The 72,089-nt window shown below is 36.7% G+C and overlaps 1 protein-coding gene across 1 annotated transcript; it reads right to left on the bottom strand.

The window, feature by feature from the left end:
* Window positions 1-13,218: 13,218 nt before the first annotated feature.
* Window positions 13,219-39,484, bottom strand: LOC143633656 (transcription factor bHLH61-like). The gene is made up of 4 exons (XM_077101911.1): window positions 38,883-39,484; window positions 38,661-38,813; window positions 38,390-38,557; window positions 13,219-13,515 (listed from the first exon to the last, which is right to left on the bottom strand). Exons 1-4 carry the CDS (start codon window positions 39,435-39,437, stop codon window positions 13,219-13,221), a joined length of 1,173 nt encoding a protein of 390 aa, XP_076958026.1. The 5' UTR covers window positions 39,438-39,484.
* Window positions 39,485-72,089: the final 32,605 nt, after the last annotated feature.

A 72,089-nucleotide genomic window follows, 5' to 3' on the forward strand; every position in this document is an offset into this window, starting at 1 on the left:
ATAGTGGATCGAATGGATAAGGAAACCAAACGTAGCCAAATACCTTTGGTTAAGGTTCGTTGGGAATCTAAGCGCGGCGCGGAAGTCACTTGGGAACGTGAAGACCAAATGAAGACTAAGTATCCGCATCTTTTTACTACGGAGGTTAATTTTTAATTTTGAGACGAAATTTCATAAAATTTGGGAATGCTGTGACATTCGTCAAATTCGAATTAGTATTTGTACTCATTTTATTACCTGTTTATAATCAGATTTATCACATTTAATGAAAGGTGAGTTATTAATTATTTCTTTACTTTCTCGGTTTTATCTTTATTTTATTTACGCATGGCTCGTACCCTACTCGTTTAATGTATCCATTGTTAGGATTAGTGAAGGCCTTTGGGTCGGGTTCGTTGGTTGAGGATTAGAAGACAAAAGAAGGGTGGCCCGTTTAATAATGGAGGATGGCCCATTTGGAGTTTTCTTGGTCCCTACTCTATTAAACCTAATTGTTATCTATATATACATAGTCATGTATTGTAATCTTTATACCGTTCTTAATAAAAATACCCTAGTTACAGTTCGTGGACGTTGATCGCGTTGATCGAACCACGTAAAATCTGGTGTCTCTTATTTATTGCTTTTATTTGTGCGTGTGTGTTTGTGTTTCCACTGTGTACCAACTCTTCTCAATACCTAACAAGTGGCATCAGAGCTTAAGGTTCGTTATATACACAGTTGCACGGAGACGAGAGCGGCAATATTTTCAGTTTGTAACCTCTGTTCGTAAAACCCATGGAATCCTTTTTTTGTTTTGATGCAAGATAATTAAAGAGTGAATTTGGGTTACTTATTTCACTTGGTCAAATAAAATATAATTCTTTTTTGATTTATCGTGATCTGCAAGAAAAAAAAGGCACCACATTATAAAACAAATTAGGTCCTATTTGTTTTTGGTGGGTGGTTATTTGACGCAACAGAAAGGAAATTTTTTTTTTTTTGTTTCTCAAGTGTTTAGGGTTTTTTCTGTCAAACCCTTAGAGACGTTATTATTTGACACTGGAATTACGCTGCCACTGTCACTCAAAGGGAAGCACGGGTGTTACCTGCTCCAGTTGCCAATTCATATTCGAATATTGACGCTTGTTCACCACCGTGAATTGTGTTCAACAACAACCATTTTTTTTCAGCTAACATCAGGAGAGGCAAGAAACAAGTGTATTTGTTCTTGTTTTCTTATTAAAGTTCTATTTATTAGGGTTTGTTTGTTTCGGGTTGGGTGCTTCAAGTTTCGGGTTTGTTGATCAGGTTTGCTTTGATTGTATGGTTCGGGTATTTGTTGACAGGAATTTCGGGTTGCAAGAAAGGTTTCGGGTTTTGGGTTAGAGTTTTGTTTATTGGTTTTTCTCTTTTTTTCTCGTTTGCGATGTCTGAACACGGGAAGGTTCGAATTGACAAGTTTGACGGGACTGATTTTGCATGGTGGAAAATGCAAATAGAGGCGTTACTTGGGGAACATGATTTGGATATGGTATTGGAGGAAAAGCCGGATAAAATGGATAAAGCCGAAGAAGCAATTTGGAACTCAAATGAAAAGATGTTAAAGGTAAAATTACATTGGCTTTGACGAGGAGCGTTGCATTTAATATTATGAAATAAACCACGGCTCGTGGTATGATGACGGCTCTGTCAAATATGTATGAGAAACCGTCTGCAGCCAATAAGGTGTTCTTGATGAGGGAATTGTTTATGACAAGGATGCACAAGGGAAGTTCAGTAGCTAGTCACATTAATGATTTCAACTCAATTATGTCCGGGTTAGCTTCTGTGGGCATGAAGTTGGATAATGAGACTCAAGCTATTATATTGTTATCTTCTGTTCCTGAGACTTGGTCTGGAACTGTAACGGCCATTACTAGTTCTACAGGGGCCGATGGTTTGACATTTGAGGGGGTCCGAGATATTGTGTTGGGTGAAGACGTTCGCCAGAAAAGCACGAGTGGTGGATCATCTTCTAGTATGTTTTATGCTGGCAGAGGAAGGGAAAAAAACAGGAGCAGTGGGAGTCGAGGGAGGAGTTCGTCTAGAACCTGGAAGAATGTGAAGTGCTGGAGGTGTAATGAAGTTGGACATTTTAAGAGTGATTGTCCAAATAGATTACAAGGAAAGGCTACTGAGATAAGCACAGCTGAACATGTTAATGAAGGCGTCAGTGATGACGAGGCATTATTTTGTAGTGTTGATAGCATGGTGGACTTGGGTCATGGATTCCGGATCTTCGTTTCACGCCATGCACAACGGGGAGACGATGGTGAATCTGAAGGTTGGTAACTTTGGGAAGGTATGTATTGCTAATGGTGATGTTCTTAATGTTACGGGCATGAGGGATGTTAATTTGGTAACTCCATTGGGAACCATTTGGAACATGTAGAATGTCAGGGTTATTCCATTGGGAATCATTGAAGAGAAGTCTTATCTCTGTTAGTCAACTGGATGAACTAGGCATGGAAGTAAAGTTTGGTGGAGGTAAATGGAAAGTAACTAAAGGTAGTTTGGTTATTGCTCGTGGAAACAGGTATGGTTCATTATACATGGTGCAGGTGCATACTGAGGGAAGTATGACCATCCCTCAAAACAAAGTTGGGTTCGCTGAGTCGAAGGGGCAAAATAAGGTTCAATTTGCAAGAGTGGAGCCTGGTGCCAAGGTGATTCAAGTTGAGCGGGGTCGGAGGTCTAAAACAAGTCAGGGGTATAACCCTCATTAAACATGGTGCAGATGCCTACTGAGGGAAGTATGACTGTCCCTTAAAACAAAGTTGGGTTCGCTGAGTCGAAGGGGCATAATAAGGTTCAATTTGCAAGAGTGGAGCCTGGTGCCAAGGTGATTCAAGTTGAGCAGGTCGGAGGTCTAAAACAAGTCAGGGGTTTGGTGACAGTGGGAGCGCGGGTTCTGTTCCGGGAACAATTACAAAACAACGTTGGGTTTTGAAGACCATTATTCCGATTGATAAATTCTCTCCTGGGGAACTCTTGCTGAAAGAGGAGAGTGGTAGTGGTTCTCGGGTTATCTCTGGATCTCATGGATCGTGTTTATCAGTTGAGATAGAGGACGGATCTGTTTTGGCTGATGAGTTGGGGCTCGGTGGAGCTTCAACTGGCTTTTCTGGTACTTGATGTTGAAGTGGGTTGCTGCAACTAGGTGGTAAGTTTTAGCTTGTTTATGGGAACTAAAAGCTTCGAAGACTTGTTAATAAAGATTACTGATATTATTGATGATTGGGTTGCTTTGTACTTGAATGGCGAGCTGGAGTTTATCGCAAGGCCTTCAAGCGGGAGATTGTTAGGATTAGTGAAGACCTTTGGGTCGGGTTCGTTGGTTGACGATTAGAAGGCAAAAGAAGGGCGGCCTGTTTAATTATGAAGGATGGCCCATTTGAAGTTTTCTTGGTCCTTACTCTATTAAACCTAATATCTTTGTACCTGCTTAATAAAGATACCCTAGTTTCAGCCCTTGGACGTAGATTGTGTTGACCGAACCACGTAAAATCGGTTGTCTCTTATTTATTGCTTTCGTTTGTGCGTGTGTGTTTGTGTTTCCGCAGCGTACCGACTCTGTTCAATACCTAACATCCATTACGTGTGATTTTAGCCTCTACACCATACTAATTACAATAATTGATTGCCAAATCAAACATGAGGGACCTTTTAGCAACTTAACAAAACTTTTCCCTCATATTACCTTTCTCCCCGTCGCACCGACAGCCCCCCCCCCCCCCCCCTTCAGTTATTTTTGATTCTTTTGACCCATAAAACCCGGGATTTGATTTATTCGTAACCAACACGACATCATAATCAAGGAAACATTGAATCATTGACACCCATGATGTCCAAATCAAATCAATATTAACATATACTAGAACCGCGCCTCATTCTCCCTTAAAACCGTATATGTACTCGTCCTTAATGCAATTAAACGAACCTGCACAACCCTTTCTTTGTCGCGGACATAACCCCTAAAACAATTTCACCTCATAAGCTTTCCAAAATAGTTTTTGAGTTCTTGTTCAAGAAGAAACCCTAAGCTCTTGTTCTCCATCAATTCTTATTCAAATTAGGACAAATTGTCGGGACTTCTCGCGGAACCATCTAGTTGCTTTAATCGTTACCATCTCCTCGTTACCGTATTCCTTATTCCATGTGAGTTCTTCATAACCCCATTTTAACGCTTTTAATATTTTTGGGGTGTAGCATGTCACAAGTTTATTCTCGTTAGTTATGTGCTTATTGATAAACTGATTCACAATTAGCGTACATGTTAATATTATTCTTGTATATTGTTTATGATTATAAGTTAACTTGCTTGCAACGTGTTTACTATTCCTATGGTGAAAGTTACGCAAACGCATACACATACACATAGTGGGAGGGTCCGACGGGACGTACTTGCGCCGTCTAACGTTATGACTTTGGTTTTTCGTAAGGTGGTTCTCATTTCCCCTATTACCACGGCCTCGGCTAAAGGAACGGGTGGACGACATTAATTGATTTCATTTACTTTACGCTTGGATATTTATTGTATTACGAAAGTTGAATCGTGCCTTTTATATATATATGTATACGCGAAAACTTATGAAAACTCACCAACTTAGTTGTTGACAAATATATTATTTTCAACGTGCTACAGGTTGAATCGATGGCGTGCTAAGGATAAAGATCATTAGTATACCTCAGGTAATTTGAATAAATAACTTATTTATTGTTTTGATGAAGTGTTTTAATGTTATTTTATTTGTGAATAATTGTGTACTTGTTATGTTACGAAATGTAATAAATATAATTATTGCCGCTTTAATAGTGTTACAAGCTATGAGTGATCTGTACGTTACACCCGGGCGTATTCCTTTTAAATCCGGGGTGTTACACTTGGTGCCATCGTTTTCGCTCTCAAAATCTGGAGACATTATCTTTATGGCACAAAATGTGTAGTTTTCACCAATCATAAAAGTCTTCAAAACATCTTTGACCAAAAAGATCTCAACACGAGACAACGTCGAAGGGCCAATTTACTTAGTGATTACCATTGCGAAATTCGCTATCATCCCGGTAAAGCGAATGTCATAGCCGATGCCCTTAGTTTTAAAGTTAATGTCAAATCCGTTCTACCACATAGAATCATTATACAAACCAATCTTCGAGACCGCATCTATCAAGCCAAATACGCCTCTATTGATGAAGGCAATATGTACGACGAAATGTCATGTGGAGACGAACTTCAATTCGAAACCAAACCCGACGGCTTGTTTTATTTTCTCAATCGTTTGTGGGTTTGTGGGTTCCTGATCGTGATGAAGTTCGTACTTTCATTCTCGACGAAGCTCATATGTTGCGATATTCCGTGCATCCCGGTGCGGATAAGATGTACTTCGATCTATTTATTGGTGGCCGGGTATGAAAAGGGACGTGGCACTTTACGTCTCAAAATGCCTTTCATGCTTAAAAGATAAAGCCGAACATCAAAAACCTTTTGGTTTGATCGAGAACCACCTATTCCCGTTTGGAAATGGGATGACATTGCTATGGACTTTATCAACAAATTACCCCTCACTCAAAATCAAAATGATAGTATTTTTGTAATCATCGATCGATTAACCAAATCGGCTCACTTCATCCTGGTCCGAGAGAAGTACTCTGTCAAACAACTCACTCAAATCTATGTTTGTGAAATTGTATGTCTTCATGGTATTCCGTTGACCATTATTTCCAATCGTGGTGCTCGTTTCACCTTCCATTTTTGGAAATAACTTTAAGAAGCTCTGGGTACTCTCCTTGATCTTTTTACTGCTTATCACCCTCAAACCGATGGTCAATCCGAGCGTACAATCCAAACCTTTGAACATATACTTCGATCTTGTGTACTTGATTTTGGTGGAAAGTGGGATTGTCATCTCCCGTTTATCAAATTCACATACAACAATGGCTATCATTCTAGCATTAGTATGGCTTATTTCCAATCTCTTTATGGTCGTAAGTGTCGTTCCCCGATTTGTTGGAACGATATTGGTGAAACCCAAATCACCGGTCCCGAGATGGTCCAAGACTCTACCGATCGTATCGATCAAATCCGCAAAAATCTTCTCGCTGCTAGAAGTCGTCAAAAGAGCTACACTGACAAACGGAGAAAGCCTCTCGAGTTCAATGCCGGCGACCTTGTCCTTCTCAAAGTATCCCCTTGGAAGGGGGTAGTTCGTTTTGGAAAGAAATGAAAACTATCTCCTCGTTTCTTAGGCCCATTTAAAATCCTCAAAAGGATTGGAAAAGTGGCTTATAAGCTCAATTTACCGCAAGAACTTACCGGTGTTCATCCAACCTTTCATGTCTCAAACCTCAAAAAGTGCTTAGCCGAAGGTAACCTTTATATACCTCTCGAAGAAGTGCGTATCAACGAAACCTTTCAAATGATCGAAAAACCCGTTGAAATCATGGATCGCAATGAGAAACAAACCAAACGTAGCTGCATCCATGTATTTAAAGTCCGTTGGGAATCACGGTGTGGTGTTGAATTTACTTGGGAACGAGAAGACGCTATGAAGGAAAAGTACCCGCATTTGTTTATTACGGATTCTTCCTAATTTCGAGATGAAATTTCCTAAAGTAGGGAAGACTATGTCATTCATCATTTTCGGTTTAACTTTTATTTGTATTTGTATCAGAAACCCAACCCATTTTGTCTTTTGGATCCTTCGTTATTAATAAATATTGGGTTTTATTTTTCATTTTTGTTTCACAATTGTAGGATCAAGAAAACACCCTTTACGGTGCCTTAAAACACCCTTTTATTATTAATAACAACTTAAAACAGACTTCAGGGACCAAAATCGTCAAACAACCAAAGCTAAAGGGTGTTTTAAACTAATGGATATTCCTTTCTTTTTCCACCACCACCCACCTTGTTTGATCATTTTAACCAATCAAAGTGCATGCATAACTCTTATGGGTAACATTTTCTTTTTCCACTAAAAATACTAGTCCAATGTACCCATTTTTATTGCTCATTCTTCCTCAAACCTCTCCCAATATAGATCTAAGTATTCATCTTTCAAACTCTTGATAGTTTGACTTCTTAAGGTCAAACTAATGCTAATCTTTGTTCTAACTAATTCTTGTAAATTAAAGTTTGTTATTATAGTTTGTTTAAAACATACTTCCCTTGTTTCCTTTGCTTTCCCTTCTCCGGCCATGGTCGGTTTAGGTGCATTGCTAGGCAAGGCTACATGGAGGACTATTATAGTCCTTGTTAACACTTTAAATTTGTTTAAGCTTATTATAATTGTTTAGTTTCTAGTCATTTTAATAGTTCCATGGTATTTGGGTATGTGGCAACCATCCTTGGTTTCATTCCGAGTCAATGACCGAACCAAAATCGAACTCTTGTTTAAATACTTTATTATTAACGTGTTGTATGTAAGACTTGAGTATTATCATTTCTAAATTTATTTTTGGAAGTTATATGGTATTAGGTATGTGGTAACCATCCTCGGTCTTATTCAGAGTCAAGGACCGAACCAAGACCGAACTAAACCGGGTTCACTCGCTTAAGACACACTAGTTGTGTTTTCGGCCACCGAATCTTGTATTTTTTCTCTAAACTATATTATAAACTAATTTTAATTATTTTCTCAAAACACTTGGCATGTTGGATCCAACTTGGTTTTATAACAAGTTTGAACTAACAAAGCCAAACACACGCTTAACGGACATTGAAGTTCTTCCTAATATAACTACACACTTGGTTAAGTTTCTTTTGATTTCATTGAGTTATCTCATAACATTTATCACTTTGGAATCTCGGCTTCGGGCTTGACAAATTATCAAGACTCGAACCGACAAATCCGAACAATCGTAATATCTCGTCTTAGTATCTATTTAACAAAGGGTTTTGCAATATCATAATTATACCCAAATATTTACTTAACAAAGGTTAAGAAAAGCTAATTAAAATAATACCTAGACCCGATTTCGAGTAAACTTACTTTTCAAAAACCATTACTTTAATTTCTTATGTATTTACACTTTAACTCCCAAACTTTAATTATTTATCTTACTTGTCATGTTATTTTACATTAAAGCTTTTAAGACCATCTGCTAACTCAAGACCCTGTATAATCTAGGTCTTGCTCGTTGAACTTACCTTTCCATTTATTCGCAAACTAATCCTTCAAGTTACTTATTTCATTTGAGTACATTTCATCCCCCGTTTTCCTTTTTATACTTTGGGGGTAACATGTATAATTATTCAAAACAAGAATGACTTATAATACTTGACTCTCAAACCACATACTCTAGGGTGTATGATACTTAAAATACTTGCTCTATTGTGTGTTATATGTTTCATATGCCTTACGTGCACGAGTGTTTATCTTGATGTTGTTGTTGAGCCTCGATAAGTATGATCATACGCACCCCTAACTATCTTAGCCTTGTGCCAGTAGAATAGAGCTTCATTATCCAAGTATGTCGGTTGTTACCGATTAGAAATGATCCTCATTTATTTATGATTTATATACCGCAATTGTTGTTTTTATTTTAGTTTCATATACGAGTTGTGGATTTTGCCTCATATTATATATACTCAAAACTATGAAATTTCTAACCAACATATGTGTTGTCAAATTATATTGTATGCATTGGTACAGGTATGATTATTGGTTGTGTGGAGTTTGGAAGACGCTAAGTTATTTTGAGACCGTTTAGGTTATTAGAAGAATGAACAATTTATTTCTTGCATTTGGTGTTATTTTGTATAAACGATGTTGTGTTACTTTTGATGATTAAATGAAGTGATTGAGTTTTTTAAATATAGTTACTTTAATAGTGTCTTGTGTTCTTGAGAAATCCGTTGTACCCCGGCATGTTCCGCCGCCTTTGGTCGGGGTGTGACAGCCTTCATTAATTCTAGCAAGTCTTGATTCTAGCAAGTCGTCAAAGTAGCCATATCCCATTTGTGAGGCATGGTCAACTGACACTAATTATTTGCTTCATTTAATTGTTGACACTCATGATATTGATTTGCAGTTTTTATCTTATATTATATTTAGGGTTGAAAACTGGTGATTTTCTCCCTCAACCTCGTGTTGACAATATATATATATATATATATATCTTTACGCATATTACAAGTTAATTTTTGGTTTGTATTGAAGATTGAAGATCACATAGATTGGCTTTAGTTTTATATAAAAAGGCAACTAGTTTGATTTATTTGTTTTTGGATTTATTTGTAACAAGTTGAGACGATGTGTATTTGATTGAATACAAATAATAAATTAGATATTGTCATATTTAAATTGTATGGTAGTACCTTGTGAGCTGTGAGCAATTAGTTCGCGCCCCGGCATTTCTACCTTAGGTTTGGGTGTGACACCAGGCTTCATCTCTGCCAAATATCTTTGCTCATGTGTTCCGCGCTACACCTGACGTACTAAGATATGTTATCTTTAGGTACATTCTTCTGTGGTCTCCTCTTGCGGATTATCCGTTGTGTAAAATAACTTTTTCCAGGTGGTAACTAGGTGGTAGCTGGATAATTTCTTGTGGATAAGATTTTACTATAAGTGGGCCCGAATTTCCCTAACGTCATACGACGCCTGTTACAGTAGTGTCTTTTTAGTTGTACTTGCGTGTGACTGAGGCGCCCACTTGGTTGAGATTTTTTAACTTCCTGTGTGATGTGTCGTTTTCTCATTGGACCTCCACTTTTTCCGGAATTCTCGATTTTAACCCTCTTCCACTGGCGATTAGTATAAATAGATCAATTGCCCTCTTTTCTTCTCATTCCATTATGTACTTCTTTTCTCTTCATAGTTTCAAGATGTTTCGATTATTCTCTTCATCTTCTTTATTTTGCCAATTTTTTATGGCTTCGCCGTCGACCGGTAACAAATTTGGCAAGAGGAAGGGTGGAAAGAAGACTGGTGGTTCTTTGATCCAGGATGTTGTTATCAAATGGGGGAAATCTATCTTCGAAACTCTGATTGCAGCTTATCATATTTCCCCGGAGTGGGGGCCAGAATTACCACAGGAGCGTCGCACCTCCATGGATGCCCCTCCCGGTAAGCTGACTTTGTATTATGAGTTTTTTAATCATGGTAATTTTCTTGTTCCCATAACCACTTTTGTCTGTGATATTCCGTTGCATTATGGTATGCATAATACACAAATTCATGTGTTGGGTATGATGCGTCTACGTCATTTTGAGTTATGTTGTCGTAGCCAACTTATTGTTCCTTCTGTTGACAAGTTTTTAGTTTTTTTATAAGATGTATACCAAGGGTGGTTGGTATCATTCCCTCATTCGCGATAAGGAGGTGACGTTTGTTTGGGAGGGTCCGCGAAGCCTTCACAAATGGAAACAAAGTTCTTTTTTATCAATACCAGTGCGATTCCCATTCCCATGAATTATTGAGATCCATTTGTTCCCATCGAGGATGAGCCTCCACGTGATTACCAGGATTAGTACTGGTACAAGACTTTGACTACGCGGGAGACACACCTTTGTGTTATCAAGAAATTTGCTCTAGTTGCTGCTTGAATGAGTCAGATTTGGTCTCGTCCCCACAAGACTCCAATCTATGGTCGTGATGGCGTGTGTAAGTTTTTATTACTTTTTTACCTTTGTTGTTTGCTTATTTTTGTTTACTCATTTCTTGTTTTGCTAGTTATGGGAAGTGTCATAAATTCTCTTTTTGAGGAAGGGCCTGGTATTATATCCCGCCGAGACTTGCTTGAGGGAAAAGTCCATATTCTTGATGAGACCCGTGAGAGTCTAAGGAATCACTGCGCCAATCTGCTAGTTCTGATGATTTACATTTGGCAGGTCCTCCGCCAGAAGATATTGTAGACCTTACCCGCTATTCAGGCAAGAAAACTGGTACTAAGAAGAAGAAACGTCGAGTGACTCTAATTGTTGATCATGCGCACGGTGAGGCCACTAAGACTTTCGTTTTATCTACTGCCTCTGAAAGCTCACTCAATCTTGACCTTCATTATCCCATTCGAAAAAAGGCTAAGCTTTGTGAAAATCTAGCGGAGAAGTCTGCATCTTCCGCGGGTATTTCTTATGCACTTATTTGTTGTCATATTTTTTGTATATTTACTTTAAACTTGTTTTTGGTAGGTTCTTTAATTAAAACCATTGACGGGTCCTCCAGCGGACCCGTCTTCAAGGAAAAATCTCCTCTACATTCTTCTTCGCCTCCGACTTGGGGGGGGGGTGGACTGTTGAGCTGCCTTCTTGTTCTCATTCTCCTATGAAGGATGTAGAAGCTGAAGAAGAACATGTGGAGATTGTTTAAGACCCTAGTGATGTTGTTAGTGATCATCCACCTACTCCACCACCATCCATCTTTCAATATCCTTCCGTTGTCGTCCAACAAGTTAATCTTCCAGTAGTTGGTGGTTAAGGAAGCGGAGGTGATGGAGATAGAGAATACGGCGGTGACGATGGTGGTGGAGGGGGAGGTCCATTCTTTAGTCCTCATCCCCGTGATGACAGTGGGTTTTATATCCCATTTTGGAGTCTTACTCCCCAATCTCAATTTCAAGACCTTGGTGTTTGCCAAGGTTTTCTCAATCATTTATTTCCTCGTGCTGAAGTTGAGTACTAGCGTGGTCATGCCCAGGGTAATCTTTATGACGATTATATCCGCGGAACTAGTCGTTCGCTCTCTGTGACTTATAAAATAATCTTGGAGTGGATGACCATGAAAGATGATTGGGCTGAGTTGAATGTTGATCGAGAATGGTTGCTGAAGGAAGCCAAGGAGCACCGCAGGGAGGCTCGCACTGCTAAGTGGAATCTAGCTACTGCTCGCCAGAAATTGGCATCTACCCAGGCGAAACATAATGAATCCGTTAAACGTTGGGAGGATTCTTGTCAGCGCGAGAATGCCAAGTTGTTGGGTGCTCGGGAAAAGGTTCAGAAGAGGGAGGTGGAGTTGGAAGCTTCTAATACGCTCTTGCTGCTTGGTGAGAGCAAGTAGTGGCTCATTATGGTGTGTTAAATGAGAATGACTCCTTCATTTCAGATCTCACCTGGTCTTTGGATGGTCGGATGAGGTCATTTAAGAAAAAGATGAGCTTGCCCGTCTGCAGACTGAACTTGATGTGTTGAAGGAGGGAGCGACTGCCAATGAGGCTCAAATTGATAAGCTTGCAGCTGAAAATGTTGTTCTTCTAGCTGTTAGGGATGGTCAAGCGGATCAGCTCAGTATGAGTGACCTCACAGTTTAGACCCTTCAGGTGGATCAAAAGTGGCTCATGACCGATTTCGTCCACGGGGTATGACTTTTGTGTTAATGGATTTTAATTTTCTCTCCTATTTTTGTTAAGCTTTTGTAATTTTGTTCAGGTTTATAAGCGTGTCAAAGATGGTCCTGAACTGACTGACTGCGTCGCAGAGCTGTTGGCCATTGCGCGTGAATCTAGACGCAAAGATGGTTTTGACAAGGCTCAGCAACTTGCCGCAGCTGATAGCCCTTTGACTGACTTCCCTATGCATGATAGAGACTGTGACCAGATTTATAACGATATGAAGGTGAAGTATGACAGGTTATCCTTTGGTGTAGTTAAGACTGTCGCCAAGCTAGCTGAGAGGACCGAACCGATGGGTTTTACTGATTGAAGGCTGATTTTACTGGGCTTGGCGAGTCTTCAAGTGTCGGTCATGATGACGATGGCAATGATGGTGATGATGAAGAAGAGCATGAAGAAGAGGAGAAGGTGGATTATGAGTAAGGTCATAATGTTTGTTTACTTTTGTTTAGATGAATGTAAGCCTTGATGGCGATGGGTTAAACTCTTTGGATGCAGACTTTGATGTTCCACCGGCTCCCTTTTTTGTGAACTTTGTTGCAGCAGACTGTTAGTTCCGCTTTAATGTTAATAAATAAGTCCTTTTAGTTTATTTTGTCTGATCTTTTCATATTTGCTTTTATGTTATGCACTTGTTTGTAAAAGTCATAAGAAATGCTTGAAAAGATAAATAACAAGAATGTATTTTATTAACTCAGAGGTAAAATGGCCCTTGACCCGTTTAGTACATTAACTTTCTAATGATAACATTGTCGCAGCTGTGTCGTGTTCCATGTTCTCGGGATTGATGACCCGTCTAGTTTTTCTAAGAAATAGGCCCCTTTTCCCAGTATCTGGAGATTCTATAAGGGCCTTCCCATCTGGGTGCTAACTTTCTGGGGTGTCCGCGTTTGATGTTTCTCTGTTGCGGAACACATACTCCCCTATCTTGAAAGTGATTTCTTTGACAATGCTGTTATAATACTTTTCAAGTTGGCATTTGTATTTTTCCTCTTTAATCACTGCCAACTCTCTTCTTTCTTCAAGCTGGTCCAAATTCAGGCGCAGTTCTGCGGCGTTGTCCTCTTCAATTAACAAAACTTTCGCGGATGAAAGTCCAATTTCCACGGGTATCAATGCCTCGGTTCCATAGGTGAGACTGAATGTGGTCTCTTCGTGACTTGTCTTTTTTAAGGTCCTTTATGCCCATAGGATGTGTGGAAATTCGACTACCCGTCCGGCTCATTTCGGTCCTAACCTAGAGTTGATTCCCTCCAAAATCGTACGGTTGCTTCTTGACTTGGTCATTCCCTGCAGATGTGCCACTGATGTGAATACTTGTTTTATCCATAGCTTTGCGAGCCATTTCTTTGAGGCTCTTGTCCGCAAATTAGGTGCCATTGTCACTGACCATCGTTTGCGGTAGCCCGAAACGGCATATTATAAATTTTCAGATGAATTTCGTGATGGTGAATATGCTAATGGATGCCAAAGGTTTAGCCTCGATCCATTTTGTGAAAATATTCGATTGAGACTACCAAGAACTTCACTCTACCTGGGGCCTTAAGGAATGCTCCCATGATATCGATGGCCCACTTTTGAAATGGCCTTACGGAAGAGACTGGGATCAGATCGTTCTTGGGTCGGAGTGTGTTAGGTGCATATCGTTGGCATGATTCGCACTTCCGCAGCCCTTTCACGGCATCCATGTGCATGTCGGGCCAGTTGTAGCCGACATTAGTGATCTTTGCCACTGCCATTCTTGGTCTCGCGTGTAATCCACAAATCCCTTCATGGATTTCCCTTATCAGATAACTAGCATCAACGCTGCGAAGCAGCGGGCATAAGCTAGTATTGTATGGCTTTGTGCCTTACTTTTTGGGCTGCCTCCTTCTACTGCGGAAGGATTCCTTCTGCTAGGTATGCCTTGATCGGGGTCATCTAGGATTCTTCAGGAATTTACGTAATGCACACTTGTCTTAGCGGCACTGATGGTTCTGCCAATGTTTCAACTCTGACTTATTTAGCTAGGTGATCAAAGCTCGTGGCTGCCAGTTTGCTCAACCCGTCTGTGGACTTATTCACACTTCACTTGATGTATTTTACTTTGCATGACTTCAAATTATGGATTAGCTGTCTGGCTTGTTCTAGGTACGATGCATTGACTTCCTCCTTTGCTTCATGCAAGCCATTGACTTGATTGGCTATGAGCATTGAGTCGACGTGTGCTTCGATGTGTTGTGCACCAAATTAGCTAGTTATGCGTAATCCAACCAACAACGCTTCATACTCTGCTTCATTGTTGGTGCTTTTGAAGTATAGGCGGATGGTATACGTGAACTCTTGTTTCATTGGGCTCACCAATTTCAAGCTAGCCCTTGATCCTTCTTCGTTGGACGCTCCATCTATGAAAGCATCCATGCTTCATTTTCTTCTGATAGCTCACTTTGCCAACCGGCCCGAGAAATCTGACTTTCAGAGCACATTTTGAATTTTATAATTTGTCAACACATTAATTGGGTGGCCATGTAAGTATCTGTTGAGGCGCCTTGAAGCGTATACCAATGCTAAAACCATTTTTTAAATTGTGGAGTAACTTGTTTCTGCATCTGTCAGAGTTATGCTAACATAATAGATCGGGCGTATGAACCTTTTCTCGATCTACTAGTAGTATGGCTCCAACTGCCTTGGACGATCCATATAAGTACATGGTTAATTCTTCACCCTTCTGCGGGGTAGTCAACTTTGGTAGTTCGATTAGACATTTCTTCACCTCTTGGAAAGCCTGTTCCACTTATGCCGTCCATCGGAATTGTGACCTTTTCACATAGTTTCTCAATGTTGCTACAAATGGGAATGATTTGGTGGTGTAGTTTGCTAGGAACCTGTTCATTGCCACCAACCTTTCGTTTAGAGTTTGGACTTCTTTCAGTGAGGAACTTGCCTTCTTCCATTCCGAATGAGCATATATACTTCGAGAGCATATATTCTTTCAGCGAGGCACTTGATCCTATTTCAGGCTTTTGATGACTAGGTCATCCATATATACTTTGAGGTTATTCCCTGTCTGCTCGCCAAACTGTCCATCCATCAGGCGTTGATATGTGGCTCCCGCGTTCTTCAATTCAAAGGGCATCATTTTGTAACAAAATGTGCCTTTGACTATGCGGAAGGCCGTTTTGTCTTGATCTTTCTCCCCCTTGTGGATTTGATGATACCCCTTATATGCATCCACAAAATATTTTAAACGATATGGAGCAATTGTGTCCACTTTGTAATCGATAAACATTCGCATTGCTCCTTTGTGTAACACCCTATTTTGAAACGTCATTTTTTTATAATATATTCCAAACCGCTCCCATTTTTTTAATGAACGGAAGTGTTATAATAATATAATGTGACAAAACAACTATACTCAAAATTCACATTATATAAATCTGATACTTTGAGTAAGTTACATTGTCAAACTTATTTAACTATTCCATAATTTATACATCCGAAAATTGGTTATATGCATCATGTTCGATCTTTAAACATACCAAAGCTCGACCAAACTTTTCTATTCATGCACCAGTGATTTACCTGAAAAACATTATTTATGATAACAATAGCAAAGCTAAGTGAGTTCATTTATCGAACAATAATAATGTTTTTCAATCACAATTTTAACCAACAATCCACTACCATATTCTCTTCATGGCAATTTATTATGTAAGATGTGATTTTACTCTTATCACATAATTGTGATTTATTCCCCCACCACGTTACACCTGTGGCAATAATTATCACACTATGGTGATTTAACTACCACCATATTTCACATGTGGCAATACTTATCACACGATCGTGATTTAACACCCACCACGTTACACCCGTAACATAATTATATTCTCCAATATATTATCATAAGATCACTTATCATTACTCATGCAAATAAAATCATGTTTACACAAGTTTTATCATGCAACTAATCTTATGACTAAATTATACAAAATATATGGATAGTCGTATGAACTCATCTAGACGCCTAGAGAATCTCTCTGGTGAACCCTTAGTCAACTCCTTTATATATCCTATAATCAGTATTAAAACTCAATTACCAACATCTACGGTAGACTAAACCGTATTTATATATTGTAAATACCCAAATGATAATAGAAACAATAATAATAGTAATAAAAATAATAAATTTTGAATGTGTTCGGTGGGTATTTTACCTCTTAATAATGATGACCTTATCACATAGAACTCATATTCGCCACGAATATATTCTTATAAACAGGTTTGTCACAACTACCCGGGTACCTCCACCGATTAAAACCGTATATTGCCGTCAAAAACCAACACAAAATAAGTTATTAGAGTCACCATGAATTACTGACACCACCTGTTGCTACAACAAAGATAAGACCAATGATAGTGACTGGACTAGTTAGGCTAACAAGCTTCAAGGGTTTAGGTTAACCTAACACAGGTCGTGGTGTCCCCTTACGTTTGCAAAACGCAGAGAGAGGTTCACTAGTTTGTTGTTGTTTGTTATAGCTCACCGGAGATCCAAGACCGAGGTGTTTGAGACCGGTTTTTTGATGAAGTTCTTGGTGAAGCTATGATGTTTTTGAAGTAAGAAAGAAATAGTGCTAATTACTCAAGGAAGAAGAGAAGATCAGAGAAGTCAGAGGTGTTTGAGGAGTAAGCTCAAGGGCTTCTGAATTTTTCACATTTTGTTATTGCTTAAAGGCTTCGAGGTTTAGAGGCTTAGAGGCTTAGAGGCTTTGAACGGTTTTGGTTATTTTTTGAATTTCTGACAAGACAGTTGATTTGATGGTTACTGCATGTTGCGGTTCCCAATAACTGCTCTTAATAATGGTTTATAAGTGTTCACTTTCTTCGTATTTTCTTTTAAAGTTCCACATATTCTCTCAAATATCCATCAAGTTTCTTTCAATCCTTCACCAGGTTGGTTAAAATCCTTTCCCTTTCTTTCGATTTTATGGGTGCTCGTAAGGATCTGTCGGTTAGTTTTTCCCGATTAACCCAAGAAGAGGTTGAATCATTCTATCTTGAATGGGGTATAGGTTTGAAGTTTAAATCGATTGCTCCACCGGCCGATGCGTCAATAGATTGTTGTCCGGCGGGTTTTATTGCCCTTTATTGTCGTCATTTTCAATTCTCGAATCTCCGGCATCCGTTTTCGATTTTCGTTTTGAATGTATTGGAGTATTACCGTGTGTCATTTGGTCAGATTCACCCCTTAGGGCTTGCTAGGGTTTTACACTTTGAGGTTTTATGTAAAGCTTTAGGATATGATCCGTCACTCTTAGGTTTTTGCCGTTTCTTTCGTTTGGCGAAAAATGGCGACTGGTACACTTTTGAACATACTCATATTGACACATGATTAGTTTCCTCGACGGTTACGACCCTTGGTTCTTGGAAGGATCGTTTTTTCTTTGTGTTTGATTTCGTTCTTCCTTTCAAATCTGTTTGTGTTGGACTCGGTCTGCCCAAGAGACATATTAAATTGATGTGGCTAGTACGTTATGATCCAAGTTGGGTCATACCCAATAACAAGCTAGACAAACACCGATAATATTCGTTCATATATGATGTGATCATAAAAAATGAATATTAACACTTGAGTTATTTGGAAAGGGGTTTCTAAATAAAATGTACTTGTGTAATAAACAAATCATATGGATGATTTGTGTTTTATGAAAGAACATTACATAGTGTTATTTAAGTTGGTTAAATAACAATATGTGAATAATAATAACCAAGCATGTCTCTTAACATATAATAAGTTTTATAAGTTATAAGTTATAAACTTATAAAAGTATATATGTATGGATATATATATATATATATATGTTTAAAGTTTTATAAAAGAAAAAGATAATAACTCTTTCAAATATATTATTTTTTTATTATTGAGTAGAGACATGAAAAGGGTTTGATTGGTGGAGAGAAAGATGGCTTTGAATAAAACCAAACTTTTCTCTTTCATTTTTCATATAACACACACAACATACATGCAAGTAAACATCAATTCTCTCTTCCTTTCTTTCTCTTGATTTCGGCCAAACTAAGGCAAGGAAGAAGGTGTTAATCAAGTGTTTAAATCCTAGCTAAGAAGGTGTGTTGTTGAAGCTTGGGGTATACTAGCTTGAGGAGCTTCCATATTCAAGTTCTTGCCTTTTAATCATCATCCTTTTCACACTTCTTTGGTTACTTGAAAGGTAGTTTAACATGCATGAACTTATAGTAACAGCATGTGTTTGATAGTGTGTAATTCGTATTTGGATCCGGGTTTGGGTTTTGCATGTATTGAATTGGTTCTATACACTAAAACTAACAAGATTTAAAACTTATATCCGCTGCGTTTTTGGTAAAATAAGGATTTTATCACATTGATAATCTTGTTAAAACCCAACAATGGCATCAAGAGCCGCTTATACGAATGCATGCTTCATTAGACCCAAAATTTTTCGGTTTTATGGTGGGTTTCACCATTTGGCCGAAAATTTTAGGGGTTTTGGTTACCCCATGGTTTTTCAAGGTTATACTTTACATGCATGTGGTAATCTTGAAAAACCAAGTCATTTAGATGATTGTTTAGTTTGTTTGGACAAAACCCGAAACTTTCGGTTTGCTTAAGCTTGGCCGAAAGTTTTGAGGCAAAAAGGGGAACCATTTTGGTCTTGTATTATTGCATATTTGGATGTGTAATAGATGTTCATAACCTAGCCATGGCCTTGTGTTTGGTTGAATGATTGTGTTGGTTGTTTGTTCATTAGATTTGGTTGTAATATTTATTTGGGTTTGTAATCTATTTATTCATTCATATGGCTTGTAATAATAAGTAGATTAGATGTATTTCTTTTACTAGAAAAATGTATTAGGATATATTTTGTAAAAAAAGATGCATGTTGGAAGCCCAAATAAAATGATGAAGACCACAACACCGGGAGTAAACACTTGGAGCATATGGATGCGGAATCAAGTGGGAGTTCACCGACACAAGTGCATGTTCTTTTGGGTCTCTTAGGAGAGACTTTTTGACACACTTGTCTTCGGTCAACAAGTGTGGTCGACATTAGGAGGCTATGGTTATGAACTTGTGGTTGTGTATATTTTATGCTTGCATGATTGATTTACTTATTATTTGCAATATAGTTTGCTTAACAACTTAAAATCAACTAGCATAAAATTGGTTCCTTAGAAATCGTTAGGTAATAAAATTGGTTTTATTAATAGCTAATGATTTCATAATAAAATGGGTTTTATTAAAAGGAATTTTGAAAATGGGTTTTTCAACTAAGTACCATATATTTGAATGCATGCAAATGAAAGGTACAATAAATAGTTTTCCAATCTAGAATTTAGAAAACTAAAATCCCTTTTAAAAACAAGTTAAACACCATTCTTTTATACGACACTTAGTCACTTGTAGACTTGATAGTGGGTTAGGATCACCTAAGCACTTTTAAGAAAACTTGTGATCTTAAAGTGATTTTACAAATACTTTTGGCATTAGGATCACCTAACCACTTGTATAAGTAAACTCACACGTGTGTGTAAGTAGGACAACTTGATTTGGAAACCATGACTATAGGGTCACCTTAACATGGCATCCAAAGGTGTTGATGGGATTAAACATACCAACTAAACATATGATGTTTAACCGATCCCATAAAACTAGAAGTTGCAAAGGGTTGCAATCGTCAAACGTTGACTACCTTGTTAATTCGGATAATAGGATAAAGGTCACCTAACTACTATTTGAATGAAACGTTGGATTCTAGATTTTAATCAATAATTTTCTTGGAGACATTTAAAGGGTATTAAAGATTAATTTTATTAATATCGAAAATACTAATTTGAACTTTGTTAAATTCTTTTAGATAGCCGCAAACAACGCACCAAACGCAATTATCCCACACGTGCATAATCTATCACTAAGATCCATTCTGGATAAGGATCGTCTAAACTTTAACAACTTTATGGACTGGTATCGAAACTTGAGAATTGTTCTCAAGCAAGAAAAGAAGTCCTATATATTAGACGATCCTATTCTCGATGAACCCAATGTCAACAACTTGGATGCCTATGCGGATTGGCTGAAATACAAGAGGATTCGGTGCAAGTTTCTTGCCTCATGTTGGGAACAATGATTCCCGAGATCCAAAAGGATTTCGAGAATCATGGGGCGTATGACATGATTACCCAGCTTAAGGAAATGTTCCTTACTCAAGCTCGGGTTGAGCGATTCGAAACGGTTCGAGCGCTTCATGCATGTCATATGGAAGAAACCAAATCTGTTTCATCTTATGTACTTAAGATGAAGAGCCACATTGATCGGATTGAACGGCTTAACTGTCCCGTCTCAAAAAAGTTAGCCACGGATTTGATCCTAAATGGCTTAACTAAAAGGTTTGAGACATTCGTCATGAACTACAACATAAACGGATGGGACAAAAGCATTGGTGAGCTTCACGCAATGCTTAAGACAGCCGGAGCCGGCATGGGTAAAAAGGTTTTACCCGTTCTTGCGATCAATGAGGGTGGCTCAAAGAAAAGGCATCACCCGGAACCAAAGGCAAGGGTTGCCGTTGGCAAGGGGCAAGTCAAGAAGGGGTTCAAGGGAAAGGCAAAGGCGGAACCAAAACCAAAGAAGCTAAAGGTTAGTGCTGAGGATCCGTGCTTTGGTTGTGGTGAGATAGGTCATTGGATGAGAAACTGTCCGACCTATCTCAAGGAGTTGAAAGCTAAGAGGGATGCGGGGCAAACCTCAGGTACAACTTTCATGATTCACATTGATCTTAATATTATTTCTTCTAATACATGGGTATTGGATATCGGATGTGGAACTCATATATGCAATTCATTGCAGGGGTTCAAAAGAAGAAATGAAGTGAAGAAAGGAGATATAAGTTTTTTCATGGGCAATGGAGCAAAGGTTGACGTCCAAGCCCGAGGAGATTATGTTTTAAAACTTCCAAATGGTTTGGAAATTATTTTGAAAAACATTTTATATTCCCCTAGTTTGACTAGGAATATTATCTCTGTTTCTGTATTAAGACAATCTGGTTATGACTTTAAGTTTGTTGATAATGGTATTTATGTTTTCATGGATAATTTTTTTTATTTTAAAGCAATGCCGTTTAATGGCATTTATGAATTAATTCATGATGACTCATACATTGATAACTCGTTGTACCAAGCTAACACCAAAAGACTCAAAATGGATTTGAGTAATACTTTTCTTTGGCATTGTCGTCTTGGTCACATAAACAAGAATCGTATTCATACACTTCGAAAGAATGGTCTTTTGAAATCAAATGTTGATTCATTTGATGAATGTGAATCTTGTTTATTGGGAAAGATGACCAAAGAGCCCTTTAATGGAACAAATGAGAGGGCGAAAAACTTATTAGGTATCATACATTCGGATGTATGTGGACCTTTTAGGACAATGACAAGAAATGGTGAAAGATACTTCATTACCTTTACCGATGATTATAGTCGCTATGGGTATGTGTTCTTGTTAAGACACAAAAATGAGGCCTTTGAAATGTTCAAAGTCTTCCAAAATGAAGTACAAAATCAACTCAACAAAACAATCAAAGTACTACGTTCTGATAGAGGAGGTGAATACCTCAATGATGCGTTTCTAGAACATCTTAGGAGTTGTGGGATTTTCTCACAACTTACTCCACCTGGAACACCACAACATAATGGTGTGTCCGAGAGGAGGAATCGAACTTTATTGGACTTGTTTGATGATGCATTCTTGAAACGTGTTCATCAACCCTTTTGCCCTATCACGATACTTCTTCATGTTGGGCTCTTTAGCTACGTAGCTATCATTGACTTGACTTGAAACAAGCAACGAGTCTGTGAAAACTTGTAGCTTTTGGATCTTCATCTCTTTGGCAATTATCAGACCAGCGATCAATGCTTCATATTCAGCTTCGTTGTTGGTGGTCAGAAATTCAAGTTGGAGAGCATATGTAAATTCTAACCCTTTGGGATTGATTAAAATGAGCCCAGCTCCTGACCCTTCGATGCTGGAAGCTCCATCGGTGAAAAGCTTCCAGGCTTCATGGTCAGAAGGTTCAGTGGCAGTTGTATATATTTCAGGGGTGACTTGCTTCAGGATTTCTACAATGAAATCCGCCAAGACTTGGGCTAAGATAGCTTTTCTTGGTATATAGGTGATGTTATGTTCACCTAGCTCCACAGCCCATTTGGCCAACCGGTCTGAATTTTCTGGTTTTTCAAGCACACTCTTGATGGGTTGGTCAGTGACCACTTTTATAGGGTGTGCTTGAAAGTACCTTCGAAGCCTTCTGGCAGTTTAAATTAAGGCCAGGGCAAGTTTTTCCAAAGGAGGATATTTGATCTCTGCCAGTTTTAATGTTTTACTTAAGAAATAAATGGGTACCTGAACTTTGTCTCGTTCGATGGTTAGGACCGCGCATAATGATTCTTCAGCGACTGAGAGACAAACATAGATCATTTCTCCCGTTTCGGGAGCTGCAATAGCTGGAAGTGAAGCCAAGTGTTGCTTCATTTGGTTGAAGGCTTCTTCTGGTTCTTCCGTCCACCTGAAGTCTTTTTTGTTGGTGCAACCCTTTAATGTCTTGAAGAAGGGTAGGGATTTTTCAGTGAGCTTGGAGGTAAAACGCTTCAAGGCTGCAAGCCTTCCGTTCAGACTTTCCACTTATTTTTTTCTTTGTGGAGATTTAGTTTCAAGAACCGCCCTGACTTTGTTGGGATTGGATTTTATGCTTTGTTTCCCCACAATGTGTCCCAAAAACTTTCCTTCTTCGAACCCAAATGAGCATTTTCCAGGGTTGAGTTTCATGTTGATCTTCCTCAGGTTTTGGAAGGTTTCTTCTATGCCATTAAGCATTTGATGCACGGTTTTGCTTTTGATTACCAGATCATCGACATAAGCTTCTAAGTTTCTTCTGATTTGGCTGGAAAATGCTTTGTCAATCAAACGTTGGTAGGTCGTTCCGGCATTTCGTAGGCAAAAAGGCATCTTTTAATAACAAAAAATACCCTTGTCCGTGTGGAAAACAGTTTTTTCTTTATCTTCCACTTTCATGAGAATTTGATGATATCCCTTGTAAGCGTCGAGAAAACACTTAAAGGGATGGCAGGTTAAAAAGTCAACCTTGAGGTCCATTTCGGGTAAGGGATAGCAATCTTTCGGGCATGCCTTGTTCAAGTCTTTGAAGTAAATGCACATCCTTCAAGACTTGTCAGGCTTTCGAACCATGACTGGATTAGCCACCCAAGATGATACTTGACATCCCGTAGGATTCCAGCTAGGACAAGCTTTTCAACCTCTTGGCATGCTGCCAAGCTTCGTTCAGGAGCCAAGCTCCGTTTCTTTTGGACCACAGGCTTGACATCAGGTGGTATTTTTCCCTTCAACCGTGTAAACATCCTGGGTAGGTTGAAGGGTTGCAATTCCCATATTGGTGGGAAACTTTACGGCACCTTGACCAACCGAGACAGCCATGTTGAACGCACATTACCCTGGCCTTCCTATGATTACATCATAGTTGGAAGGTATGCTGATAACCACAAAAGTGAGTGGTTTGGTTTTCTTCATCTTGCCTTCACTAAAACAGACATCAAGGGTTAGTTGGCCCAAAGGCTTCAAGGGTACATCAGCAATACCTTTTATAGATGACCCGGAGGGTTGAAGCCTTGAACGCTCTTCCTTACTTAGCCGGTTGAAGAATCTTTCATACATGATCTCTGTGGCCGCCCTTGTGACGATGTAGGCTTTGTTTGTTTTGAGTGTTCCCACGTTCACTTCTACCGTCAAAGGGTTTGAGAGTAAGTCACCTTGAGGTGGTGGGAAGCAGACTCATTGAAGCTCCCAAGCCTCCAAGCGTTGTCTTTTGTGGGGAACACCTTGGTCTATATTTACCATATTCACTTCCTTGATTTTTCTTTTGGCCATCTTGTCTTTGACTCTTTCACCAAATGGGCCAATTCTCCAGACTTAACGGCTTCCTCAATTCTTCTCTTGAGTTGAAAGAAATCGTTGGGGTGGTGACCTTTTTCTTCATGGAACTCACAGAACTGAGTGGAGTTTTCGTTTTTCTTGCTTTTGGGCAAGGGTCGAGGAGGTCGGAAGCTGTGTTTTACTTCTTCGGTGGCAATGATTTCCTGGGGGGTTTGGTTAGAGCTGTTAAGTTCACAGTCTTTTCCCAGCTTAGAAGTTTCCGACCTTCAGGCTTTCGTTGATCTGAGCTCTTTGGGTATCTATCATAGGGATTGAAATTCCCTTTCTTTCAGTTGGGGCTGTTGCCTCGCCAACTAGGAGCTCTTTTTCTTTGTTCCTTGAAATCAACGGCCTCTTCCCCGCGGATATGGGCTTCAGCTCGTTCGAGAGCTTCTTCAAGGGTTTTAGGTAGGAATTTGTTAAAGTCCCTTGTGAGGTACTTAGAGGTGATGGCGTTCATGAAGCCTGTCACCCTCATTTTTTAATCGGCCCCCACGTACGTTAACCCTTCTTTCTTATACCTTTCGATGAAGTCTCGAAGGCTTTCGTCGTCTTTTTGTTTTATCTGAAAAATTACCGTGGCATCCTTGACATACCTCCTTTGTTGTGAAAAGTTGGCCAAGAATCCTTTGCTCAGATCATCGAAGCTTCGAACGCTTTGGGCAGGAAGGTCATTGAACCATATCCTGGTTGATCAGACAAGTGTTTGCATGAACATTAAACAACATTTAGTGTGGGACCACTTTTCGATTCTGGCAGCACCGGTGAATACTTGGAGGTGGTCTTTGGGATCCTCGGTCCCATCATATGTTTTTATATGGGGTGGCATCTTGATTTTCGTTTGAGAGTCATAATTGGCAATTTGTGGAGAGAAGCATGACAGGTTACCGGGCTTGGCAAGGTCTTCTTCTACCCTTGTAGCAGGATTATGACTCGTTGTTCCTTGGTGAGTACCTAGCGCTTGGTTGATGAGTTGGGTCCAAGGGAAGTTTGCCATCATCTGAGGCATGAGGTTAAAGCCTTGAAGGCTTTCAGGGGTTGTTGCTGTTTGGTTCGTTCCCATGGGGGTGCTCATTGCTGTACTCCGAGCCAAGGGCAAGACCGACATGGCCTGCTCCCATGTAGTGGCTGTAGGAGGAACACTTGAAACTGGTGACTGCCATATTTGGTCGAGAGTGGTCTCGTGCCCAAGGGGTTGTGAAGTGAACAAGGGAAGGCCGTTGGGCTTGGCCTCCCGTAGTTATACGGAGCTGGGTTAAAGGGTTGGTAGGTTACACTTGGACCAGCTTCTAAATGAGAAACAGCCGGTCGTGAGTTGGTTAAAGGGGAAGGTGGACGTCCGAGCGACAGTGAGGGCTCCGGATCGTCATACTCCAGCCTTAATCTTATCCCTTTTCTCTTTCTTGGCTCCGGGGTGTTCGTAACTCCTACATGAGGAGAAGGAACTCCGGATCGTGAAGGGTCGGAGTTTGGAAAGGTGAAAACTCGAAGAACAAAGGTTCCATCGGAGTTCCTCCCAGGGTGGAAAAGATGTGGTAGCCGCCGGAGTTTCCTGACCGGCACTTGGTGTCGGTGCTCTTGACACTTGGTTGACTTTGTCGGGAGATCCACCTTCCGACATGGTGATTTTGATGAAAATGGAGCTACACTACTGGTCTTTAATATAAAGTAAGCGGCGTAGCCCCACATTGGGCGCCAACTTGTTGCTACAACAAAGATAAGACCAATGATAATGAATGGACTGGTTAGGCTAACAAACTTCAAGGGTTCAGGTTAACCTAACGCAGGTCGTGGTGTCCCTCTACGTTTGCAAAACGCAGATAGAGGTTCACTAGTTTGTTGTTGATTGTTATAGCTCACCGGAGATCCAAGACCGAGGTGTTTGAGACCGGTTTTTTGATGAAGTTCTTGGTGAAGCTATGATGTTTTTGAAGTAAGAAAGAAATAAGCAAAGTGCTAATTACTCAAGGAAGAAGAGAAGATCAGGGAGTATGTGTTAACTCTCCAGATCTGATGATCTCTTGTTTATGGCTGGATTCTCCTTTTATAGAGAGAGATGCAAGCCTTTTGTCCAGTGGGTAAACTAGTTAACCTCCGGTTTGCTAGAGAGTTGACCTTTTATGAGCGGGAACCTTTTGACCGTTGGTCCATGATTATAATAATATTACTTTTTCTGAGCATGTCCCTTGTTCAGAGGGAACAGTGATTTGACGTTGTACTGTTGCACGTGCTTACTGTTCACGTACTTGTTTACATAAATTGGGCGGGAAACGAAGCTTTTAACCTTCTAATTTTTTAGCGTTAATGTGTGAAAACCATTTTACTAATTCCTTGAGCTACCCCCGTCATCACCACCCATTGTCTATCTCGATAAAATTTATATGTTATATGCTAAGATCGATCTAGGCTAAACTTTCATAGCTCACATACATATATACTAATATGTTTTTGTTTCCATGGATAAATATCCATATAATTACGTAGTATGAATGTTGGTGACTTGAATAGGTGGCAACAAAAGAACAAATATGACCGTGAGATGTCGTTTCCAAATTTTCTTGTAACCGGTTGGTTATTTTCAAAAGAAGGGGTGAGTAAAAGGAAGAATTTGGCTCTCTATGTACTTATCATCCAAATCTTGATATAGTATTTAGTATAATTTAAATTACAATCACTTACTAACTATTTAAATTCAACGTACTCATGTAATCTATAGTATATATAAACGAAAACATAAAATACTATGTGTCGCGACGTGATCGTTTTCTTTTTTGTTGGAGTTACCAGATTTGCTTAATTTTTAAATAAATGCTTCTCATGCATTTGACCCGAATTCATGGGTATGGGTCTTATCAAACCCAGATATTTCTTAAACAGGTTATAACATCTCATTAAATTAAAAACTAATCTCACCAAATATTTGATACAAAAATCCTATAAAGTAGAAATATACTAAAAATTAATATATGATTTATTTAAAAAAAGATATATGTTATTTATAATTAAAAAACCAATTTTATAGTAAAAAAATAAACGGGTCTTGGGTCCCATCAAACTCGTTTAGCTTTTAAACCGGGTTATAACATCTCATTTATTTGTGAAATAATTTAATATCAAACCATAAGTATATTATTAACTTTCATAAATAAAAAAATTCAAAAAATAGATAAATATTAAAAACAAATAATATAAAACAACCCCTCGTAATACGGGAATAAAAACCAGTAGATATTATATGTCACTATATTCAATCATCTAACAATAATAGCAATCAGTTGTGATAATTCTAATATTAACGTAGACATTTCACAATTCGAAAAATCGTGTTCTTTTTTAACGCTTGTCATATAATATTTCAAATGTAAATCTGAAATATTTATTTATATATAAAAAAACGGGATGTTACACTTTGCTTTTGGGCACCATCACCGGGTTTGCCACCCATGTTTGGTATCGTATTTCCCTTATAATCTATGCCTTCAATAACTCATTCACTTGATCGTTCATTGCCTACGTCTGCTTGGGGTCCATTTTTTTTCTCTTCTAAACAAGTGGTGTGAACGCACGGTTGACTTTCAAGGTGTCCTACGCTATACATCGCGGAACTTCTACCGTGTCAGCTGACTGCCACGCGAACACATTTATGTTCTTTAAAAATAGTTGTTTCAAGTGTGAATTCACACTGCTGGATAGGGAAGGTCCGATGGTGATCATTTGATCAGGAAACTTGGAATTTAGCGACCATATCTCGGGTTCCGCATTGCTGATTGTTTTCTGTGCTTTTGGGGGTTTTGATCCTTCCACGACCAGGCAATATTTATTTGGCTTTATTAATGTTATCCTCGTTGGTGTGAGGACACCCATTATGTCGTGTGTGGTGGAAGGGTTTGCATTAAAATCCCCTATTGCTTCTCTTCCCAAGATCACATCGTACTTAGACTTTACTGGCAACACTAGAAACTCTACATCTTCAGTCCTCAACTATTTCCCATCACTTAACGTTACTAGGAACTTTAGTAGCCCTAGCAGGTATGTGACTTCGTTCGAAAACATTGTTGGTACATTATGTCTGAAGTACTGCCTTGGTTTATGAAGATGTAAGTACTTCGATAATGCCCTATCAACACAGTGATTTTTAATGGTTGTTTCAAGCATGGTCCTCCCTTGATCCACGAAAAAACGACATGCTCTTATTTCCAGGGTTCACTACTTGGTGTTTGCCTTTTTACGCCTTTAGGTTTTCCTCCTTGTATCATGCGTGTATTCAGATTTTTTATATGTTTTCTTGGAGGACCTTCGTCCTTTTCTACCCCTTGATTTCTGGTGTGTTTTCTGGCTTCTATGACCAAATGTTCGGGATTCCCGGACTTTATTGTGTTTTCAATCTCGTTGTTTAAGTTAGTGCAGTCGTCTGTGTTATGCGCAATGTCTTCATGGAACTTACAATACTTTGTTTTATCCAGATTCTTCATCTTGAAGATTGGTTTAGGCGTCCGGAAGTCGACATTTTCTGTCGCCAAGATCTGTGATGTGGTTTTGACAATGGGATCCATTCTCTATTCTTGTACGTGCGGTATTGGTCACCTTGTCTTTCCCCTACCAGCGGCCTCGTTACCGGGAGTGTTGACGCTTCTGCCGAGGGTTGGATTCTAGATCATAATGACCCATTGTCTCTTTTTTACCTTTGTACCCTTTGGGTTCACTCTTGGTGTCGTTCCGGCAATATCCTTGTCCACCCAAGGACTTTTCAGTATCCGCGTAGACTTTGGCTGCTGACATGAGGGCATCCCTTAACTTTGGCATGCTGTCTCTGCCTGATAAAAATCGGATAAGGTCATCACTCCGCACCCCTTGGCGGAAGCCAACCCTCATCATGTCTTCGCTTACTCCTCCTATCTTGAGGCCTTTTGTATTATACAGTGTAATGAAATCTTCGATGGATTTTTTTGTCTCGGCGGAACACAGTTAATATGTCAGCGGGGTCACGCGTATGTCTCCGTTGTTGGCTAAAGTGTTGGGAGAACTTTGCAATCAAGTCTTCGAAGCTTGTGATTCGACCTTTCGGGAGTCTTTCAAACCATTCTATGGTTGCACCGTGAAGAGTATGGGCAAACATGTGGCACCAAACGGGTAGTGTCCAGCCCGCTAACCCTCCGGCTGTTATAAAGCTATGAAGGTGATCACTTGGATCTGAATTCCCGTCGTATTTCCCTACCGCAGACGATAACTTCGGGTTTGACGGTAATGGAGCCTCCGCGACATTTTGAATGAATTTGATTTTTCATCGAAGGGTTTTGGCCTATAAGGTTTAGAAAAATCTACGACAGCGTCTAGGTAGTAGTTTAAAAGTTTTTTCTCCCGCGCGTGATCTCTTTTCCCGGGGCTTTCTCCATCGCTTCTGCTATGGTTTTCAACACTTTTTTCTCGAGTGTTTCTCGGCCTGGCTACTCGGCTCAAGTTGGGAGACCATTCTTGGCTTCTGCCTTGAATTTTCGACTGGTCTATGTGATTCCCTGATCTTTCGCTTCCGCGACGTCGGGGATGCCAATCATCATCTGATGATTCTTGGTCGTTTCCTGAGAAAACGATGGCACATGGGGTTATTTGTTTTGCATGTTTTCTCATTTGCTTTTCCAACTTTCTCTCATACACCTTGCTGATTCTTTCTTGTTTTTTTCCTTTAACCACATTACCGGGTCTTCTTCCTCGTCTTCCGTCACAACGAGACATTATTGACGAGGAAAACAGGTTTCAGCGAATCGAAACAGCGCGTCTTATTATGGTCGCTCAATCTCGATGTAGTCTTCTCATTGCCTCATGATTCCTTCCGGGGTCCCATCTTGGTTGGGTCCTGTGCCGATTGGAATACTGAGGTGTTGTCGGAGGAGGTCTGCCAGAACTCATAACGTTTTTTTTACGAAGTTTTCAGTTCTAGCCGGTACGGATGGCACCAATGAAGAAACACTAGGTTAACCCTTAATAAGTTTAACCTAATATCTTGACCTAGTATGGATTAATACCTGAACCAATCCTTGATAGGTTCGGTTTGGTATTTTCCGGTGGTATTACCGTCAAATGGTTTCGCGTTCTGACTATCGTGACCTGCAAAACTGAACACCGTGATCTCGTTACGAGAAGGGGGATAGGGGGGCTTCTCGTAACCACCCTCCGGCGTGAGAATCAGTATGGTAAGTAATGAATATTTTTATCGTAAAGTGAGAGAGCGGATGCCTTAACCGTTAATCCCCATGTTGTATTTATAGCCGAATGGATGGAGAAGGATTGGGCCGGCTGTCCTACTCAATTGACACTTTTTGTTTTCATGGTTGTGCATGATAATGGCTGCTAATTGGTTTAGACAGTCTGGCGTATAAGGTTCTTTGTCATGGACATGTACCACGTTGGCCTTTCCTTATTGGTCCAATGTGCGTTCGTACACATTGCTAAGATCTCAAACAGTGGTTGGTCTTTTCCTTGCCACGTGTCCGTTTATGCCTTGTCACGACGAGTCTTCCCCTATGATTGTTGTAACTTGACAAGTCTTTCTTCGGCGGAAGATATGTGCCTTAACGCGGAGGGTATTCTATCCGTGGGAAAATCGTTCCGCCTCGCGGAGGACTTATTATTTACATGGTGTATCCGGTATCTTACCCCACAATAAGAGACCCCCAAACAATGATCGAGATTTTAAAAACCATTCTTGTCACACCATACATTAGTGACACACTACCAATCTCAGTGATTTTCAAGTCCATACATTAGTGCGTCGTGCATCGTGCATGTTTGCACCGAGGGTTGTAAGGGCACAACCCGCCATACGAATGCCCAATGGTACAATCTTGGCACAACATTAGTGCACAACCCGCCATGCCAATAAGTTGTAAAAAATTGAACTCTGAACTTTTAGGTAAATACTAGATTAATGGGCCGACACTAGCTTTATGTTCATGGCACGTAGTTATAGGTGATACATAATTATACAATTATGAGTATGTCAATTTGATGATTTTATATATTTTATCGATCATACATATATTCATATAAATGTACATCATCTTGTATAGTTGTATACGATTTATAAGTGATGATAGTTGCTTATGTTCTATTATTCTGCATCATTATTTTATTACTATCGTCATCCTTAACTTATGCACTTGGAAAAAAACCGAAAAAGAAAAGGATGGTTATACTTTAGAAGAGAATATTAGGTATTTGTTTGCAAATCTTAGGACAGAAGGGGATGTACATCAAGTGGAACCTTTTCACTTTTGTCCAAAGTGGTTGTATGCATGGTGGAATCCTAGTGGACTTGGTTAAAACAAGTAATGTCTTTTCCTGAACGGTTTTGGCTAAGTTGGAATCTTCATACATATTTGTACTTCATTCAATACTTCATGCAAGTTGTTGCTGTCAAGATTCCCATAGAACGACTGGGTGGAACTAAAATAGCGTTTGGGGAGTGATTTACAAGTTTAGTACTTGAATTCTGAAAAAAAAGAGACACCTTTATTCTAGCCACACAGAGAACCTGGGGGTTGTCGTTGTGACCATCCTACAACGTGAGAATAAGTAAGTTGTGACCAACCTACAACGTGAGAATAAGTAAGTATATGAGCCGAGGGCTAAAGGAATTTTCAATTTAAGTATGTGGTTGTTAGAGAGAATTGAATGTGAGTCTCTATTGAGGATGGTTGCTTCTACAACAATAGTCCGAGGGATAATTGTTTTCTCCAATGGTCTGAAATCAGGCAAGGCCATCTTTCTGATAGCGTCTTGTTCATTTACTGCCATGATAGGTTTTCGTCGTGGATACCATATATTTTTGGTTGACTTGATCCTCGTTGCTTCATCCAAGACTTTTTCCTGGCCTGGGCATCCATAGCGTTCCTCTTATTGTTCTTCTCCATCCCCACCCTCACCTGTGGGGTCTTTTAGGGACTTTGTGCTGTTGTGGCAAGGTCTTGACATGATGCACATTTCTTTGTATAATACTATCTTTCTCGTTCACTAGGGCTCGGTTTTGGTTCGGGTTACCTCATCACATGTTATAGCCTTCTTCAATACAGTTGTTCTTCCTTATACCTTTGTTTCATGCATGTCAATATGGATCATGCCTTTTAATGAAAGCCATTTGGGTCCATTACTTTAAGATAACAATAAAACAGATGTTAAATTAGGGTTCATCAAAACAATATCTTCAAATCAAGACGATTGTTTAAATTCTATTTTCTTGGTGTTTAAATTAGTAGCAAATCCCATCCGAAGTCTAGTAAGCGCAATTTTCGCCATTTGGATGAAAATAACGGGAAAAATAGATGAAACATAATTCTAAGATATCAAGTGATAATTTTTTGTTCTAATGATCTCAAATGTTTTCGCTAGTAGGGTTTACCAATAACAATCCAGTCATGAAGATCTTTTGGATGACACCATGAGTTTTATTACAATGATCGTCTCACAAGTGTTCTCTATAAAAAAGAAAAAAAAGTTTTAAATATTCGCTTCATCAAACAGGGTGTTACTATAAACATGTTGTTCTGGGATTGGTGAACCGGCGGCAAAGACAGTTTTTTAAACTTCCTAAGTGTCTGGGTTCGAGTCCCGCTATAGAGAAATTCGTCTTTAAAAAAACAATTAAAAAACAAAATAGTTGGACATGATGTTCTCCACCCCCAGCATCCAACAGTCGACTACAACAATCGAAGCTTTACCTTATGTTTTCATGCTTATATTCTTTTAGTTTCGTGTTCGTACGGGTCTTATCAGTTTTCACTCTTATGTTTTTAGGCCCACTGCTAAGTGCCAACCAACAAAGTCACTTAATTAGCCTACACAATTGCTTAGCCCGCTCTCTTCTAATCTAGGATTCTAGCTCATTTGTGAATTAATTTGTTTTTAATTGCGCAAGTGAACGATAACTAATACATTTTTGTTTTACCTAGTTGTAAGTTGATTATTTATTTCCTACAACTTTTTTTTTTACAATTACAACTCACATTCACTGCTTAATTTTACACCGCTAAAATTCACCTAAATTCCCATAACGTGGTTTGAACTTTGAACCCTCATCACTTGGTTGAGGGAAATTCATCAATGTCATTGGATCAAAGGCCACTTGGCATTAAATATCTATAATATATATAAACGAAGACATAAAAATCCTACCTGTCGCGATGTGGTCGTTTCCCCTTTTTTGGAGTCACCAGATTTGCTTGATTTTTAAATGGAGGCTTCTCATGCATTTGACCCGAATTCATGGGTATGGGTCTTATCAAACCCAGAAATTCCTTCAACGGGTTATAACATCTCATTAAATTAAAATTATTCTCACCAAATTATTTATGTAAAAATCCTAAAAAATAGGATATAATAAAAAATAATATCTTATTTATTTTAAAAAAGATATATATATAATTTAAATTAAAAAACCAATTTGATAGTAAAAAAATAATCGGGTCTTGGGTCTCATCAAACCATAAATATATTATTAACTTTCATAAATATTATTTATAATTAAAAAACCAATTTCATAGTAAAAAAAATAAACGGGTCTTGGGTCTCATCAAAACCATATAGCTTTTAAATCGGGTTATAACATCTCATATATCTGTGAAACAATTTATTATCAAACCATAAGTATATTATTAACTTTCATACAATAAAAAAATATAAATTAAAAAAATAAATAAATGTTAGAACAAACAATATAAAACAACCCCCATATATATATATATATATATATATATATGGGAGAGATATTTTGAAAACTTGATGAGTTGTAAGAACTATAAGAACTCAATTTGGACCACACATTTAATTAAATGAGTTTGAATATGTGACTGAGATTAAATTTGATTAAAAAATAAATCAGGAGAGAGAAATAAGTATTTTTGGTAATTAAGTTTAAATGTTAGTTACACATGTGTAATAAGTCAATTCGGTATGTAAAAAATTATGGTAATTTTTTGTACATTACTTACACTTACGTATTACACATGTGTAAAAAAATTTGTTAAGTTGAGTTCTTTCGAGCTCTTAAAGCTCAAAGCGGTTTTCAAAAGAAATCAATCCTATATATATATATATATATATATATATAAACGAAAACATAAAAATCCTACGTGTCGCGATGTGGTCGCTCCCCCTTTTTTTGGAGTCACTAGATTTGCTTGATTTTTAAATAGAGACTTCTCATGCATTTGACCCGAATTCATGGGTATGGGTATTACTAAACCCTATATATTCTTTAAACGGGTTATAACATCTAATTAAATTAAAAATTATTCTCACCAATTTATTGATGTAAAAATCCTATAAAATAGGATATAATAAAAATTAATATCTTATTTATTTTAAAAAAGATATATATATTATTTAAATTAAAAAACCAATTTGATAGTAAAAAAATAAACGGGTCTTGGCTCTCATCAAACCATAAGTATATTATTAACTTTCATAAATATTATTCATAATTAAAAAACCAATTTTATAGTAAAAAAATAAACGGGTCTTGGGCCTCATTAAAACCATATAGCTTTTAAACCGGGATATAAAATCTCATTTATTTGTGAAACAATTTATTATCAAACCATAAGTATATTATTAACTTTCATACAATAAAAAAATATAAATTCAAAAAATAAATATATATTAGAACAAACAATAAAAAACAACCCCCGTAATACGGGGGATAAAAACTAGTAATATATATAAACGAAGACATAAAAACCCTACGTGTCGCGATGTGGTCGCCCCGCTTTTTTGGAGTCACCAGATTTGCTTGATTTTTAAATGAATGCTTCTCCTGCATTTGAACCGAATTCATGGGTATGGGTCTTACCAAACCCATATATTTCTTAAACGGGTTATAACATCTCCATAAATAAAAATTATTCTCACCAAAATATTTATGTAAAAATCCTATAAAATAGGATATACTAAAAATTAATATCTTATTTATTTTAAAAAAGATATATATAATATTTAAATTAAAAAACCAATTTGATAGTAAAAAAAATAAACGAGTCTTGGGTCTCATCAAACCATAAGTATATTATTAACTTTCATAAAAATTATTTATAATTAAAAAACCAATTTTATAGTAAAAAAAATTAACGGGTCTTGGGTCTCATCAAAACCATATAATTTTTTAAACCGAGTTATAACATCTCATTTATTTGTCAAACAATTTATCATCAAACCATAAGTATATTATTAATTTTCATACAATAAAAAAATATAAACACAAAAAATAAATAAATATTATAACAAATAATATAAAACAACCCCCGTAATACAGGGGATAAAAACTAGTTAGCGATAAAAAGATTGTTAGAAGCTGTAATAAATATCTTAGTTTAAAGTTTTGAGATGCTTATAAATAACTAAAAACATAACAATAAAGCAATCTAAAGTTTTGATGATTTTTTTTAACTTATGATTATGTAATAATTGCAAAATAAACTCAGAACTACGTAATATGAAATCATGAGTAGATATACCACTAGTGTTTGTTGTCTTAAAGTCGTTTTAACTATTTCAACTTTTATGTTTACGGTTTCTTCCTTACAACTGTCTCTCATTTCAACTTAAACGTTTACGTTTTCTTTCTTATAACTGTCCCTCATCTCATGTTTTACGCTCCCTTCGAGCGTTCGATCTCCTACCACTCCGACGACAAGATTTAATTAGGTCACTAGTACATATTAGAGATAATATTCAATAAGGATAAGTAATATATTCTCCAGTATTAACTCATGTATTCTATTTGTAGGGAGTAGGGACACTAGTGTTGGAATTCCATAGAATATAATTGGTATAGTTTTTGCGTTAAATTAGCAAATGTTGTCCTGGAACAATTATATTAAATTTATTTGTTACATAAGCTTACAAATTCTGCCAGTCTTTCAAATACCTTTTTGACAAATTGCTAAGCTTCCTGGAATTAAGATGAAAGCTTTGAAATCTTGCACGTTTGAGTTTTAATGAACGAATATTTCCAGTTCCATTAGACGATGTCATCTAAATTTTAGGTTTGCTTGAGTATTAATTAATTTATAAAAAAGGCAAATATCATAAAAAATAAACTTGTTTTCTATTTATTTCACTTAATATTTTTTTACGCATTAAAATCTTTCTATATGTTAGATTTGAATAAGAATTGACGTGAAATGTGTATGAAAAGTTTGTGGGAAGTTTGTATGACTTGCTAATGCATCATATGAATAAGCATGACCTTTTTTTTTTGGTTTTTACTATGGCAAGGCTCGACGAGATCAATCCATATATACAGTCGGTCAAACCCTATAGATCCCCACAACGAACTAGCCAGAGCCCCACACAACGCTTTCGGGCGGTCTCCTTTTCCGCGTTCCCTCCCATTGCAATTTCTCTCATGCACTAAAAATGACCTTAGTAGTAAAACATGAATCTCATAATTCTCAAACAACCCAGAATTTATATTTGCCTCATATCCAAACAAAACTTCCACTCTTTATCCTTACAGAGCAAATTGAAACCCTCCTTTGAAAAGAAATTATTATTTTCATAAAATTTTCAAATTTCATCAACTTATAATTCTTTCTACTATACTTTTTATAAAATTTTCAAATTTCGTCAATTTATTATTCTAATCAGTTAAGGGCCTAATCCAGTAACCCCACAAATTCCTCATCCCTAAACTGTATTTTGCTACCAACCAAAAGAGTATCATCCAGATGTTTATTTAGTTTTTAGTAGATCGATCTACATGTTATTATGACATATTCTTGTAATTAATCTTCCAACCTATCACCACCACTATCTCCGTCTTGAGTTTATGTGTCACTTAACCACAACACTATAGTGCCTAGTAACGACCCAAGGGGTGGATTCGTGTTTCTTCACTAGTACTATCAAATCGCCACTACTATCAACGCAAGATACGACCCTTAAATGTGACCCGGCTTTGTAAAGAAAACGGCTTCTGATGTTAAATAAGATGCCTTAAACAGATGAAAAACTGAATTCTCCATAGCGACCACACCTTCTTTATGTTTCCACGTCTAATAGCAAATATTTATTGGAAACATAAAAGATCCTCCTCCTTTTTCTGTGAAACATGATTAAAATTATTATTGTGTTAGGTTTCCATAATTAAAATAATTGTTGCTTTATAGGCATCTATGATTGAATATATATATTTCTTTCAAAGTATGTTGAACATCTCAAGTCAATTTCTTTCACCCCTTCTTGTCATATATACACCTGTTTATATTTTATAAACCTTTGTATACATCCAACAAATATAGAATATACGAACACACAATCTGACAACATTCTTTTGCCTCATGGGTAGAGCCCACCACTGTATTCTCATATGATTTATCATATGAAAGCATTCTTTCCTGTTGATTTGTTAGCATCTTTCTGTACTTTGCCTTTTATTTAAACCAATGAGGGAATACTTATCTTTCTTGTATTATTAGATATCTAAAGTTCTTGATGTTGATGACTTTGGACAATAGATACAACAATGATTCTATTAAACTAAAAAGCATAACAGCTTTATCACAAAACAGTCCAAAATCTGGAAATCTGCACATGAATTAACAATCCATCCATCATCTTCTTAATTGGTCTTCAATTAATTCATGTTTCCTTATAAACACCTCCCTCCATAGCCTGCATTTCAGAAGAGGATTTGCTTCATTTCGTTACACCCTATCGTAGATCGATTCTCCCGTGCCTAAGTTCCATATAAAATTTGTTAAATACTTTCATATTATATAGCAAGTTCGATACATTATTAATTAATTAGTTTTAAGCAGAGAATTGCAATAACCGTATTAACACTTATACATGTTGTTTTAACTATGATACGTATGACGGTTATGCAACATCTTACTGTAAACTTTTTCTACCTTCTTTTTTATATCTACCAAATGCTATATACAAGCACCTTACATGGTTCTTGTATTATTCTACCTAAAAAAAGGTCCCTTAATTGAATGAGCCACTTAAATAGTACTCTATGTGGATTTGAAAGAAACTTACTTCAGAAAATGAAGCTTGAAGGGAAAATTCATTGAAACAACTGATGACACACTGTTGCATGTCTAATCCAAGTGCTTCAAGTGTGTTCAATGTTGACAACAACAATCCAGGTTTTGTTGAACAGCAAATTTGGATTCGGGTATCGATATTTCCTCTCTCCACGTGAAACTGTAAAATTTATTTCACATAACCATCATTCACTGTGTGGTTTTGTGTATATGGTGTAATTCAAATGGTAGTAAAAAAACAGTACCTTTGGGGGGTTTCTTACATGTGATTCATTCATGTTGAATTCTTTAACACTTGCCAACATTTTCATATGATCCACATCAGAATCCATGTCTTGTTCTTTCAAATCTTGAATCTTTTCCATGAGTTCTTTCATGTAATCTATTGTATCTCCAAGGATTGATGTTCTATCCATCTGAAAGAAAAAAATTATTAGTTAAAAAATAAAATAAAAATACTAAATCAAGGGTATTGCTTGTTATACCTTGCTTATCTTAGGAACAATTGATCTGAGCATGGTAAGCCTCTCATTTAATCGTTTTCGCCTCCGTCTTTCGGCCATTAAATTCTTGGAAGGTTGTCCTTCAACTTTCTTAGATTTACTCTTCTTTTCCTCATTCAATCCCATGTTGAAAACAGTTGGGATCTTATGATCATGAGAAACAACATGATCCTTGTGATCTTCATCACCATCATTGTCTTCTTGTTCCATTATAAATGGAAACAATTGTTGATCATATGAAGAAGAAATCGACTCATTGATCGGTATGAAGGTGTCGAAACATGGTACCGAAGAGTAGATAGATTCGTCGGTATAAGGGGATTGAAAATCAGGTTGCATGGATGATGAAATGAGTTGTGAAAATGAGGATGAAGAAGGTAATAATAAAAAGTCATCTTCTTCTTGAAGAGGGAATAAGTGAGTACTGTCAATGGTGGTGAGTTCTTGAGAATTAGAAAATGTGGACCATGTCTCCATGGTTGGTGCCACCAGATCTTCCAGGAGACCTTGTTGACTAATTGGTTGGTGCATTTGCATTTTTCTCAATGTGTGGCTAAGTGTGAAGTGCTTTTGGCTTTTATAACAAGTGCGTGTGAGTTAGTCTAGTGTTTAAAAAATTAAAACCTATAGTCATTATCCCATTGTAATATTTGTTTTTTTATCAATATGAAAATTTCATATATATTGTAGTTACCAGTGTATGGTTTTGTGGATATACATGTGACAAATATCCATGTCACAATAAATTCTTGAAGTGAATTCAATTATTCAATTGTGGGTTACATAAAGTGGTTATATGTGACCGAAATATGTCAATAACAAACTACAGATATTTATATACACTCAGTTGTGCAAGTTATATTTGCAATTACTATAAGATAGTCTACTTACAATAATGAGATTAAGGTTGGTAAATCGACTTAGAAACTAGGTCTAAACTTCGAGCAAATCCTATAATTATAAATTACGTCGTTAACTGTTTGAAAGTCTCTTAGTATGTAGCCGATCTACATGGAGAGTTGGCATACATAGGCCTTACACATTACAACTAAAAGCCGACCAAGATATCACTAGCTAGCGTTTGAGCAAACCAACAACTTCAAAACTCTTGGTTTTGATATCGAAAAGAATATTATTCGTAATATAAACCAAAAACACAAATTAAATATTTATTGTATTTAACTTCACGTTGTATTCTTTCTTAAATAGGCATATAAGCATGATTCTCCTAATAATTTACTTTCAATCTTTGGTAGGAACCTTCTGAAATTTACGTAGGTGACCGTGACATTATGTTTTAAAATTGTACGCTTTATATTCCATTCCATTTGACAGCTTGCTTTGATGTGCATAAGGAAGTAACATACACCAGTTAAATAATTATAATTGTAAATCAAATTGAAGATGATTCGACTAATTCGGGACAAAACGTTAGTAAATAAATGTCCCACCACAAAAAATTTGTGGGTTAGCCTTATACCAAGGTGATGCACAATGTTTAGTTTTAAACCGGTATTATTTGTAACGTAGACTGAAAAAGAACATCGCTTTGTAACATAAAAACTGATATACTTTTTACAATTATCTTAATATATAATTGTTTTTAATATTGGAGTGAGGTTCTTAATAAGGAAAACTTAATTTATGAAACTATTAGTCAAGAAATAAAAATTGACATCATACATTAAGACTTGATAACTAATAAAATGTGTGAATTATCGAAGTTAAGAATCCATGTGTTTTTATATTCAAACAAAATGAATCAAAAATAATATCTTTTTTGGCGAAAACCATCAAAAACCAGCCCCTGCAAAGGGTATTTAGGTTCAGAAATAAGACATGTTGCATTTGATTGTCTCTCAAAATGTTTGGCCGGTCACGTTGTTCTCGTTTATTTAGTTTACAACCTAGTAACTCCGTAATGCATCAAAAACTATGTTCTAATTCACTTAGTTCGTTTTTACTCGTGATCTATGACATACCGTTTACTCTCATAAAAATGTTGTAGATTTACGTGGGTTCAAAATGTAAAAAACCGATGTTGTAGAAAATATTCCATTGCTTGTGTTTGTCATTTTATAATATTTAATGAAAAATGACGAATTATTTTTTTATATTAAAAAGAAATCCAGGTTGCTGGTTTAAGTATAAGGCTGAGGGGTGTGGGGCGCTAACCTGGGCGCGAGAGCCCCTCCGCTCGCGCCTCGGGGCGCTAACCCCACACCACCGGGGCGCGAGCCGGGGCGCGAGCGCGGAAATCCAGGCAGGCGTGAGCCTGGTCGCGGGAGAAGAGAGAGAAATAGCCGTTGGGAAGTGAGAAAATAGCCGTTGGGAACATCTTAAATTAAAAAAAAAAATTATTTTTTACCTAAATAATACCCCATTTCATCTATAAAATACCCCATTTCACCCATATCAATCACCACAACTTCAAAATAAAACCCAAAATCAACCCATCTTTCCAATTTTTTTTTTTAAAATAATGTCGTCGTACTCGTCTGATTCCGACTCCTCCGAAGAGGATGATTTGCTTCTTCATGTAGGGGGAGTTTTGACCGCAACCGTGGTCGATCTCTTGCAAAATCAAGCCCATCAACCTCGACTCCCGAGGGTTAGAGCACCACCTCGTGATCGTGATCGATCGGGTGCTAACAATACTTTGATTAGGCATTATTTTAGCCCTCAACCGGTATACGAGGAGTCGGATTTTCGAACTCGTTTCCGAATGAGCAGACAATTGTTTATGCGTATAGCAAGTGATTTAGAGGCACGGTATCCCTTTTTTCAACAAAGGGAAGATGCTAGGGGTCTCCCCGGTTATACCCCTCTTCAAAAATGCACGGCTGCTATCCGTCAATTAGCGTACGACATCTCGTCGGACGCTTTGGATGAGTATTTACAGATGTCGAAAAGGGTTGTACGTGAATCCCTTCATTTTTTCTGCCAAGGTAAAAAACATTAATTTTACTTTTTATTAAATATTTATTACATTTTGTAATATATATTATACGTAGGAGTCATATCGACTTACGCTCGGAGATATCTGCGTAAACCTACAGTGTATGACATCCAACGCATATATGAGGTGCACGCAGAAAAACATGGTTTTCCTGGGATGCTAGGTAGCATCGATTGTACGCATGTTGGATGGGCTATGTGTCCAACGGCCTGGCGAGGTCAGTTCCACCGTGGTGATCATGAAGGGCCAACCCTTATACTTGAGGCGGCGGTGTCACAGGATCTTTGGTTTTGGCATGCTTTTTTTGGTGTTGCTGGGTCAAATAACGACCTTAATGTTATCGATCAGTCACATTTGATCAACGACCTTATCGACGGGGTTGAACCACCTCAATCTTTTGTTGTAAATGGAGAACTCTTCAAGTACGGGTACTATCTGGTCGATGGTATTTACAACGAATGGGCTTTGTTAGTTCAAGCTTTTACAGATCCAATCGCCGACAAACGGAAGTATTTTACGAAGAAGCAAGAGTCTGCTAGAAAAGATATTGAAAGAGCTTTTGGAGCTATAAAAAAACAATATTATGTTCTGGCGAACCCGATACGTTATTGGACTCGGGAGAGGATAACGGACGTCGTCTACACGTGTCTGATCCTACACAACATGACGTTAGAAGACGAGGGCAAAGCTATCTGCCAAAACTACCAAGGTGACATTCCGCCACAACCGTCCACAATCAGTGATCAACAAAAACTTCATAACATAGCAAATATCAAGAGCCGTGAGATACACGGGGATCTTCGACATGAGTTGGTTGAATATTTGTGGGCGAGGCGACCCGATGATCTTGTATTAGATTAGTGTTATTATTAAGTATTATTGTTTGTTTAATTTTTAGTATGTTTTTTTTTGTAATTTGAATTTTAAAAAAAATGTGTGTTTTTTAAATAATTTATGAGTTTTTTTAATAATACGTTTTTTTAATACATTTATAAAAAAATAAAAAAAAATCCGCTGGAGCCCCTGCTGGAGCCCCTCCACACCAGGGCCAGGGGCTCCAACGGGGGCTCCAACACCCCCTTTATCCAGTTTCTCTCTCTGCCACACGTCATAATATTATTGGCTGGAGCCCCCACTGAAGCCCCCATTAGAGCCCCCACACCCCTTAGCCTAAGCCCACAATATTGGAGTGAAAAGTGGTTTGATTGGGTACGGATTACATGTGATTTACACGACCTTTGACACTGACTGCTTTTGTCCTTACTTGTATCATGTGCATCCATCATTGTACCATCAAATCATTTATTCCTCCATTACTTTTTTGTTTTTCTAATTTTGTGTTAAAAAAGATAACAAAAAACTGTAACTGCCTGGAGTTCAAATTAACGAATGATTTTTATGCTTTTAACCTTATACCTGAGTGTGATGTAGCAACACATAACTAAGTTATAAGGATATTATAACCTAATATCAAATGTATTTATTTATGATTTTTAAGTATTAAAAAAAGGTTAACAACATAAGACCTTCTCTAGCACAAGGCCAAAGGGAGAAGTTGTCTCGTGTGAAGAAGAGAGATTGTTGCTAGGAAGGAGAGAAGCCCGTGCGGACGAACACATCCTTATAAGAAGAGGAGTTGTCTTTGAGAAGAGATTCTATGAAAGAGAGCGGAATCATTAATAGAGGATAGGGAGTCATATCCGTACATAGAAAGGGACATGGGCGAAACATAAACATGACGTTCCCCCCACCCTCCCCCCCCCCCCCCCCACCGCGTGCGCGCGTTGTATGTTTTAGATTGCGTTAACATGATGGATATCAAATGTAAAATGTATTATTCATAATCTAACATACTTAACCTGTGTGTGAAGCATAGTTTCAGTGTGACGTTTTTAGTTTGTGGATGAGGGTGGTCACGTGAGTGAGGCGAGAACGGGCCGTTGGGCTTGATGTGCAAAGGTGGTCACAAAAAGAGTTGTTAGGTTCATTAAACTAAAAAATTATGCATTCTTGCATGTCTATAAATAATTATGTTCTTCATTCAATCTTCACGGCTTCATAGTTTATATACAATATGCATATATCCATCTTATACACACTAGTGTATTCACCCACCGCGATGCGGCGGAGTTCGGTTTAATTTTGTTTGTATTCCTTTGTTTATGAACCTTTGTGTTGCATATAAAGCGGTTAATGATGTTGACGAACACATGTCAGTGTAGTTACATAGATCTATTATTTGACATTTTAGATTGTCCCCATCTTAATTAATGCGGATATGTAGTTACGCCTAATGATATTTTGCTAATACTCAGGTTGCCTTTTTTTAATCTAGTAGGGTTTTATTGGGTTTTCAAAGTAAATGCGGGGACATTTTACAAAACTTTTTGATCCTCGTCTTCCATACGTGTTAGTCTTGCCAAAATTATAGCCTTTATTGTTTGACGCCTTGGATTACGTCGTTCCCAAAAAGGCTTACGTAGACGCGTTCTTCATTGCATGTTGTTGTTTCTTTGCTTATGGATCTGTCATTTATTATGTGTTAAGATATGCAAGGCATAACCGTGTGTAAGTAATTCACGTTACACTGATCAAAAGACCACACCGTAACACATGAGACTAATAAAACAAACTACAAAGAGCATACCTTAAAACAACTTGGTTGTTGGTCACCATGAAATAAAAGTGAGAACATACCTGCTATAAGCCTACAACCATAGACAAAACCTAGATCATTAACGAAAAGCACAATGCATAATTTGAATATGATGTCATAAAAAATAAGAAACCATATAAAAAAACATGCCAACAGCAAAACACTATCACCTATCTGGTCCAAAATGGTTTTGAAAATCCACTAAAATAGTTATAAAATAATTTGATAATTATTTATAGTCAAAGACTAAAAGCATGGAGCTAACATGAAAAGTTATTATCACAAAACATCTTAAAATGAGAATTATGAATTTGAGTAAACAAACATGTGTGTTGTGCTTTGGTGACATGCATAGCTTCGTTGGCCTTTGGAGATAATTTATCATTCATAGTTTAAATCATTAAATAGTTGATATCAACTATTCTCTAAAGCATTAAATCAAGCAATTGACATGCTTGTAAACAGGAAAGTAAACCACATGTTAAAGCATTTCAACAACATCCTACATACACCACAAAAACACAAGAAAAAAATCTACTATTTCATATAAAATAAAATAAAACAAAATCCAACATTTGATTTGATGAACAAAAATTAATACGATAAAATAACAACTAAGCCATCCTCGAGACCCCGAACAACGGTAAACATAGATAGATGAAAATGAAAATGAAAGCGGCCTAGAGCAAAATATGAAGAAAACTCCAACCTAGACGACTGAAGAAACCGTTTGTTCAACATTCTCTCTCACGCATTTCATCAAACATCTGGCATGTATGTCAATACTGAATTGAAAATACAATAAACAGAAAGACACACCCCATCTACAAACAATAAAGATGAACATTTAACTTCAATTCCCTATACGATGACTGAAAATGAACATCATGAACAACAAAAATGAAGACGGAAAACTCTAAACCAAATTCAAATTGAAGATGGAATTGTCTAACCTGCAACATCAGAGAAGGAACTGAGAGAGAGAGACCGAATATTCTGCTAGTCTCTCGAAAGCTTCTCAAAGATAACAAAAAACTTCTCTAGTTGTCAGAAGGAAAAAAAAGCAGCCATCACTATTGCACATTATCAACATGCAGCATAAGAAAACAGATCACTCTCAAGCATTTCATCAAACAGCTGGCATGCATGTCAAAAGTCCAAAGCATTTCATCAACCATTTATAAAACAGCTAAAATAAAGTAGAAAAACACATTCTCAAATACACGTAATCTGAATTTAAGTCAACTAAAAAAAATTAGGGCTCATACGAACAGAACGAAGCCGGCTGCGGTAACATGAGGCAGGGATCGATCACTCAATAGCCACGTCAAGGGTCGACAACCTACATCCATAGACAACGTGACACACATAAACCAATATACCAAAAGAAACCAGGATGATTTTCAAAATACATTAGGGCAAAAAAGTGACCAGTGATAAAATGGTAGTGAAGAGGTATGTACCCGCCTCAACACGGAGCAAGGCGGGTCAACCCACAAGATAAAGACAAGAAGCTTGAAATCAAGACATTATGAAGGCACTAAGCCAAAACCTACGCGCATGGCGCATATCACATATGCTCAGGCATCATATGCCCAGGCACCACACATGCTCAGGCATCATATGCCCAGGCACACATATGCTCACGCATATCACATATGCGCGTGGCGCATCAGCGCGCGGCGCATATCACATCTGCGCATGAAACATCTGCGCGTGAGAATAAAGAGAAGACCTCGCGCATCCTCAGGATTGGCGCATATCACACATGCACGTAATCAACCTCGTCCTTATCCAAATCAGGATTAGGGCAACCTTGATTGTGCACGTCAGACAACCTTCCAGAAGGTATCTTTTTAAGGAATAAGAATATGCAGATGTTGACAGCTGCCAAATGAAAGGTGGACAACTCAGCATAACCCATGTGCTACCACGTGATTATAACCAATGAGAAAGCACCAGGTGTCCCAGAGGACACGTGGCGCAGAGCAATTGGAGGAGGCCAACAAGGCTGAGCCCAATCAGTGAAAACCCTAGCACTATAAATACAGCATCAACTCCACAAGGAGGGACACTGAATCATTCACAGTTACAGCCAGTAACATCATCAATCACATTCAATCATATTCAATTACATTCAATCATAGACAGTTACATCCAGTAACACAATCACACAGAGTATTCAGCTATTAAGCAATACTCTCCAGATTTCCTTATTGGGATATTATTATCTTCTCCACAAATACTTATTCTCACACCGGAGGGTTACCCCAAAGAGGACCCCTCTGTCCCTTTCTGAGGGGTAAGTTGACGGTGCTGTTCATTTTGTAGGTGGAAGAACCCAGATCCAAGAGAAACCATCGGTGAAATAGTATAATCACACCCGAGGAAAGTAGATCACACCAGCCCTTATGTAAAAAAAACCTCTCAGACCAGTCATGAAGGCTCTTGAATGAAACAGTGGAGCACTTCACCTTCTGACTGCGAGGAATAAAAGAGAACCAACTGTCTTGGATCTTGGGCTTGTAAAAAAATTGAAAGCGCCGAGGGGTGGGCTCCTCGCGCTGGGATTTGCACATGAACTCAAAGTGAGTCATGCGCACAAGTCCAAACGGATGAACTTGGGATATATGAATCCCATAAAACTGAAGCAGTGCACCCACAAACCTTGTCATCGGGAGACGAAGGTTGCAGTGGGTGAAAAAATGGCTACATAGGGATATATAGCCGGTAGGCGGGTCCGCCGCCGTTTGCCCGGCCCCAGGCAACATGCAGCCAAACAGGGTGGGAAAACCCTGAGAGGCGATAAGGCTGTCAAGATCAGCCTGCCTCAATTTGCAGGGGATTTCATTCCACCTTTTCACCGCCTTGGTCCTCCCTACCTCCTCCGATGAGCCCTCAGCAGCCTTCTTCCCCTTGCCGGTCTTCTTCAATGTAGACATTACTAACGATTTTCTACGGCAATGGACGGGGGAGATTGTATTGTCTGAACTATCAGACATACAACGGTAAAATCGAACAAGGGAAACTTCTGAAGAACAGATAGCTGGAAGCAGAACAAGGGTAATCGGAAGACAAAGAAAGAAAAGAGCTATGAATATTAAACAAGAAGATGAAGGATATAAAAAAAAAAAATCTAAGGGCTGGCTTTTATAGGCCCAGGAGAGAGAAATTTTGGTGCTGAACGGACTTCACGCGCCCCCACTCGCAGGTTTAAGCCACTACGAGCGCGACACGTGTCCCTGACACCGTGTGAGGGGACATGAAAGGAAACTATACGGCTGCTGCCAGAGTTCACGCGCCACCACTCGCAGGAACGGACCAACGCGAGCGCGACACGTGTCCCTGACAGCATGTGAGGGGACATGAAAGGCAACTGTAGCACCTCGAGCACACGAAAGGCCTGACACGTCTCCATCACTGGCCCACGTCAGCAATAACCAACCACGTCCAGGGACGATTCGTTTGCAACCAAGAGGATAGAATTTCGCGCAACGGTGAATAATAAGAAGAAAAAGACAAAACACCTATTAAAAGAGCAAACTATTTAGTCTAACATCTATCTTACCTCGCTCGCGCGAGACAAGACACACATTAGACTGGGGGGCTTGAAGAGGTATGTACCCGCCTCAACACGGAGCAAGGCGGGTCAACCCACAAGATAAAGACAAGAAGCTTGAAATCAAGACATTATGAAGGCACTAAGCCAAAACCTACGCGCATGGCGCATATCACATATGCTCAGGCATCATATGCCCAGGCACCACACATGCTCAGGCATCATATGCCCAGGCACCACACATGCTCAGGCATCATATGCCCAGGCACCACACATGCTCAGGCATCATATGCCCAGGCACACATATGCTCACGCATATCACATATGCGCGTGGCGCATCAGCGCGCGGCGCATATCACATCTGCGCATGAAACATCTGCGCGTGAGAATAAAGAGAAGACCTCGCGCATCCTCAGGATTGGCGCATATCACACATGCACGTAATCAACCTCGTCCTTATCCAAATCAGGATTAGGGCAACCTTGATTGTGCACGTCAGACAACCTTCCAGAAGGTATCTTTTTAAGGAATAAGAATATGCTGATGTTGACAGCTGCCAAATGAAAGGTGGATAACTCAGCATAACCCATGTGCTACCACGTGATTATAACCAATGAGAAAGCACCAGGTGTCCCAGAGGACACGTGGCGCAGAGCAATTGGAGGAGGCCAACAAGGCTGAGCCCAATCAGTGGAAACCCTAGCACTATAAATACAGCATCAACTCCACAAGGAGGGACACTGAATCATTCACAGTTACAGCCAGTAACATCATCAATCACATTCAATCATATTCAATTACATTCAATCATAGACAGTTACATCCAGTAACACAATCACACAGAGTATTCAGCTATTAAGCAATACTCTCCAGATTTCCTTATTGGGATATTATTATCTTCTCCACAAATACTTATTCTCACACCGGAGGGTTACCCCAAAGAGGACCCCTCTGTCCCTTTCTGAGGGGTAAGTTGACGGTGCTGTTCATTTTGTAGGTGGAAGAACCCAGATCCAAGAGAAACCATCGGTGAAATAGTATAATCACACCCGAGGAAAGTAGATCGTCTACCAGTGAGTCGATCCACGTTTCTTCAGGTAGATACCATGTGGTTACCTCCAGTGAGCTATGGAAGATGAACAATCCATCCTGTAAGAAACATCACAAAAAAAAGAAAGGAGAAAAACAAATATGATCATAGTTAGTGTAATTTCTAGTTCAATCATTGTCTAATACAACTAAACGTTGTCAAATATCTTCAATAGAATCAAAAACAGAGAATGAGACAATACATCAGATATGCCAAACCTCATAATCATTGCCTTTATCTCCAAACACACGAAATCCGTCGCCGCCATCTTAAATTCGTTTTCTAGACCTAATTGGAACTCGAAACCATTTCTAAAACACAACCAACCACCACAAAAAGAAAATTAAATAAATGCAACAGACAACATGTAGTCCTAATGCTACCGTATTGTAAAAATGTGAGGTGAAAGGTAGAGGAAGAAATTGCATTAGCTCGGGTTTGGATCGACGTGTCCAATGGCCCTACAATTGGTAATGATTATTTTATATTTCTTATTATTTTGTTTATTTTATTTAGTAATGTTTATTGTATATTACTTTTTATTTTGTTTATTTTTTAGCAATGTTTGTTATATATTCCTTATTAATTTGTTTATTTTTAAGTAATTTTTGCTATTTATTCATTTTAGGGAACAACTAAACGGGTATAAGTTTTTGGATAGTTTAAAAATGACATGTTCACTATTGTAAAGAAGTATCACCAACAGTTAAACCATGATAAATCATCGTCTGTAATGGTTGTTACCAACGAAAAACGTGTAGCAAATTAAAACATTCAAAGCCTAATAAACTTGTTTTTATATTCAGAAGAAAAACATCCTCAAATATTTTTGAATACTTCTCGAACACACAATATTTTTATTTTTTTTATATGTCTATTTCTTCATTAGTTAGATAAATATGTTGCTAAACGTACATCCATCCATCTCATTTTTACTACACATACATTATCTCTCAAGCTTCACATTTATACAATTCAAACCTTTTTGAGTTTTTTTTTTGTCATTTTATTATCTTTTATTATTGTTGTCTTCGAAAGACATTTTTTAAGAATATTTTTTACTATTTTTTATATTTTTAAAACAATTCATTCGTTTTTTTTTCAAATAACCAAAAACATTGATTTTCTTAATTAAAAAAACATTATTATATATAATAATTAGAGAGTTCGGTGCCGCTAAGTGTCGATTGGGCCACTTTGTGGCGCCTTATTAGTCTTCGCATTTTGTTTTCATATTTCAGGTACAATAACGAACATAATGGAAATTGACCGAACGTTAATTTTGTTTTTTTATAGTTTTAGTTTCGGTACATTAACGAATGTGACGAAAAGGCGAGTTTAAATTTGGGCAAACTCATAGGCTCGACGTCTAGGACTAACAATGAGAGGGATTTTCGCAACGCCTGAGTTTACCGAATGACGACACCCCATTGGCTCACCTCAATTTTTATATGTTCTTCGTTTTTTAGCTCTAGTATAGTAACGAAATTAACGGAAGCCAACCGAATTCATGTCGAATTACCGCCTCACTGCCCGGGACAGACAACGCTTGGGTTTTATCACTTTCCGGGGTTTTACTGATCATATAAACGTCGAATATTTATTTTTTATATGTTAATATTTTTATACGTTAACTTGACCGATTTATTTTTGGGTTATAACGCTCAGGTTTTACCAACGGTGACTATAGAGTAACGAGCCTAACCGATAATGTTCAAATTTGCGTCGACTCGCCGCTGTAACACTGGTGTTATACCAGTTGCCCTGCCGCAGCACGGCGGGTAAATCACTAGTTTTTTATTAATATTCTTGAAGATAATTTGCATCTTTAAAACAAATTTCTTAATGTTTGTTAAAAAAGTGTATTTACGTAATAAACTGCACAAATTTTGTGCTATAAAATGAATGTCATGTGTTGATTCCTCCCATCCGGTCAATACGAATGTGAAATACATATCAAAATCACATGTTGCCATTACGTTAATAGTTAGCACCCCTTTTCTACCAATATAAGGTAGTTGTTAACTCTCTGGGATGCGGGCCCTTATGTGTGTACCGTCAATACATCCAATACAATCCTAAATATAATTTGAAATTAGTTAAGAAAAAAAGTACAATCATGAGTGGCATTAATCAATTTAATACCTTGAAATACGGCATGTATATGTTGTCGTTCAATATCTGAGATGGTACAAATTGTAAAGTTGGATCTTTTGGTCTTCGGGTGTGTTTGGGATTGCTTATTTAAGTGAAAAATGACTTTTGATTAAAAAGACTTATAAACTTATGAAATTTTGAAAAGAAGTTTTAAAAACATGTTTGGATTAGCTTATGTGTTGGGAAAAACCAAAATGACTAAAAATGACACTTTTTTTTAAAAATAATGTAATGGGGTTTAAGGGTGAAAGGGTTGTAATAGGTAAATCAAACTCATTAAGTTAATAAGTTAAATATTCATAACTTTTCAAAACCCTTTTATTTTGCCTTCACCATAAGTTAAAATCCATAAGGCGTTATGGTTTGTCAAACACCTTATACACCTTATTAACTTTTCAAAAAGTTTATGAGTTATAAGTTGATGAAAATAAGGAATCCCAAACACCCCCTTATAATGTCGCGTGCTAGACCTTGAAAACCTTTATCTCTACCAGTTATTGCCTCTAGAACTTCATGAAAGGCTCTGCTAATACTCTCCCTAGAACGTTGAAAACGTTCCCCAACATCCATGTTAGATAAACCCAATGCCAATGTATACAGAACTATCCACACCTTCTCAAAAGTTGACATTCTATCACTCGACTGTAATCCATAGTTTGATTCAAGCTCTCTACATAATTTCATAGACACGTTTGGATGCATGATAAATGCATTTACACATCGTATATGATTTCCATTTAAAATTTCCATTATCCAAGCCTATTCCATTTGTGATGATGTCATGCATGGTTCCTTGTATATATGCTTATAATAGTATGCAACTAGATCACTTGTATAGGTTGAATCCAACAAAAAGTTATAACAATGCAATTTGTGCTTCTTCTTGCTTGTTTCATTATCCATAAAAACCATGGTAATAAAATTATCAGCTTAACATATAAACACATAAATAGCTAAAACATAAACGTATAAATAGCTTAACATATAAAGACGTAAATAATAATCTCGAATAAATATAAATTAAAATAAAAGATATCAAATAACTTCCATAGTCATGGCACTAAAACGTCAAGGTAAAAAAACAATAACACTATCTAAAAGCAATAAAGTTCAAAATAGAAACAAAAATGTCTTAGTAACATGTCCTCAAAGAAAACTTTAGTCGGTAAGCCTTTGCTTCCCTTGCAACCACGCTAACCTACTATGATCATGTTGCACATTTATAAACATGTCTCTTTTCACGGGATCTTCAAATAAGTCCATTGCAAAGAACCCCAACTCCTCATCTTCTCTCATTAATCATGCATCTACCATTTGGTTAAGCACACCTATAACACCTCCGATACTAAACTTAGTACTTTAACTAAGTTTGGAAGAATCTGATTCTAATATTTCTAGAGCATGTTGTTGATTCATATTACTTTGAGTTAAATGGTCTTTAAGCATTGAAGCTCCCAATGAGTCTCTCCATTTACGTTTCATTTTAACTGGTTTAGGCTTAGTGTTTACTTTAGTAGGCTTCTAAATTTTTTTTCCTACCTCACTTGGACTTGATGTTGATGCATTAGGTTGACTTACTTCATTCAAAAATTCAGCGTAGAAATTGTTTCCTTGAGTTTCTAAGTTTTCTAGATTAGAAAGTGTATCATTGTATACATGATATGATAAGCATCTGCATCATCACCTCCCTCAACATTGTCATCCTCAAGGTTCTCAACATGCACCTAACTGAATGTCGTTGGATCATAGAGGGTGTTAGGGCATGAATTTTATGCTGAGGATCCATTATCCTTGACTGTCTTATGGATAAGTTATCCTGAAGATATGTCTTAAATTACAAAGGATCGAGGATCCTCGGTATTATTTGTTTACTAATGATTGTATTTGAATGGTGATGTGTTAGCTAGTTATAACGACTGTATGACTGAGTCTACCTCAAAGTTCGCTAATGGAAGCTCCCAGCACGTGGTCAAAGAACGTTGAAGGAGTTGTGGACGAGTGGCGGATTAATAGGAAATGTTGTTATTAGTTATTTTCTTTATAATCGAGATATCAGATCAGTTAGAAAAACACTTGTATGATCACACACTATAGCAGAGCTACAATTCTCTCTAACACTACACACTAGCATTCATTTGTACTACTAATCGTTATCTCCAACACTTTGTAACCCTTTTTGATATTAATAAAGTGGTGATCGACGAGCTGTCATCACCCGGGTTTTTTTTCCCTTTGATCTAAACAAGATTGAGGGGTTTTTCCTCGCAACAAATCACGTTGTTCAACCTTATTTCATTGATATAATCGTTATTGTCACCTTAGCACTAAACCTCACAATTACAGACTTTGATACATTATCCTTAGCAGATTTTTGTCCAAAACAGAGGGTGCCACACAATTTTCCCCACTAGTAACTGCATCTCCAAATAACTGATCCTACTCTTCTTGTAGTTGTATAGATGGTTGATTTGTTTGAATTGCTAGAACTTTCGAGTTTTCCTACACAATATAATGGGGACTATTTAGTTATCATTATAACTGGAATATTATAAGGTATTTAAATTTAAATGAGTTACATTATGTCACCTGAATTTTTCGTTCCCACCATTCATCAAAACAACTAAGTTGCTTAGTACTCTCATTCAAACCTAGACCACTCTCTTCATTCTTAAGTGACTTCCAAATGTTGTACTCTTTCCTCATATCGTTATACTTGTTCTTCATATCTTTGTCACTACCGAATTTATGATTTACAACCTTTTTAAACTCTGGCTAAAGAGAAACAAATTTGAATGGGGAAGTCGACCATGCTTCGTGATATATTTGTTTAAGAACCGACATAATGCTAATACCATTTCTTTTGGCTAAATCTCTCTTTTCCTTTTCTCTTTTTTAGAATCCATCTAGCAACCATGCATAGATAGATACACATTTGCACTAAATTCAACAAATAATGCAAGGAAAAATATGCATGAAACCAAATAGATGTAGGGGTGTTTACGGTTCGGTTTAACGGTTTTCGGGCCAAACCGTGAGCCGAACCGTTAATAACAGTTTTCAGTTATTGAAAACTAAAACTGAATTAACAACTGCATTTTCATTCCATAAAATTATAGTATCATAAACCATAAGCCATGGATGTAAAAGTAACACATATATTAACATAACAAATAACAAACTGAAAAAGCAAACCTAACCATCGGGTTGTCTATCGGGTTTTATATCGGGTTTTGACAAAATACCCGTCGGGTATACCCCACATATAACTAATGGATTACAAACACGTGTGGCCTTGGAAGCTGCACGAACTGAAATTAGTAATTTAGTGGTGGAATCACATTGGTAAGTCTGCCACAGTTGTTGTTCATGAATAGAGAAAATATATGTTATGAACAGAATTAATTAACATCAAGACTTTCGCTTCAATTCTGTAAATTCGTAGTCTTATGCTTGAAATTACTCTTTATATATTGGTTTAATTTACAAAAGGCAACTAGTAATCTTATGACTGAGCACAAAAGAACTCAACATATGAAGAACAAATGCACACAAAATAATATCAACTACTTGTCAGACTTTTTTAATATGCTATATAATATCCACATTCAAATTTCATACAGAATAATTAATTGATAATATATTTAAAATAAATATATAAAAAGGTATGCCGGGTATATTAGGCATACATTATCGGGTCAGGTAATCTGGTATATAACAAATCCCAAACTCGTCCCTAACCCACAAAAAATATAAAAACCCGTCCCAAACCCTAATGGGTCAGGTATTACCCGTCTAAATTGTGTCGGGTTTCGGGGTTTTCCCATCGGGTTTGGGTTTCACCGCCATCCCTAGTCATTATAGAATCAAATGCACTCTTTTCCTACAAAGTATTACTTTGTTTTTCTTTGCTTCATGTATTTAACAACTAATCATCTAACTTACGATGTAAATGCATAACCTTATGTTGTTGCATTTATTCATTAGTTCTCACTTTGGCTAAATATAAACATGCTTAAAGTTTACAAAACATAAGTCTGTCGCAACGCAACGAGCCTGCTTTCTAGTGTAGTCTAATTTCACATATATTATAAATCTGTATTTTTTTTGCGGTTTACGACCGCAAACCAAACCGTTATCTTCTGGTTTTGCATATTCTCGATCTAATGGCTTCTGTAAAAAAATTCATAAGCTTTAAGTTTCAATAAATTTTACTTTTGAATAATGTTTAAATCATGCTTAAAAATTGTTTGGCTAGATCCTCACCAAAACCATATTTTATTAGTTTGATCGAGATTGCATATTCTCAATCTAATGGCTTATGTCACCAAAGGCTTCTATCAGTAAGCCAACAGTTCTCCCACGACATACTTTTTTTTCGGTAAACAAATACTTGTTTACAGTTTTCCCTAGCTTAATCAATCGTTTAATCCTGATCATAAACGATCACGTAATCATAGGATTAATGATCCTGGCACAAAAACGAGTTAATCAGTATAGTTAATTACCTTTATTGATGTTTAATCAGTATAGTTAATTACCTTTATTGATGTTTAAATGTGGAGTAATCGATGTAATAGCAGTCGGCCTAGACGAGATCAAGAACACGATCCACAGAAGAATATAACGTGATTAAGCATAGGGTTAAGAGCGGAGAGGGTTAGTGTATTAAATCTGCAAATCTAATTGAATTATTACAATCGTTTATATGTATTTCGCATTAGGTTTAGGATCGGCGTGTATAATACAAGAAAACATAATCTCTTTGATTAAATTAACGTAATTAGAATGTCGGTCAGGCCGGATTTAGCATGTACAACATAAGATTTGATTCAGTTTCCATTTTGATTACGAAAATTGAGGTCCAATACGTGATTTTGTATAAACGGGTCTAGGTTTGGATTAGGCATTGGGTAAATGGGTTACTTGATTATAAGATGTAGAAATTTCAAAATAGTCTCTGGACTATCAAGATGGAATCATAAACAAGTAAAAGTAACATACCTGAAATTTCGGTCCAAATTTGACAAATTTATAAAGTTAAAGGATCAAAAATAGTCTCAAAGACAATTAATAGGAAAAACTCTAATAAAGAAAATGGAATCCATCCCACATTGAAAGTGGTAAAGAAATTAAAGCACTTTATAAGAAAGAAAATCTCCATAGAAATATTCTTTTATGCCAAAAATGCACCTAGTGGTCCTAGCGAAGGGTGCAGAGCACCCAACGCGCTCGGGCGAGGGCGATGGCGATGGGCGCAATGTGGCGCTTTGATGGCGCACTTCGCAAGTTCGCATCACCGCGAGCCGCTTGAGAGCCACCTTATTGTTTTTGGAAAGTTGAAACGAGATAAGGAAATGAAAAGACTTGATAGTGCAAGGACTTAAAAAGGAATTTCTAGAAATTGTACCTCATCGCGTTACGCGATGGAGGTAAGTCTAGGGATCGCGTATCGCGATCCCATGTCAGCAACGCGAAACACGTGTCGAGCCACGTGTAGTGTGACAGACCACATGTCACCACGTGGCATGACCTCATCAAAGGAGGCGCCGCGATAAGCGACGCAATTAAGGTAGAGCCCATCGCGATGGGACTCAATTTTGGCTATAAAAGGGAGGGCCACGGCCATTCTCCCACACACCTCCCACACTCTCTCTCTCTCTAAAAATACTTTCTCTCTCTACATTGTTTTGTTTTCCAATCTCGTAGTACGTGCCAAGCTCCGAGGTTCTGACGGTTTAAGCCCCGATTCGCGATATAGAGTAGAAGTGTTGCCCGATAGGCGATAAATATCTAACTCCGAATACCCGTGTGAGGTAGGGGTTCTGTCTAAGTTATTATTTTATTATTATAAATGGCTTAGACCATAGTCAGGGGTACAGCCCGAACCTTGATTACAATTAAGCATAATATAACTTTTCTTAAGCAAAGGTTATAGTAAATTAATGTTTCTTCTTGATTAAGAAACGTAAGCATACAAGGTGTATAGTCAAACTTAGTATTTCTTTATGACTAAGAAATATAATATTCATATAAAAAGAATATAATTAAAATAATGTTTCCTCTTGAAGAAGAAACTCAGTATTGATGTTTCTTCCTGAAGAAGAAAAGTAGCATATAATTGATAAATAAAGAAAAGGACTAAAGATCAAAAGGTTTTATAAACAAATGTATTTATCAAGGTTAAAGCTATACAGACAGACAAAAGGTCTGAAGCTAGTTAATTATACAAAAGTTATTCTCATACTATAGGTCCGAGGTAACAAATCAAGAAGCAGAATCAGAAAACAGGAATCAGTATCAGAAACTGATTATAAAAAGAAAAGGTGAATACGCCCTAAACTTTTACAAACTCTTTTAGAGTTAGAATGTTTACATAGGATTTATGAATCCTTAAAACCTTGTGTTACAATAATAAGAAACGGACACTCTGATTTAAAGTATACATGTATCTGGATCCATTCATACATGGTGACTCGGCATTTTCCTGAGGCCATGCAAATCATCAACATGTCTCCGGAAGCTTTATGAGAAATGATTTGGGTATATAATTAATTGTACATGTACTTAGGGTAATCTTATCCCAATTGAGTTGGGTGCCTAATGAGTAGTCACAAAGGTATTATTGTTGATTACACGAAGGTATTGAAAAGCTTTTACAAAACGTCAACGTCATTCACCAGCTGTATGCTGACGTATTTTCTAACTATTTTACAGAAAATCAGAAAGGTTAGAACAGACAAGCAAGGCATGATAGAAGATTGTAGATGTAGTCATTAGATGCTATCTAGTGGCTCAAATATTTTATACTAATATATTATAAAGAATTATGTTTTCTAAAGAAAGGTAATTGAAATATCAAACGGGTATTTAAATCCGAGTTTTCAAAATATAATAATATTTTATTCTAGACTTCCGTGAAAAGATGTTATTTTCTCAAACATACTTTGTAAACATTAAAAGGATATTTTAATCCAACATTTTATAAATGAATATTTTATATTAAAAGACTTCCGCTAAAACAAAACCGCAACTCCGATATATTTACAAAAGATGTACCAACTATTGGTCACACGCCTAGGCCCTAAGTTGGGGTGTGACAGTTTGGGGTTAATGTTGTATAAGTTTGAAAGTAAATTTATATTTAATACATAAATATAATAAACAATTAATAATAAAATATTAAATACTCGAAAGACGCGATAAAATAACCCGAATATCGAATGGGTTGGGTATTTAATAGAATATATTAATTCGAAAAACCTGAGTTGTTACATTTGGTATATGTTTGGCAAAGAGCTTTTAGGGCTTTAAGCTATAATCTTTTAAGAAAAAGCTCCTACTCAATAATTAGCCTTGTTTGGTTGAATGGGCTTGAAGCTTTTGGGTTTAAAGAAAAAGCTTCATATTAGAACGCTCCTTATACTAGTGTTCAAAAGAGGCTACATGCTTTTAGTGTTTATAATTACTTAAATAACATTTCATCCATATACAAACTTGCAGAACAACCACGTAACCTTGCAGCCTCAACAACAACAACGTTAAGTGCTAACAACCATTGCAATCATCCATTGACTTCCACCGATCACAGGTAAATTTGAATCATGCTTGCTTTATCTCCTCCTTTGTGTTTTTATCTTTCATGCCTTAAGATAAAACTTGGTTTCTATATTAGCACGGTTACAACTAAAGCACATAAAAATCGATGCATATACTTGATTATATAAATATTCTAATTGTGTCCTTTGATTGTTACATGTTTCAATTGTGTTATTCATTGATTGCAGTCGTAAACCGTAAGAATATTGCCATTCATGAATTATGTAAAAAGGTCTTTGGTTTATTGAAGCATTTAAAGAAGGTATTAGTAAGCCTTTAAATTAGCATTTAGGTTATTTATGTATTTTTAATTATTGGGTTCATAGTCACATTTGGTTCATGTCTGTGTGTTTATATTTAGTCGATTCTGGTTATAACATGAGTTAGCCACCAGCCAACTCTGGTGGCACTGTGGCTAAACCATTTGAACGCTGGGGGCGCGGGTTCGAACCCCCTCCCCCAGCCCGTAATTTTTGTTTTTTTGGGTTTTAATCCATATTATTATATTATGTAATCAACTAAACTATATTATGAATATTATACATATATTAAATAATCGGTAATTTATAAAAACCGGAATTTCCGCCGTATGTTGGGGTGTGACATATTGGTATCAGAGGCGAAGGTTTAAGATAGGTCGTTAGTGGTTCCATAGTAACATGCTTATGAGCCCAATACGTGCTTATTTGTCTACTTTATGTGTTCGATTTAATTGTCTATAGTTTTCCTTAGTTAAATTATATTTGGTTATTATTATATTGTCATGCACACACATACAACTCCGAGGCTATGCCTCAACCTTCAAACAAAACTTTTCTTAAATTAGATTGCCATTTATTTTTAGGAAATTCCTTAAGAATTCCCTACTTTTGTTTTTACTCTCTCACCTTAAGGCTAAGTAGTATGACAAGTTCATGTAGTAACTGGAGGGGGAGTACTGTAAGTTGGGCCTTGGCAAACCGGTTCCGAGAACCCAAGGTAAGACGCTATTCCTTACTTGGAGGGTAACCTGGCCACAGTACTCGAGCTTATAGGCCAAAGCGGGAACACAACTGTCATACGACCGGCACATTAGGTTATTGAGCGTAACCGCATCAGCGGTTGCATTCCCAAATTTTTAATACCGAATTCACGGTGGTTCGTGGCTAAATTCGGTCTTTCCGACTATTGTGTTTTGTTATTTAAATGGTTAGTTGGGTGAAAAATCCATGGTATCCAAGGACACTCCTAATATCCATTCCTCATCTTGTTTGGAATGTTTTTGTTGGAGTTCACATACGTGGTGGTTCACGGATGCTCCAACTACTCATATTTCTCTCTCGTTTATTCGTTATTTAGTTTGATCGGTTAAACGCCACGTAACGCGCATGGGCCGACAAACTCTATTGTATTGTTAATTCTTTAATTAGTTGGGATAGTTAAAATGTCATGTAACGCTCATGGGCTGTCCAACTTAGTTGTTTTTACTCGTTAGTTCGCTGGGTCATTCAAACTGCCATGGAAAGCTCATGGGAGGCCAACACACAAACTTTGTTTCGTTAATTGTTTTTTAAGTTAACTCAATAAATTAAATTTTAACTTTTTAAACTGACAACCTCTAGTTATCACACATTAATCATTTTACTACATCAACTCATAAATATCTACGCAATGTACCCATACCATAAAATCTTTTACTTTTATCCTGCATGATATTCCCCATTAATAAAAGTTTCTATAAGTTATATAAAACAACTGATCTTTTATTATTTTAATCTCCTCAACTTACCCTTCACCTTATAAATCCTTATATCTGGTCCTTATAGAATGTCCTCATTAAGAAACCATCGTCGTCATCAACGTTCCTCTAGTTCTCACGATGGCCGCTTGGCTGCTAGAATCACGAAGGAGTTTGTTGCTGCTATGCCCACAATCATCACCCAAATCCAAAGCCTCAACTCCAATGGAATTGCTACTTCAGCTGCACCGAACAATTATGACTTTCGTAACTTCTTACTTACCAAAACTACTTCCTTTCGTGGTGAGGAGAATGCCACCAAGCTACTGCAATGGTTTGAAAAGATGGGAATGTGTTCATCCACTAAGAATGTCCCGACGCCAAACGAACTAAGTTCGTCTCGAGCATTTCGAGGACCAAGCTATCACATTGTGGAATGCTTTGAAGGCCGACCAAGGACCTGATTTGGTTGTTGCCATGCCTTGGGAGGACCTCAAAGAGGCGATGAAGAAGGAGTTATGCCCTGATCATGAGCTGCAAAGGCTTGAGGCCGAGTTTTAGGAGCTTAAGCAAGATAGTGGGGATAAATCTACCCACTCCAACCGTTTTCCGTGAACTTAGCCGAATCGTACCTCACCTTGTAACCCCCGAGCACCGCGGCATTCATAAAAACATTCGCGGTTTACCAAACATTTTCCGTGATGCTATGGTGAGTGGTGATCCCTTAACCATCGGTGAGGCTACGGACCTAGCTGCTTCCCTCACCGACAGTCATGTTTGGGATGGAACCTTGTCCCGCAAGGATTCCAAGCCTAATCCCGAAAAGACCGAAACCGACTCATCCTCTCATGCTAAAGCTGAACCCAAACCTACTTCCAACAATAACAATCACCGAAACAACAATCACAACAACAAGAGTAAAGCTAAACACCATAACTATGTCATTAGCCAACCCAATACCCAACTCCTCCTAACCAAAACCAAAATTATCCGAACAAAAGGGCCTATGTTGTATCCCATCCTCTATGTGTCAAATGTAACTTTCACCACTCTGCTCAAACCCCTTGCCGACTATGCACCCAATGCAATCGTTATGGTCACCTTGCTAACACTTTCAGTGTCCCGCCTAATGCACAAGCCGCCCCACATGCTCAACCCGGTGTTCCTAATTCCCGTGCTTGCTATAATTGTGGAGTCCCAAATCATCTCTATAATATGTGCCCTCAACTTATCCATGCCCATCAAGCCTAAACTATTACTGCACCCTACTACTTTACCCATGCTCGCCAAGTTCAAACCCATCAACCCCTTGTCCCTCAAGCTCCTCCCATCAATCCAAGTCAACCTTACTTACCTCAACTCTATCAAGCTCCACACCCGCAAGCTCAAGTGTACCAGGCATACTCTACTCAAGCCCCTGCTATGCAAGTTCAACCCATTCAAGCTATCCCAAGTCAATCTATCTCAACTGCTCCAACTCCTATGAATGCAACTCCTCATGGTACTTCAAGTCACGTCAATTAAGCTACTCAAGGACCCCGAAGACTTTTGCTATTTTCCCTATTTTATTTTAATCTATTTTTTTCTTTTCTTAATTACGTATTGTAACACCTTTTTATCGCATTGAATTATTTCAGCTTGAGCTATTTATATTCTACGCATCGTACCTTATGAATAAGTTTCTTTTGTTTAAATAGATTGTTTATTAAAGCCTACCTCCGTTCTATTTCCTTACCCTCATTCATCACAACTCATTTTATTAACCTCAACTAATAATAAGTTATCTCTTTTCAACTTTAAATACTTATATTTTTAAGTTTAAAAGTCGTCTTAGAAATTTCTTTGTGTTATTAAAATCTGTTGCAACTTTTGAAATTGTTTATACATTAGTGATTTTCTCCTTAAAGCTTTTGTTTTCTCAAAATCATGTACTTTAAATGTTTTGTAACCCACACAATGGGACGAGTTATGTGGACCATCCTACGATCTAAGTAATTACGGGTCGACGCGTAATTACCAAAGTTCTCGTATGGAAATCATAATCCGAATAATCGTGTGTCATAATATAGAATCGTAAGCAGTTGAGATAACAGGACAAATGTAGAGGTGATAAGGACATGGTAGATATGCCGCTGGTACATCCTATATATAAGTGCTCTTATCGGATTTTCATTTGGAGCGTTGCTTCAACTATTCAAAGTTCTGTATTATGATTAGCTTTAAATCATATTTTAATTTTTTTATTTTTTTTCTTAAAATTTAATGGTGTTGTTTTAGTATTCTCTAATTTTGGGACGAAATTCCCTAAAGTAGGGGAGACTGTAACAACTCGGGTTTTTCGAATTAATAATTTCTATTAAATACCCGACCTCTTTCGATGTTCAAGTTATTTTATCGCGCCTTTCGAGTATTTAATATTTTATTAATAATTGTTTATTATATTTATGTATAAAATATAAATTTACTTCCAAACTTATACAACTTTAACCCCAAACTATACTTTTACTAGTTTATGATTCCATCTTGATAGTCCAATGACTATTTTGCAATTTCTACATCTTATAATCAAGTAACCCATTTACCCGAAACCTAATCCAAACCCTAGACCCGTTTATACAAAATCGCGTCTTGGACCTCAAGTTTCGTGATCAAAATGGATATTGAATCAAATCTTATGTTGATCATGCTAAATCCGACCTGACTGACATTCTAATTACGTTAATTCAATCAAAGAGATTCTGTTTTCTTGTATTATACACACCGACCCTAAACCTAATGCGAAATACATATAAAAGATTGTAATAATACAATTAGACTTGCAGATATAATCCTCTAACCCTCGCCGTTCTTAGCCCTATGCTTAATCACGTTATATTCTTCTGTGGATCGTGTTCTTGATCTCGTCTAGGTCGACTGCTATTACGTCGATTAATCCTTATTTAAACATCAATAAAGGTAATTAACTATACTGATTAACTCATTTTTGTGCCTGGATCATTAACCCAATGATTACTTGATCGTTTATGATCGGGATTAAACGATTGATTAAGCTAGGGTTCATAGTCACATTGGGTTCATGTCTGTGTGTTTATATTATTTAGTCAATTATGGTTATAACATGAGTTAGCCACCAGCCCAGTTGGCTGGTGGCATTGTGGCTAAACCATTTGAACGCTGGGGGCGTGGGTGCGACCCCCCAGCCCCTAATTTTAGTTTTTTTGGGTTATAATCCATATTATTGTTTTATGTAATCAACTAAACTATATTATGAATGTTATACATATATTAATTAATCGGTAATTTATAAAAACCGGCATTTCCGTCGTAGGTTGGGTTCATATAACTGTTTAGTATTCTTCTATTTATAGAATACTATGTAGGTCGACACCTAAAGACCATTTATCATATATATCGTATAAATAAAGTTAAAAATTCTTATATTATATGAATTGAATGAAAAGTATTAAATGGTTTGTAATGTTTATTAAGAATTATAAAATGATAGCTTGATATTAGATATGACTTAATTATGTATAATTTAAAATAAGGTCAAACTCGATTTGGCTTGAATTCGAGCCCCTCGGGTACATTTGGCTCGAATTTAACAATTTAATCAATAAATATAAGACGGGATTTAGTTATGAATTATGATTAGGTATTGGGCTCTTGATTGGCTAAAATTAAATATAAATTACCTTTAAATTAACTAATTTACCAACGAATAGATTGATTTGGGTTTGTCTCAACTTTATTAGAGCTAATTTCAAACAAGATTCTTCATTTTCTCTCGTTCTTTACTTTTTTTAAAAACCTGAATGAGCTTTGAAGTATGAGATATTCCCATAAACATAATATATGGTCATCAAGTTAATTGAATTTATTGAACTTCTTGCGTTTTGCATGTACTTGGAATATGATGAAATTGTTTACTAACAACCTGACTTAAAAAAGAACAAACAAACAAAAAAAAGAAAATTCTATAGGGTTGCAGCCATAGTACGAATAATGCCATCTTGTACGAACGAAGATCCCCACTAAGAGGGTGTTTTTTTTACCACTTAACGGTATCATTCAGGTGTTGACATCTGAATCGCTCAAATGTAAGACTGTCTGGCTCCTTCAAAAAATGCATGGAGTTCAAAAAATCGCTCAAATCTTTGAAGCTCTGATATGATCAACAGAATGGAGTTTGAATGAGAAATAGGACCAAAATAACTCCTAAATAATGCAACGTTCCTCTCTCATCTGGATCCCTCCCAACCCTTAACCTCACAATTGACGGTGCTCTGCTTCCCAATCAACCAACCATCTCATCTGCGATCCCTCCCAACCCTCAACCAGATAATTTTGTTCTACAATATCAACAGATGCGAAATATTTCCGAAATTGATGGTTCTTTATTTGTTCTCTCATATGCTAATTAAGGTGTTTGTGTGTTTATATTTTATAACATAGACTATAGATTGATAGGATTTGGTCATAATTGTTAGAGATTAGGGCTTCAATGGTGAAATAAAGTTGGATTGTCTAAAGATACATATCATAAGACGTCGATAATGAGTTCTGGATAGGTGTGTTCGTAGTCAGGTTTTGATAGTTTTAAGGTCAAACCGTTAGTATCGGTTTTTGATTATCATAAGCCAAAACTGAATAGTTTAAATTAACGGTTTGGTTCCGGTTGATTTCACGTTTTTCTAATATGTAATTTGCATTTGATTAGGACTTAAAAGGTTTTATGCTTTCTTTCAAAACTAAAATATAACTAAATGCATGAGTAGGGCCAGGTTTGAAATTCCAAACCAAAATATTCATAATGATTTTGGTGGGGCTGTTGTATTGGAGGACTAGGCTTGACATTTTTTTATCAATATCTACAAAATTAATCAAGATTTTGGTGAGCAATGAATAAATATAAGAAGCAAATTTGAATTTTTTTTCCAATGCATACATAATCTATCAGTATTTTGGTGTGAGTGTTTGATAATACAAATACAGGAATTGAATGACCATGAGCTTTTTTCCAACAATGCCTAGATAATCTATCAATATATTGGTGTGTGTGCTTTCATCAAAACCTTTTACTAATAATTTTTGTTTTTGTAGAAATAAGTTTTTCTTTTGGCTCTGTTATGAGGGTACATTATCAAAAAATTTTACTTACAAATCTTATTCTTTTTGTAGGCACTATGCCATTTTTTTTCCTCTTTGACTTCTTTAGGTACTTGTTTTTAGTTTTGGCTATGTTATTTGTCAACTGTGATTTCTTGGTGTCAAGCTAACCCTCTCCTATGAATGAAGAGTGTGTTGAGTTTTGTGAAACATGCTTTGGTGTTGTGCTTTATTCACTTGTTGGATATATTACTTTGTGGTATCTGTTACGAGTGTTTCTTTTGCTTTATGTGTGGTTGATTGTCCTCAAGTAACTAAGTAATTGAATAATATTGTGTAGTTCAAAAGACCCTACTATATTTAATATAAATAGGGCAATCTAGGTATTATTTAATACATAAAACATGCCAACTTATGCCACAAGCGTTCCCCATCAAATGGTTTTCTGAAATTTTCGACCAACTGCTAACTTTATAGTTAGTGTACTTATACTAATTCCCACCTTTTTCTCTAAGTTTAACTATCATTTTGACCTGAAAATTTGTTGCTCAATGTGCATCTCAACCCCGTCACAACACATGAGGACATCTTTCTAGTTAAATAAATAACTTTCAAATATATAAGCAATGTATCTGAATATGATATATCTACTTTATTTAAAAAATACACTTCTCACGCTTACTACAAAAACGGCGTGAGATCTATTGCGAAGATGTTTAGTTATCGACGTTTCAGTTTTAATAAATACTGATACCGGTCGAATTTCCATTGCCTGATTTTTTTAGTATATTTATGTCATGTAGATTACCTATAGGCCTGACACTTTATACATGAGACATGAATACATGACACGTACCTACACGACTTTAACAAGTAACAGGTTAGGCCTTAACATGTAGACACGAATTTACCTGTTAATTTTCGTGTCTAAACAGGTAGAATACATGTTTACCTGTTAAGTACATGTTAAGTGTCCGGTTAGATTTTTATAATTATATATATATATATATAAGTTTAAGTTCAAGAAAGAAATGTGTTTATTGTGAGAAATGCGAGAAATGAAATCATCCAATCAAAAAATTTCTTTTGTTTTATGATTTATTTTAATCATAAGGGTGTTTTAGTAATAATAGGTTTTTCATAATTTTGGTAAGTAGTTATTATTTGAAGAAAGTTACAGAATACATGTTTTATTAATTTATTTTCATTATAATTTATTCTTTTTGTTCAATTAATGGTGGAGCTATTTCAATTAAACGTCAACATACAACAATTTCTTTTGTATAATTTATCAAAATCATTTTGTTGATTATATGTCTAGAAGCATATTTCTTCATACTTTACCTACGCAGTTTAAAAACATACCTACACCACCAAGTATGTGTAAGGCCGTAACTAAATTGTGTAGTGCGCTACTCAAAGTATCCATATACATATACCTACACAGCCTTACATTCTCTTCTTAATGTATTTGGAAAACCATATAAATGCATTTGAATTACCAAATGTTATTAAATCGCCTACCTTCATACTTTACCTACACTGTTTTAACACTTAAAATATTACACATAGACGTGCACTTACAAAATCACATATTATATGTACACCTACACTAATCTCACACAGGCCTACACAAATTACCAACACTTATAGTTATATGTCTAAGAATCATCTTCCTTCATATTTTTACCTACACAATTCAAAAACAACCCTACACTAATAATTATGTTCAAGTATATGCAAGGCCATAACTAAACTTGGTACCTACATAATCATAGATTATATGTACACCTACACTAATCACAAAAGGACCTACACTAACCACAAAGACCTAGACAAATAACCAACACTTATAATTAAATGTCTAATAAGCATCTACCTTTATATTTTACCTACGCAGTTAAAAAAACATACCTACACTAGTAATTAAGTTCAACTACCCCTAGGGTTGTAACAAAATCATGTACGTAATAATATAGTGATATACAAAATCAAAATTTTGGTGTATGTAGTTTGATAATACAAATTAAAACAAAACAAATCTTATGTGTGAATTATATAAAGTAACGTAAAAAGAAAGATAAAAAACAAAAAAAAATAGACACAAAGTAACCAACACCAATTATGTTACATACAAATCTAAATTAAAAAGATCAAGAAAAGAAATTATTACATCATCTAGTTTAGAAATTTTAGAAACATAAGTTTTATGGTAATCAAGTTTTATTAATGGAAAATTATGTTAACTTTGTCAAGAGGATTTCTAGGAGAATTTTTATTTGGTTATTGAATGCGTGGAATTTATTAGAATTTATTAAATGCTACACATAAAGGACGAGATTATCCTTTTTAACTTAAGACCTTATATATGATTTTCTAATTTATTAAAAGTTTGCCACTATCATTTTATACCATTGATTAACAAGATCAATGGCTCATATTGATTTCTCGCATTTCTCGCTCTAATTCTATCTCTCTTGAAGCATCCCCTATATATATATATATGTTTAAGTTCAAGAAAGAAATCAAATTATTGCAAGAAGTGTAAGAAGTTAATCCAACCAATCAAAAATTTTCTTTTATTTTTTTCTTTTAAATAAATCAAGGGGCATAATGGTAAAGATGAGGTTATTTTCTTTTGGTAAGTTTTAACTTCTTGAAAGTTTTAATTCATTATTTTTAATCAATTTGTGCTAATTTAATTCAAAAACATTCCAGTAAATATTTTGTTTTATTCGTAAGATACATTATACTATTTTATTTTTTAATTATTTTTCTTTAAAATTAAAGACTCAGTGTTATTTATTCATCCTACATATTATCACGAACTATAATTAAAGAATAAATATTAATTTACCCTTCCCACAAAAACATATAAAAAAATCACATTTCAATTAATAAAAAAACACACGCACTTTATCTGAATCAACCTACAAAATAATTGTTTAAGATCATCATCTTTATATGTAGCTAAAATATTGTAACGTGTACAACACATACTAGTATTAGCATGTCCCTACACAACAAATGTACCCCTACACAACCTATTTGAACTCATACAAAGCTATTATACTCATACACAACCATTAAACAAAATATCTCTACACAATCAACCTACACCTACACAAATTTCTAACAACTTATACGTACTTTGGGAATGAAATTAATATATACCTACACAAAATTCTAACAACCTACATAATTTTTACAGATACCTACACAAAATTTTAACAACCTACACAGCTATACGTATTTTGAGAACCAAAGCCATATATATTTGAAATAACCTACACAAAAATAACTTTTAACAACCTACACAAAAATTATTAAGCAAACAGACACACATTTAATCCGAATCAAATTAGTATATATTTACATAAACTTTTAATAGTTTATAAATATTTATAAAGAAAAAAAGAAGTAGTTTATAAGTATTTATAAAGAAAAAAGGAAACAAAGAAAAAAAAATAGGAAATGACAAGATGGCTGACGATATCAATTTGATATTATAATTACCAACTAATTAAATGTCCAGTCGGATTGTGAATGGAATTTTGACAGGGATTATTATGTGTGTGAAGATGATTATTTTTGGCATGTTTGAAAATTAAAAATGATGTTGGCGAAAATACCCTTTTATCTTAAAATTCATTTAAATGAGGAAGCAAAAAATTACAATATTGCCATGTAAATTGTAGACAATAGATCAAACATAATCAAGGGTTATGATTTACTTCTTACACTTCTTGCAATAAAACCACTTCTCTCTTGAACCATCCCCTATATATATATATATATATATATATATATATATATATATATATAAGTTATCATAAATCCTAAATTCCTAAAACATTCTCACTCTCTATTTCTCAGCTGTCACCACTAGGGATGAGCACGGTACCGTACCGCTACCGATACCTAAAATCTCAATCCCGAAAATCACTAATTCTTGGTACCGGTACCGAAATATTCGGTTCGGTACCGGTACGGTACCGAGGGTAAAAAATTGGGAAATATCGATACCGTACCTTACCGTACCGGTATCGGTACCGTACCGATCCCGAAACTTAAAACTTGGGTACCGATTCGGTACCGACGGTACCAAATCGGTACCGATTTCGGTACCGGTACCAATCGGTACGGGTACCGATTTTGCTCATCCCTAGTCACCACTCGCGAACATTCTCTCTCCGGATTTTATTTCACTAAACAGGTTGTCAAATATGTGTTTCTAAATAGCTCTTATCGTGTATTATCGTATTTTATCATGTATATCAGGTAGTAACAGGTTCGTGTTCGTGTTTGGGATACAGGTACACGATAAGTTTTCGTGTCATGTATAGGTATACACATTTCTTGTTCGTGTCTTATCGTGTTCTTGTCTTATCGTGTAAAGGTATACTCGATATGCCAGCCATACTTACCTATAACATTTTCGTTTAGAAAGGCTTATATTAGCAACTATACTATGTATAAAAGGGTTTACCAATGACCTATCTGCGGCTACATTGCATATTTATCCTTTTGTTGTTGTCTTATGTGCATTACCAAACCCATTGACACATGTGTTTAACTTTAAATGCAGGTTTTTGCTCAAGCAATAAATAGCTCAAGCCATGGATGAACAAGTATGTATAGTTCAAGTCTTGTTTGATATTTAGGGGTTTTGTCTACTGTGTATTGTTAAGTTATTTGTGTCAGTGACTTGGTGAACTATTTTAAGTTGTATTTTCGTTTAGGTTAATATGAAAGTTTGTTTTAAGATGTATTTTGGTTAGTTATAATGAAACTTTGGTCAGTCAATACATTTATCAAGAGCTCTGTCTAAACAAATATATTTCATTCAGCACGAAATAGTTCTAAGGGGTAAAATAGTCAGAGGTCCAACCAAACAACCCTTTACTGATTCAGCTTTTACTGGCTCAGAATCTCTTAATTATCCAGACCTCTTATCTGTTCAGCACTTAATGGTTCAGCATTTGCTAAACAACCCCAAGATTAAAAGGGAAATACTATATGGTTGTAGTTCAAAATGTCATGCTATATGATACAAATTGTTAACCATCAAGAACGCACAAACATGTAAGCTGAAGGTGGTAGATATGAGAATCTTGAGGTGTATGTGTGATACACAATGTTAGGTCGGATAAGAAATGTGGTTTTGCAGTATATATTAAGGGTGAGGAGTGTATCAGATAAGATAAGAAAGGTAGGATTGAGATGGTTTGAACATGCAAAGAAATGACAGCCGACGACGCTAGTTAGAGCAGCGGAAACCCTCATTATCGAGGGTAAGAGCATAGGCAGATCTAAACTCAATTGGGATGAGAGACTCACCTTTCCTAGCACATGCTTAAAGATAGGAGTTCGTAAAGACGTTAGATTAAGATCCAAGACTTTCATAGCGTATTTGGCTTAGTTTTTTTTGTAAGGGCTTATGATTCCCTTTATATTTTAGTGGCCTTTCCATGTTAACTTCAACTTTATAGTCTTTGTGTCACTGTCAGTATTATGTCCTATATGTTGATATTATAACATTTAACCATTTTTCTCATTCTTTTTGTAATTAGTAGCTCACAAATACTTGCTTAGTACTCTTTGTATGTGTTCCTGTTTTTGAGTTTTGTCACTAGCACTACATGTTTCTATTAAATTTTTGCGTCTGGATATGGTTTTGAAGACAAGGCTCACACTACTAGCAATCTCAATATCCCCTTAAAATAGAGGTTTAGTTTGCATGAATTCACCTTACCAAAACTTACCAGTGAGTGATATCATAGAGTAAGGTTATTGTTTAGAATTTTACAAAACAAAATGTGAGGGTCTCAAGTCTTATCCGCTTATAGAGTAAGGTTCTGTTTACGTTTACGCGTCAACTCCAGTTCTAATACTACTTCTATTAAACTTTCAATGCGTTAATTTCTTTATCATCTTTACCATCTAGTTAAGCTTGTATTTCACTAATATGTCACCCAACTATACGTAAGAGACTTTATCACCTATATAGTTTCTTAAATCAAACACATGAAAAATGTCATCCAACTATACGTAAGAGACTTTATCAACTATATATTTCTTAAATCAAACACATGAAAAGTGTTGTTAATCACACTCACTTCTTCAAGCAAATTCGAATGACACTCCGTCTTTCCTACTCTATGTTATCTTCTTAAATTCCCAAATGAATCTTAAACTTTGAATCCTTTTTCTGGTGATAATTTCAGCACAACAAACTCATCAACCTCACTCAATCCACCTTCTTCTTTCATCGATATATCTTTAATTATTTGCATATACTACTCTTAACCTTTTTAAATCTATTGTTTTTTATATAAGTTATGTG

The sequence above is a fragment of the Bidens hawaiensis genome, unplaced genomic scaffold (genome assembly GCF_021521415.1).
Source record: "Bidens hawaiensis isolate Kalapana, Puna unplaced genomic scaffold, B.hawaiensis_p1.1 tig00006845_1, whole genome shotgun sequence".
Lineage (NCBI taxonomy): Eukaryota > Viridiplantae > Streptophyta > Magnoliopsida > Asterales > Asteraceae > Bidens > Bidens hawaiensis.

Excerpts from the sequence above, each read along its gene's own strand:
- LOC143633656 (XM_077101911.1), bottom strand. The coding sequence starts at position 39,437 with ATGCAAATGCACCAACCAATTAGTCAACAAGGTCTCCTGGAAGATCTG. Across the intron at positions 38,814-38,882 it reads TTGTTCCTAAGATAAGCAAG|ATGGATAGAACATCAATCCT; the intron begins GTATAACAAGCA and ends TTTTTCTTTCAG. Across the intron at positions 13,516-38,389 it reads TTCAAGCTTCATTTTCTGAA|ACAAGTCACGAAGAGACCAC; the intron begins GTAAGTTTCTTT and ends ACCTTAAAAAAG.